This window comes from Epinephelus lanceolatus, chromosome 8 (genome assembly GCF_041903045.1).
Source record: "Epinephelus lanceolatus isolate andai-2023 chromosome 8, ASM4190304v1, whole genome shotgun sequence".
NCBI lineage: Eukaryota > Metazoa > Chordata > Actinopteri > Perciformes > Serranidae > Epinephelus > Epinephelus lanceolatus.
In genome coordinates, this window is record NC_135741.1 from 43683787 (window position 1) to 43755875 (window position 72089).

General features: G+C 41.9%; 1 protein-coding gene across 1 annotated transcript; it reads left to right on the forward strand.

The window, feature by feature from the left end:
* The first annotated feature begins 1365 nt into the window (after nucleotides 1–1365).
* On the forward strand, nucleotides 1366–57358 carry LOC144464179 (uncharacterized). Its single transcript, XM_078170343.1, has 8 exons — nucleotides 1366–1508; nucleotides 3777–4920; nucleotides 9021–9155; nucleotides 9940–10114; nucleotides 10576–10674; nucleotides 16714–16805; nucleotides 18065–18205; nucleotides 56901–57358. The coding sequence occupies exons 1-8, from the start codon at nucleotides 1366–1368 to the stop codon at nucleotides 57093–57095; spliced, it is 2124 nt and encodes a 707-aa protein (XP_078026469.1). The 3' UTR covers nucleotides 57096–57358.
* The last annotated feature ends 14731 nt before the right edge of the window (nucleotides 57359–72089 follow it).

A 72089-nucleotide genomic window follows, 5' to 3' on the forward strand; every position in this document is an offset into this window, starting at 1 on the left:
TACATGTTGGTAAAGGAGTAGAAATATTTGGTATACCTTTAGATCAGACCACTTTTTTTTTTTGTTCTGTCACTGTCCATGCAGTCCCACAGACACAGCTGACAGCATCAGCAGCGTTAATGTGTTGCCACTTTTTTTCGCTTTCTTTTATTAGTGATCCCGCTGCTGTGGCCACCAAATAAAATCTTTCTTCAGTCCTCCACCTCCCATTAAAGGGTCTCTAGCTCAGTCTCGGAGAAATTCCGTTTTTTGGTTCGTTTCTCACCCGTCGCCGTGACACAACGAGAGAACACTCGCATGCCGGCTTATTTATATGCAGATCGCATTCATGAGGTGATTTGCATGACCATTTATGGTTGAACTAGGGCGTGTAGAGGGCGGAATATGAGGCGGATCTGGGTGCGCACAACTCCAGGAGGTCTGTGATTTATAAAGAGAACATTGCGTGCAAGTGTGCGTGCGCACAGTTTTATAAATCAGATTATTTTTTGGCGCACGTCAACTTTTAGTATGAATCCTAAGCACTCTTTTATAAATGAGGCCCCAGATACGTAGTATCCACTGGGAGGAGCTTTAATAGGGCACTGCCAATCTGCTGTGTGGGAGATACATAAGTCCAGACGATGGACGCAGTTTAACTTAGCACCCAAATGTAAATTTGGACCATGACATAAACTGTTAAATACTGCTCATTTGGACAAATGCTATTAGAATTGTAAAAGTTATCGTTGAACTGTTACGATCTACCTGCGGTATAGTTGTCAAATGTAAACAATATTTATTTCTGATTTAACCCATATTAAAATTTTATTATAGCCTACCATAATCAATTTTATGTAGTCTATATAGGCTATTCACATTTTATATTAAAAGAAATAACTTTTTTCAGTATACGTCTAAAACACTATGTATTTTAATGTATTTTAAAGACGAATCAACACTCCTCTGATACAGTGTCAACAATTCACTAAGTCGTTAAATTGAATTAAACTGTACACAATAAGAATAGCTATATAAATGTCTGAAAAAATGTTGACAAAACGACCCCTGTGTTCAAAGATTAGATAAAGTTAGTTATCCATATGTTTTCGGGCAACAATTTGTCCGATTTCATAGCCCGTTTATAGCAATGCTGATCGATGCATACTGTCCCTTTAACCAAATAAATACATCATTTTAAGTTCGTATTATTAAAACATTTATTCTGAAAAATGTAACCGGAAGTTGAGAAGACACTGCTGCGAGCTTGTTACTTCTACTGACATCCAATAACAGGCCAGCTGTTCAGTGCGGTCCTCCCTCTGCAATGACAGTGTGCTGTGAGGCCACCGTTTGAGGTAGTAAACTAACTGCAGCACGAGTCTCATGTCATCACTGGACTTGATGAAAAAAGAGCGTTTCAAATCTGGGACACTGTCCTCCGCTTCCCTCAAAAGAAGGTTCATAAGAAAGAGGAGGGTCGCTCCGGGGGCGCAGCAGGATGCGGACAGCGACTGTCAGCTGTGCAGGTGAGACTCACAAAAACTCTCCCACAAAGTTGGCTGGAATAAACCCAATCTGTTTCAGCTGCTGGTTGAGCTTTAATTTGTCTAAATAATGATGGTGGTTCACATAGACACTCTGCTCATGTCAGAATCAGGTCCTTCTGTACACACTACTTGATGTCACATTCAAGGAGAGGCAAATGCCTTTTATAATTATATGTCTTTAAAAGAACAGTACAGGCTATGCATATATACAGTATGCTGCTATAATGTCATGTTTTTAAGATTAAACTGAAACTGTAAATGACAAAGTGTTTTTCTTCCAAATGTATCATTCGTGGCAGTAACTAATAGTTATTAGCAATTATTACATAGATATTTTTTTAAATAGTGAAGTCACATGTAAGTATGAAAGGTGTAGGAGAAGACAATCACAGGTTCCCAGAGTGGCAAATCAAGTTATATTTGAGAGGCTGAAACAAAACATTCATTTTGTGTCAAAGGGTTATGTAAGTATAACACCTATTTCACTTATGTAATTTTAAATTCTGATCCGTGCGAATTTATTGAAAAAATGATGTATTCTCATTTAAACACGTAATGATAAATAACTGCAATTCTTGTATCAGTTTCTCAAGTCGACACTTCTGACAACACGTAGGTATACATTTTCTGTACTATACTGCTAGCCTCAAAGGTCCATTATGTAGGATTTAGGGAGATATATTGACAGAAATGGAATATAATGTAATAAGTATGTTTTCTTTAGTGCATAATCACATGAAAATAAGGATAATTGGGTTCTCATTACTTTAGAATGAGTCATTTATATCTACATAGAGAGCATGTCCTCATCTATGGAGATCACAATGTTGCACCGCCATGCTTCTCCAAACACTCTAGATATGACCATTCATATTTTGCAGTGGCCACCATAGTTAGCAGCCCATCTATGACGAGAGGGCATGGTGGAAAAAACACATTGTGTTTTAATGTGAAACCAGGTCTATTTGTTTTGGAGAAGAGACCTCTGCGAATAATTCGGCTTCTGGTATAAACCCCCTGAACAATGACCACTGAAGGAATTTTAATTGGGAGAAGTTTTAACTGGTTGCAATCTGCAATCCTCACTGCAAGATGCCACTTAATCCCACTAAATCTTACAAACTGTTCCTTTAAAGTGTCAGTTTGCTTTGAACAAAGTACTCAGATGTTGGCATACGGGGAATAAATCATGTTTTTGTTTTTGTTTTTGTTTTTATTTTTTTGTAAAAACCAACAACAAAACAAATTTGCCCAACTCATTCAGCAGTTTGCTGTAGAGATATCTGCCTTCTCATCAGTACAATGTATGTTTTTAGCACTTTGAGCACCACAAGCTAAGTGCCATCTAGTTCCATTATACTGGAGAGAAGGCAGACATCTGTACAGCCCATATCTCCAACACTGCAACTCACACCAAACAATCTAGACTGTTAATTAACACTAGGCCTACAGGTAACACGTATTTTATAGTTCTGTGTTGAATCGATGCCGTAGCTACGGCGTAAGCTCCACATCGACGTAGAGCCACGCGACGTAGAGCCTATGTCATAATCAACGCTGTAGCCTATGCCGTAGCCTGACGTGCACCTCCCCAGAATTGTAACTACGCGTTGCGGTGACGCAAACCTCTAGTCTGTCGCTGTATACTGACACCATTTCCCTCAGGGGAAACGGAGCTTGTATTAACTTTTAGTTCACAGATAAGAAACAATAAATTGTGAAGACAGTAAAGCCTCCATTAAAATAGCATCACTTGTGTGTGATTTATCCTTCAGGGATTTATACTTAGGGATTCATCCTGGCTTCATTTGAGAAGAGGAAATCTCCGCTCATCGCTAGGCTAATCAATACAATGTAAAATGCCATAGGCTTGTGCTAATAACGTTAGCATGATGTATCTGTGGGGAAAATGTGTCCAGATTAACACAAGTGTTTGTCTGTGAATGCTGCGAGTTGTAGTGAAGCCGATTTGTGTACTTGTGTTTGAAATTATCTCTATTAAGCCATGTTTTGGGTGTGTTTTGAACCAATTAAACTTGTTTTGTGTTTTGGAGGTGTAACTGCAGAGTGACACAGACACACAAGTAAAAATGCTCACGGCATAAGCGGATGTGTAGGCTACATGCGTAGGGTCTACGCACAACCATAAATCCCCTTTAAGAGTGAAAATATGTGTTTTGATTTTGGGATGAACTGTCCCTTTAAGCCTCGTGTAGTGATTCACCAGTTGTATTCCTGTTTTTCCAGGTCTTCCATATTTTCCCTGTCTGGCAGTAGTCGGACTGTTCGTCGGATTCTGACAGCCTGTGTCCTTTCTTTCCTGGCCCTGCTGGGCTCTGTGTCCATTGACCTCAGCTCCAACTTTGACCTGCTGCACACTACAGAGGCCGCGTACGAGGAGCTTACTTCATGCAGGACAATAGCTATCCTACAACTCGTCAGTAAGCTTCAAAAGATGAGGCGTTTATTTACCAAAGACATGGGCAATGAGACATTGGAGGAAAGGTTTTCAGATGTCGTGTCTCCTGTGCTTGGTCATCTCTGTGGTGAAATGGCAGGTTACAACAACAGCCACGGGCTCACTTGTAGCGTTGGGTTGGCTGGATTTTGCCACGAGATAAGGTGGAGCATTCAAGGATATCTAAATGCTTCATTGGATACAAATGGCACAAGTGAACATGATACTTTTGCTTACTCCCTGGCCATTGGAAGACTTCTTGACATTTGGGGTACAGTAGAAGATACTTTAGACAAAGCCAAGCAGAATTCTAACTGGAGAGATGTACTGTCTGCAAGACTTCTGATAAAATTCATAGAGCTCAACCACCAGTTGATGGATTTACCCCACCTGGCAACTCGCACTGACTTCCAGTACAAGTGGACTTATGCACTAAACTACCTCGGCTTTGCGCGGGTTATGACAGAGCGATTGAATGACTGCTGGTTACAGAACATAGAGCTTAGGTTAAACTCAAGCCAGCATGTAAAACATTCCTCTATTTTTGACACACGTCTGTGGCAAACCTCTGGAGCAGGGACTGGGCATCTGTCTGGGTCTCACGCTGGAATTAGGGCTCTGACAAACACTCAGCAGTGCTTGTTTGATCGTGCGGTGCCAGCTCTCAGGTTGGCATCTCGATCCATGTCTTCCGGCCTCAGTATGAGGGTCTGCCTGCTGGCCATGGCGTGCCTCATCTACCCAGTGGTGATGTTCTCATTCAAGCAGATGACTGAGTGGATACAGAACTACGCCCAGAACTTGAAGGAGAAGACAGAGGACCTGAAGCGCCAGAGGCAGCTGGCAGAGGATCTGCTGCACCAAATGCTGCCCAAATCTGTCGCCAAGCAGCTCCGCCAGCATAAACACGTCGAGGCAGAGAGCTATGAAAAGGTTGGTACAATTGCAGAGTATATTAATTTCTGCATTCACTGGGGATATAAAATAATAGATGGTTGATAGTGCTCAAACCCTTTTTACACCTGAATGGACCAGTTAGCTACTTGCTAGCCTGTCATTGGTCTTTGCCTTGGCAAACAGGGCAGCTATTTTAAAAATGTTTAACTTTTCCTTAACTATTCACCAAAACTATTTTCAAAATAAATTTGAGATGACAAACTGTAAAGTTGAAAAATTATGTTTAATTGTACATCTTTAATTTCTAGTGTTAATAGCTGTTCAAAATGAAGCAAAACTAGTTCACTGATTTGTCAGCTTCCCACTGTCAGGCTCCATTGATCTTCTGGGACTGTTTTCCCATAGGGACAGCTAAGCTTGAGAGATGTAGTTTGGTAATTTCCACAGTAGTGTGAAAAAATAATGAGAGCTTGGGGCAGCAATGCTTGCTTAAGTTTGGGATGTATCAGCAAAAATAATGGTGCAGTGGTATGTCTGTGTCATCCTGCAGTTACACCTTAAAACACTGTTCGGCAGTGGTGTTTCTGTGAAGTGCTGTAAAGTTTACTTAATTCAAAACACACCCAAAACACACATTAAACATGGCTTAATACCAACAATTTCAAACACAAGTATGTAAATTGGCTTCATTTTAACTTGCAGGATTCACAGACAAAGCACTTGTCTTTATCTGGACACATTTTCCCTACAAATACAACATGCTAATGTTATTAGCACAAGCCTATGGCATTTTACATTGCATAAATTAGCCTAGCGACTAGCAGAGATTTCCCCTAATGATATGAAACCAGGGACAACAGCAACATTTAACAAAGCTAAGGTTACAGAATTCAGCTCCATTACAACTCACAAGGTTCACAGACAAAACAGCTGTCTTATACTAAACATGTTTTCCAAATAAATACAACATGCTAACATTATTAGTACGTGCCTATGACATTTGACACTGTATAAATTAGCATAGCGACTAGCGGAGATTTCCTCTACTCATATAAAGCCAGGATAAATCACACACAAGACTTAAAAAGCTTTTTTGTGTGGGCTTTATTTTCTTCACAGGTTATTGTTTATTTATTGACTATTACGTCTTGTACGGACTGAAGGCTTCAGGAAACTTTTGGGAAACTGTGTGACTTGACCACAGCTTTTTGACATTGCCTCCTGCTGCAGTAGCCTGATCTCATCCACTTTCCAGGCGAGGTGCAGTTCACCTCAAACAAGCCTACTAAGTTGCTCTGCTGATGTCGAACTATTTACAAAGATTGGAATAAAATGTATATTAAATATTTTTTTGTGTCTATTATTCTATATAAATATAATGTCCAGTAATTATCCAGATTAGCTATGTTTTCTTTTTGTGTGAAGGTAACAACCTGTTGTAAATTCCATCACAGAGGAGGGCAAAAAGTTAAAATATTTTAGCACTGGATGGTAATACCATCTGTCGTAATCACTGCTGGTATTCTCTGCTGGCCTCACGTTATTTTACCGTCCTGCTCTTGTCCACTAAAATGATATGTGGTGTGCTGTTTATCATCTGTCTGATTCCATGAGAATGAAACAAGACTTAGGACTAGTTGGTCTGGACTTGGGAAATGACTTGGGGACCTGACTTGGACCTGTTGCTCTTGATTTGAAAAATGTTAGCTTTGACTTGGTACTTGACTCAGGATTCCAGAACCAAGACTTGAAACTTACTTGTGACTTGGAAAACAACTTTTTCTCCCTGTTCCCTCTTTCTGCAATATTTTTTTCTATGAATAACAAAGAGATGGAAATCACAGGGCAAAAGCTGTTGATAATCTAAGTTTGTTTTAATTTTGATGTCCCTCACGGAAACTTATCTTTATCCCGCAAAAAGGCGCAATAAAATCAGGTAGAAACAGACAGCACTGTTGAAGACTCAAGGAAATAACCTTTCCCCTCCGTGTGCCTCCACATTCACTAGCATTTAACCGAATGAATTTAGAGCTCCTAATGTTGCAACTTGCAAGGATTGTGGGGCACTGCTGTGAGGAGGCTACCTCTGCAAGATCTGCAAACACGATGAATGAATGTGTGTTTGCGGCCTTTGTTGCTATTGTTGGCGTAATTACCTATAATTGCCCTGTTCCATATTCATCAGCAGATAAAACAAGTTATGCGGGTGAAATTGCATCTGGCTTATTGAAGAGGTTTGAAGCAGCTGCACCAAAAGCACTCTGCATGGGGTGTGAGGCAGGGTGGGGGGGGCTATTACTGAATAGGTCCATGGGCTCATTTTTAAACTGATTTGAGTATTGAGTATTCTGGAAAGAAAATGTAAGACCCACCAATTCCTCTTTTTGTAATTATCCTGAAAAGTAAAACATTACTTGCTGAGACCTGAAGGATGTGGTTGGGCAAAAACCTCCCTGATGCTGCTTGTCTGGTGTAGCAAATGTATGTATGACATGCAGCAAAGGGCCACAGGCTGGAGTTGAACCAGGGCCGCTGCGGCAACAGCCTTGTACATAGGGCGCCTGCTCTAGCCACTAAGCCATCAACGCCCTGATACTTGCATACTCTTACTTATGATTTAGAATGCAGGACTTGTACATATAATGAAGTATTTTTACATTGTTAAATTAGAACTTTTAGTGAAGTATCGTAAAGACAGACAGAAGAATAGAATAGAATAGAATAGAATAGAATAGAATAGAATAGAATAGAATAGAATAGAAACCTTCTCTGAAGGGAAATTCAGCTATCCAGGAGCTCATAAATGACAAAGAACAACAACCACACTTCCCCTCATCAACAGCAATACAGTGGTATTAAGATAGACATAAAATAAGATAAGTTAAGATAAGTACATAAATAGAAATTAAATTAGAATGAAACTGTCCATTCCACAGTCCAGCCAGTTGTGGATCTCCTGAAACGCTCTGTTCTGCAACGCAGTGAAATCAGCCGACTACTGCAGCTGCTCCTCCGTCACTCCAGGAGGCTGTGGAGAGGGTGTCTGCTATTGTCCATTATATACAGTTATATACAAAGGACATATGGAAGTCAATGTGTTTAATAATTGCTCTGTGTCTGTGTTAAATTAATGCAGTCAGGACTGGTTTCTCAAAATCCATTTTTAGACATCACTGGAACAGCTATGGAAATCTACACATTTTCAAAATATCAGGGAGCTTGTTCTGTATTGTTCCTTACTGTCCTTGAATGAAAAGACAGATGTGGACAGACAGTGCTTCTCTTGGGTACACTACAGTCACACGTGAAGCTCTGATTATTTGCAAAGTTGTATGTAGCTTTTCTGTGGTGGAGGTGCTGTATTTTCATATAAAAAAATAAATTAAAAAAATATAAATATTTCAAGCGCTTAAACACTTAAAATATCTCATAGCCCCAGGACATCAGAGATACAACTTTAGTTACATTGGTCATGGCACTCTCATTCTCAGTACTAGTATCAGATGCTCAAGCAGAACTCTTGGGGTTTGCTTACAGTACACTCAGTGTCCAGTTGATTAGGTCCACCTCACTAAAACTAATGCAATCTAATACAACAGTCCTTGAAAAAATCCTTCCTCTATGAAGGTAATAATGTTCAGTTTGTGTTGATGTCACGGTCTGGAAACCTGTTACTTGCCTGTTTCACACCTCTGTGTGATTTTTTTAATTTTATTTCTTGCTTGCCCTTTTGGATTTATTTGCCTGTTTGTACTGCCTTCCTGGGTTTGACCCCTGCCTGTGGCCAGGTGGACTGTAATAAACTGTATGTTTGCTCAGTACAACAATACTTTTGGTAAACAGACTTGCATTTATATAGTGCCTTCCTAGTTGTCCAACCACTCAAAGGGTTTTACATTATATGCCACATTCACCCATTCATACAGTGATGGCAGAGAGAGTAGCAATCTGCTCACCAGGATCTAATCTACTGATGGCACAGCTTTTAGGAACAATTAAGGGTTTAGTATCTTCAATACTAGGACACTTTAGTATGCAGACTGGAGGGTCTAGGGACAGTACTGTTGATTTACAGAATAGTGGATGAGTTATGGAGGCTTTTGCACATGGCATTACCTCTCTCCATTGTTTTTCAGGTGACCATTTTTTTCTCAGACATTGTGGGCTTCACGTCTATCTCTGCATCCTGTACTCCTCTGCAAGTGGTGGAGATGCTCAACAACCTCTACATGTGCTTTGACACACGCATTGATTCCTACGATGTCTACAAAGTAACAATGAAATGTCCACACACACACACACACACACACACACACTGCCTTTGACTCCAAAGTTTTACTTTAACAATCAACACTTCTTTTCTTTAACATTTTGGAAGATATCCTGTTTGAATTAAAACAGAAATAATTTAAACTTATTGTTGAGAAATGTGGTGACACAACACAAAGACAATAGTTTAAGTAACTAACAGCCACATGGGTTTATCATAGCAGCCACATTTTAATGCTGAAACTATCTTAAAATATTACATTTTCCACTGACTATAAAATGAATGTCTGCCTTTTTTTTTTTCACACAATAACAGGTGTTTTTAAAAAGTGAAACCCGATTTTCTAGGAGTACTTCCTCCAAAATAATGAACTTGGTGTTTTCCATATTACAGCATATGTACTGCCATATTACTTGTGATGCAATTTAATTCAACTCATTTTTTTGAATGGTAGTTGCTTTGATTGGCTGACTGCTGACTTCTTTTCCACAATCTAATATATCTTATTATATATCTATATATATATCTATCATTTTTGTATTTAATCTACTGAATGTTCATATAGAAGCTATAAAGTATGTCTCCTTTGCTGCTTTACTTACTTAAGAAGTACATGCCTGTGATGTGTTTGTTCTTTGCTTCATGACAGCTGACAGAAAAACATCATATTTGCCATTGGAGTCACCCCCTGATTGCTCCATGTATCTCCCCAGGATGATTTAATTGACAGTGGTTGGTTACAGTCTTAAATTTTGCTTGAGCAAAATTTTTAACTATCAAACTAGGTGGAGACAATTGGGGATGCATACATGGTGGTGAGCGGTCTGCCTGAGAGGAATGGAGATAGACATGCTGATGAGATCGCCAAGATGGCGCTGGATCTGGTAGCAGCTGTTAGACAGGTCTCCATTCCTCACATGCCCAGTCAGAGGCTGCAGCTTCGAGCCGGCATCCACACAGGTGAGAGAAGATGCAGCAGGTCAGGTCGGTACTGTGTAATGTCATGAGAGGTCATTAGGGCAGACTGGGGTGGGGCAGTGCAACACAACTGAAAAAACAGGCAAAAATAAAAGGTTCAAAGTAAGAGTCACTTTTAATTCAGCAGGTCATCAACAGTTAACTCAGGTAATGTCTTCACTCAAAAATTAAAACCCAAGAACAAACTTAATGGGCCCAGCTTCATTTCTTGGCTTCCAGCTCTTCAGTTTCTCCCGTTAATTTCAACATGTCCCCTTTCTTTATATCTTCCTCTTCTATTCTATTCTTCAACCATTTATCCAAATGTAGCCTTCTACTAGTAAGGCTTTCAAAGTAACAACAGTTAATGTGCAGTTCCTTTTCTCCAACCCTGTACCATTGTGGGATGGTTGGAGCTTCTTGCAGCAGAGAAAAGCCCAGCTCTTTTTCTCCTTGTTTTACAGGTCCATGTGTGGCGGGAATAGTGGGCTACAAGATGCCAAGATACTGTCTGTTTGGAGACACTGTCAACACCGCGTCTAGAATGGAGTCGACCAGCCTGCGTATGTGTACCTCGACACACAATACACAAACACACTCATCTGTGTGCATGTATTGCCTCACACTTCACACAAACACTATTACAGCAGAAACTATACTGCTCAAAAAATTAAGGGAACACTTAAATCCCATATCAGATCTTGAACGAATTATTCAAGTTGAAAATCTTAACTGATGTAAATCGTACAATTCGTTGAGAATAAAATGATGGAAACCAAAATCATCAACCCACTGAGGTCTGGATTCAAAATTACACTGCAAATCAAAGTAAAAAATTGAGGCTGATCTAACTTGTTTGAATTTTATCACAGCAACCCATAATGTGACTCAGTAGTGGGTTTGCCCCCCACATGCCTGTTTGTACTCCTGATAACATTTGGGCATGCTACTGATGAGTCGGCAGATGGTGTTCTGGGGCATCTCCTCCTAGACCTGGATCAGGGTATCAGTGAGCTCCTGGATGGTCTGTGGTTGTACTTAGTGGCGTTGGATGCACCGATACATAACGTCTGATAGGTTCTCAATTGGATTTAGGTCAGGGGAACGAGAGGGCATTGTCCTGCACCAGGAAGAACCCAGGGCCCATTGCACCAGCGTAAGGTCTGAAAATCACTCTAAGGATTTCATCACAGAACCTAGCAGCAGTCAGAGTACTGTTGGGTATCGCATGGAGGTCTGTGCGACCCTCCAACGATATGCCTCCCTAGACCATCACTGACCCACCGCCAAACCGGTCATGCTGGATGATGTTACAGACAGCATGACGTTTACCACAGTGTCGTCAGACTCTTTCACGCCTGTCACATGCTCAGTGTGAACCTGCTCTCATCTGTGAAGAGAATGGGATGCTAATGGTGGACCTGCCAGTTCCGGTGTTCTCTGGAGAATGTCAGTCGAGCTGCACAGTGCTGGGCTGTGAGCACAGGTCCCACTAGAGGACCTCAGGCCCTCATGCCACCCTCATGGAGTCTGTTTCTGATAATTTGGTCAGAAACATGCACACCAGTAGCCTGCTGGAGGCCATTTTGTAGGGCTCTGGCAGTGCTCCTTCTGTTCCTCCTCGCACAAAGGAGCAGATACCAGTCCTGCTGCTGGGTTGATGCCCTTCTACAGCACTGTCCAGCTCTCCTCATGTAATGGCCAGTTTCCTGGTATCTCCTCCATGCTCTTGAGACTGGGAAGGTTAAGGAGAGAGCAACTGTCTGTGGCCATCATATGCAAAACCATTCCCTTTTGGTTTCATTTGCATCAACGCGGGTGAAATTGATTTACAATTACTTGTGCTTTCTAAATTGACAGATTGAAGTTTAACTGACTTGGTGTTATAGTGTGACCATTAAAGGGATAGTGCACCCAAAAATTAAAATTCAGCCATTATCTACTCACCCATACGCCGAAGGAGGCTCAGGTGAAGTTTTAGAGTCCTCACATCCCTTGCAGAGATTTAAGGGGAGAGTGGGTAGCAGCACAAGTCCACCTAATGCAGGCTGGGCGCCCCAGATTAAAACGTCCAAAAAACACATAATTGAAACCACAAAATATCTCCATACTGCATAAGTCCATAAGTGTCCTGAAGTCCCGATATAAAAAGTTGTTTGGAATTGGCATATGGGTGAGTAGATAATAGCTGAATTTTCGTTTTTGGGTGCACCATCCCTTTAAGAGTTCCCTTCAGTTTTTTTGTGCAGTGTAGACATTTAAGCTTGTATTTGTAGGGCTTTAAACTAGGGTGACCATATTTTGATTTCCAAAAAAGAGGACACTTGGCCGGCCACGACATAGCCTACTTAAATGATACTCGCAGTTTACTCAAAGATGCTTTATAATTTTAATATATTTAAAATTTATATGTATGGATAGAAAATTCAGTTATATTACAAAATAATATCTCTCAAAGACAGAAATTTAGATAGGCCCCTATAGGGGACACATAGGCTACACACACTAGAGTGTGGCGATCTGAGCCCGACGGGTTGGCCGGGGTTGGTCAAAAATGTAGCTATAAATTGTATTCGGGCTCGGGTCGGATTTGGTCAGCTTTCAGTGAAAATGTAGTGTAAAAATAAATAAAATCCTATTGTCTGTCCTGTTTATTGCTTGGACGCTGTTATTTACGTGACAACACCTGAACATAACACACACAGACACACATTGGCTGTTTGTTTCTGTCTCTCCCCTCCCTGGAAGTCTCGGACCTCCAGCCGCCCGCCTCCGCCTTGATTAAACGCTGAAAATAAAATAAAAGAGGGAGACAGGTTTTTCGTATTTTATCTTATTTCTCCCTCTCCTCTCGCTAGAAGCATCGGACCTCCCGCCTCCCGCTCCCATCTCAAACACGGAGGTCTCCCTCTCCGCAGCTGAGCACCCACGGTGCACGCCTGGCCTGTTAAATAGCCTGTAACCACTGTGTGACACAAACTCAGTGCTTTGGTCATTAAATAATGTCAGGCTCGGTTCGGTTCGGACAGAAATGTAATGCCTGTGCCGCACTCTAACACACATACACACAAACACACGGAAAACATTATCATCAGTTTATAAAAGACCCCCAGACGCCCCGGACGCCCCGGACGCCCCGGGCGGGACGTGAAAAGTGGACATGTCCGGGCAAAAGAGGACATTTGGTCAGCCTACTTTAAACTCTCAGACTGTGGTATTGACCTTGACAAAGGCCGAGAGGTGGGACCAGGTTATTGTTTTGCAAATCACAAATATGTCTGAAGTCTTTGTCTCAAGACCTGAGACGTCTCAAGACGTATCACCACATTGTTTTTATACATGTATAAAATTATCTTTGGTATAATTGTTTTCTAATTGCCGCTTAATAATGTACCATTAGTTCTTCATGGTTCTTTCCTACAACTTGAATGGATGCTGCAGTGGTTCAAATTAAGTGGATTTGGGGAATGTAGTGTCAATTTGCTAGGTATGAGTTAAAGGGACATTGTGTAACATTTTCAGTTGTTAGTTAGCAAAAATTGATGTCTGCATTCATAAATATGTCATTATTGGTTTATTATTACCTCCACCAATAATCTGACTTATTCTCGTAAAAGGAGAATTTCGGATTTGTTTGTTCATTGTGCGGGTAAGTCGTCTGGGGGGTTCCATAACGTTTCGTCATCTTGAGAATACATCCGCCAGCAAGGGACATACAGCCCCAACAAAAACGCTGCGTGACTGAAAAGCCGAAGGAGAGGAGCAAGAGGCGCTTCGCTACTACCCCGGCAAATTTGAAAGCCTGCATTACTGCAGCACAACAAAGTCCCACTCTTTGAGCATAATATGCAGGATCATGTATATGCAGCATCACGGGAGATGGAATCCTTTTGCCAAGAAAGCGCAAAAGGGAATCAAAAAGGCAACGTGACCAGCAAATTAAAAAAAAGTGGGGTCAACATCGGGGTAGCCTCTCCCCGGGAAGAAAAAGCTGCTGAAGGAGAAAGGTAATGCAATCACAGGCCAGCCCCGCTGTTAGCCGCAGTGATGCGAGGAGAGGGATGAAATGTGTGAGGTTGAGCCATTTGTCACTGTTGCTAGCGGCCAGCGCGGCTAACAGTGCTCACACCAAAAGCTTCATGAGCGCCAGCGGTCGATCAGGTCGCTGGCATTGCGCTGCCTGGCAGCTCTGGCAGGGCTTGCAGAAGGCTGCCAAGGGGCGGGGCTTTCAAGCTGCGCTGCAGAAGATCTCTTTCTTTCACTGTCCTGCCTTGAGAATATTCACGGTCTGCAATTGGTTGCTGCTCGCTGCTGCTTCGGCGGCCGCGCTGCTTATATGCATAAAGTTGAGTTTCTCTCTTAACAGTGACGCTCCCCCCCCACACACACACACACAATCCTACGTTGTAAACACAGCCAGGAGGGGGTTTGTGAACTCGCATCACGTGTGTCTGTGTAGGAGTCTGAATGAATACTCCATTAAGTATCGGAGATGACATGGTTTCATCAATGTTATCATAGCTTTTTGGTACACAGCGGCTACCATTGTTGCAATACGTGTTTGAAACAGTGCAGCGCTAGAGTGCGCTATCTGTTTAAATGCAATATATGATTTCAACGTTAGATGGGAGAAATTCCTACACACTGTGGCATACTTTTTAATCTTTGGGCCTGGGGGGAAGGTCTCAAGTACTTTCAAGTCCAAGTGAAGTCACCAGTCACTGGTGTTAGAGTGCTTTCACAACTAACCTCTGGTTCGGTTAAAACTAATTCAAGTCAGTTATGGTTCATCTGGGCTGGTGTGAAAGCTGTCAGTCAAACTCTGGTGTTGACCAAACATCCAAACTAACACTGCTTAAAAAGGTGGGTCTTGGTCCACTTCCAGACAGACTCTGGTGCGGTTCATTTGTGGTGTGAAAGAAAATGAACCAACCACAGGATTTTATGATAGCAGATATGTGATTTTAGCAGAATTTCAACAGCTAATCCAATAATAAATCTCTGATCGTGAAATCTGTCCGTGATGTCATAATTGATCCTGATGAAGGCCACGTAACCTATTTATGCTAATAGAGTGCCGAAGTCACACCCCTTCCGGTAGTGAATGTGGAGAGCAATATTATCTTTTGTTCCCGCTTGAGTTGCGACATGAAATCTAAATATGTTGTTAATGAATTTAAAACAAAATTTTAAGGTCAAGAAAGTCATACTTTGTGGTAAAACTGGATATGCCATCCAGAGAAACCATATCATCAGATAAAGAGTCTCTGTCTGAATTTAACATCAGGAAATTGGTGCCCATCCAGGTTTTTATGTCTTTAAGACATTTTTTAAGTTTAGTTAATTGATCAGTTTCTTCTGGCTTTATTGATAAATACAACTGTGTATCATCCGCATAACAATGGAAATTTACAGAGTGATTTCTAATGATGTTACCTAAGGGAAGCATATATAGAGTGAATCGGATTGGTCCGAGCACAGAACCTCGTGGAACTCCAAAACAAACTTTAGTATGTAGAGATGATTCATCATTAACATGAACGAACTGAAAACTATCAGATAAATAAGATTTAAACCAGCTTATTGCAGAACCTTTTTAGGCCAATTAAATGTTCCAGTCTCTGTAGCAGAATTTGATGGTCAATAGTGTCAAATGCCACACTAAGATCTAATAAAACAAGTACAGAGACGAGTCCTTTGTCTGAAGCAAGCAGAAGATAATTTGTAATTGTAAATGATCAAATGCAACAATGTATCATTTTTCCCCTCTGGTGTGACCAAATGAACCAAACCACAGGTGTGATCGCACCCAGTCCAAGTCGGGTTGCAAGCCTTTTTTGATTTTGTCAAGTTGAGTCTAAAGTCAATGAATTTGTGACTTGAGTCCAAGTCATGTGACTGAAGTCCACAATTTTGCAAAGGCCACATGCCTAAACATGTTGGTTTGTCTAACAATAAAGTTGTTTGGTACACTATAAGTCTTGCGGGCATCTCCTAGTGGTAATATCCAAAAAAGATCCTGTGGCAGACAGCAGTGCATTTATTATGCATTTATACACATATGTGCTTTAACTTGAAATGCAACACATTCTCACTCCAACCTCGTCACATAAAAACATTTGGTCATGGACTTTCCATGTCGACATACGAGGTGCAAGGTACCCTTGGTGCATTGGTTGTTGGCTTCTGGGATGCCGTGTCAACTTCAGCCTGTTACATGCATTATCTGTTAAAATAAAATACACTTCCATTTTCACAGGAAATCTACTCTTTCAAAATAAACACACTATGTTGGTACAACACTGTGGAAAATACTTTTTTTTCCTTCAACAACAAACGCACATGGTTACGTTTAGCCAACAAAAGTAATGGTTGGGTTTAGGGAAAAAGAGGAGGGTTTGGCTTTACAATCTTACGGGAAATTTTATGGCCTCCTGGGTGAAAGTCGGTGGTTGTGTGACCCATCCACCCCCCGCCACTTGAAAAAATGAATCCATGAAGATTTTAAATTGAAATGGTGATACTGCTAAGATACATGCTCTGCTTGACTTGTGCTCAACCTCAGTTGTGTTTTACAGTATGTATTATCATCTTTGTTTCAGCTCAGAAAATCCACACCAGCTCAGAAACCTACTTGGCTCTGATTAAAGACAATGCCTACGAGCTGCAGCTCAGAGGAGAGATTGAGGTTAAGGTAAGGGATCGCAGCCATGCCATGAAATTCATTTTCTGTGTAATACTGAGGCAGTTAAACCTTAAGTTTGTTATTACATTGAGGAGGCCAGTTATGTTTCTAATGTAATTGTCAAGATTTATATAAACCACGCTCATCAGTTGGATAAAAATAGGATAAGCTTTTCAATAAAAGACTTAAACCTCACCTCATACTTGACTGTAAAATTTCAAAGTTATGTTAAACCATGGTTTTACATGTTGTTTCATATCCAAGGACATGTTGATCCGAGCTCGTAACAAACGTGCATTAAGAAAGAACTCCGTGATTGGCCTCATCCTTGCATTCTCCAGATCATCACAGAAACACCTACTCTCACAGTATCTGGTCGGCGAGCGTGCGCTGTGCCACCTGCACGTTGGCCTGCGGAGGGATGTAAACACCGACCAGAATGAATGAAGCAAACTAACGGGGGGAATAAAAAGGTTTGCAGTTGATGAAAAAAGATTCCAGATCAGGAGAGCAGTGCTGCTGGATCACTGTCACGTCATTACACCGCCACTGTTAGTGTAAAAACAAATACCTCCACCTTTAGTTTTGCTGGAAAGTTCTGTGTCACAATCAGCTCTTAAGAGTTGGAAGCCTGCCAGCTGCAGCTCAGAGTCCGGTATCAATCCACACAGCCACATCTTCGTGAAGCACAAAACTGCAGATGCAGAGAAGTCTCTGTTTTTCACCATCAGTAGCTGAAGTTCATCCAGTTTGTTGGCCAGCGAACACACCTTGGAGAGAAATATACCTGGCAGCGGTGTGTCCGCATTGGCGGAGACGCACGAGCACACCGGCATGTTTCCCCTTCCTCCAGCGTTTCACTGCACAAGCAAAAGTGAGGGCACCTTTGGCCAAAAAGCCCAGTAAATCCACTGAAGGCTCAAGAAAAGTGGGAAAAAAATCCACTGGAGTTGTTCCCCTGATGTTCATAAGCTCTTCTCTGGTGAAAGAGATTCAGGAACTGGCGCAAAAAACATGGTTTATAAACAAAACAAGGCAAAACAATGCGCACCAAAACACCGAAGCAGCCTTCCGTGGCAGCCATCTTGATGTCATCATAACCTTGCCATACAAAACCAAACCTATCTGGATAGCTTACCCATAGTGGTCCAGGTAGCTTTTGTAATTTGGGTGAAGAGACCTTTTAAGTTGGATTTTTCCTGACAGGTTCTTTCTGATGGGTTGGTAGTCACATTCAAGTGTCACTGTGTCTTTCCTTTTCCTGTCAGGGTAAGGGCAAAATGAACACATACTGGTTGATTGGCCATAAGAACTACAGCGTGCAGAATGACAGTCTGGTTTGCCACTGGAATCCCAACAAAGCCAGAAAGAAGAAGACAGTGGCCGGCAGTGTCGAATCTGTGGGCAATGTGAGTTGAACTGGTTCCGTGTATTCAGCATTAAGGGTGCCATATTGCCCATCACAATGTTTGTCCCCGTCCTGCAGCTGTTTCCTTTCATATTGTTAGTTTCCTTTGTTTGCTTTTTGTGCTTCAAATCAGCCACTGTTTGCCTGTTGGGATTATTCCCTACATGTACAAAAACTTTTTTTTTTTTCATTTGGTTTCTTTTGTTCTTCTTCAGGGGGGAGCGGGGTGAGTTGAGCCAGTTTTTACAAGAGGCGGACTTTTAAGTGAGGGCATGATAGTAATGACTCCAACTAAGGTATGCACATATATTTCAGGATGTTGTGCATACCTGGAAATAAGTACTTTGGATCTAAACTAAACCATTTTCAATATATGACTTCCCAAAAAAAGCCGTCTTTTGGCGCAACTCTCTTACGATGAGGGGTGAGTTGAGCCACATGGGTGTATATTGCTCCACTGATAGACTGAAGTAAAATTAAACATTTTCACCCCATACAATGCAAAACAAGACAAAACCAATACCAAATACCTTCTTAAAGTTTTTATTTTAAGATTAAGGGGCTGTCCACACCAATGCAGGTATTTATAAAACCATGATTCTTTGCTCATGGTTTGGCCTTCATCCACACGTAACCGCAGGTTTGGGCCCCTGTAACCGGAGTTATTTGTAACCGGAGTCCAGGGTGAACTTTTTGGAAAAGTCTGGTGTCAGCAGTCGTGTGGACAGGATAACCGCAGTTATTTTGTCTCGTCTCCATTGTATGACGTCACAGTGTGCAATGTAAACAGAAAACAGCTGTGTTATTACCTGATCCAGTGTGTGCGAGAGACGATTTGAGGATGGACCTAAACAAAATACTGCTGCTATTTAGCAGCATATCAGCACTTTGTGGCTGTATCATACAACTAACGCTACTCAACCACATCCAGCAACAGAGGCGCAAGAGTGTGCTATTATGGAGATTTCTCCTGCTGCATAATAGTACCCCAACACACCAACACCACTTGTTGTTTTTCCGGTAATGACGTTTTACTGCCTTCTGATTGGCTACAATGGCCTTACAGTTAGGAGTTATATCGTCACCTACTACTTTGGCATGTGTATTACATTGCTTGATAGTGGAATTTGCGGTGTCATGTGGATGGAGGTATTTTTATTACACTGCTCGTATGGACGCAGATTTTTTAAAAACTGGAGGCCAAAAAAGTTCGGTTTTAAAAATACCCGTGCTCGTGTGGACTAGGCCTAAGACCAGGGGTGACTGGTGTGGGCCATCATGTACCACACCAATCATACCCGGTCGTCTTTCACCACGTGTGTGATGTCATCGGGTTATTCTTGTCCTATTTTTTATTACTTTTACTGTTATTTTATTCACTGTGTCTGTTCATGTGCCAGCTGAAATGTTGCCGTAATAACAATAAAAAAAAAAATAGCGCCTGCAGATGGCAGGAGCTACATTTGAAGTACCGTAGCAAACATGCAAGTCACTGAATCCTCCACAAGTTCCTGCAAATGTTTCACAATAAAAGCCTTTTTAGGAAATTAAGGGATTCTCACAACCAAAAATATATGGGCTTTTAATTTGAAACAGATACAGGAAGTGTTTCGTTTGAAATGACAGCACAATGCATTAACTTTATCAAGGCAAACGGGAGCAGATAAAAAGTAAAAGTATAAAAATACAGAGGGAATGATAAATAACGGCCCATCTATAATGTAGTCTGTTTAAAATGAAGCTGGTACCCTCTGCAGTTGTGGTGAGTAAAAGCCCCGCCACTATATATTTATATATATTTTCTCACTTTATGTTTGTCTCCATTATGAAGAAGTAACATTGTTTGCTAGCTTGATGCTAAAGGCAGTATCACAGAGTTGATAAAGTATCTCTGCTGTTTCATTTTCCCCTTTTTACTCTGTGTTTTAACGTGTCTACAGAAAATATCATAGGGTGGGGTGCTGTTGACATTAGTCTCGCCACCAGACAATAAGAGATCTCCACCTTCTGATAGTCTGGGGACACTCCTTTCTAAAGTGTGTTTAACACACCGGAGAAAATGGCCGACAACAAAGCAACGCCTCTTGCATTTTTTAAAAGGACACGCCCTCCCGGAAATGTGCGCTCCCCCTTTTCTCGTCCACAAGGAAACAAACACACAGAGAGCTTGAAAATGGATGCCGAAAGATTTAACTCCGTTCTGTCAAACATGTGCTCAGTCCACAAGATTGTGGAAATGAAGGACTTACAGCGACTTTGTTTAAAACTTTTAACGCAGTTGGACTATGTTTACGAGCACAAGAGTTCAGCGAGCCACCGAAGGACCGCCCTGCGGATTTACTATTGGTTCTGCAACGCAGGGAGTTTTTTTTTTAACTCTAAAATTGTATCCACCCATCTAAACACAAAATCAGGGAGAAAGACATCAATCTTTAGTTAAGCAAAGCGTCCAAAGACTGACTTGAGAGTCTATGTTGACATAGTTTTTCTTTAGTTATATTGTCTCCCTTGGATGACATACACTTTAAATATTGAGTGGATCTTCAAACATTTTAAAATAGTTATTGATTTCAACTGGATTGTGTGAACTGTGAACATTCTACTCCTCACTTAGACATAAAGCCCTGTGGGCTACAGCAACACTAAACCCCTGTGCTTGCCTGAGAAGGACTAAATGCACAAACCTGCTATTTTTTGTATCCCATCGAGAGAGAGTCTAAATCCAGCCTGCGACTTCCAGTTATGGCGGATGAGGAGTGACGCGTCCCTCCCGTGCTCCCACCACTTTTTAAATTATCTATCTAGCTCGATAATCTTCCAGGAATATCCTTGTGGTGTCATTAGGTGAAGACTTTGGATGCGGCGCGGTGTAAGCGGAATGGCAAGTAAGCAAACCAAACAGAACAAAAAGGACCTGACACCGGCTGACAACCCCACTACTATGGGTGTCACCATGGCCGCCATAACTGAGCTGCTTAAAAAGTACAAGTCGGACCTTGTTACAGAGTTTAAGGCTACCTTCTCATCCCTCGAAGTTAAAATGGATCAAGTGCAAGCCACAGTGAGCGACCACGGCAAAAGGATTTCATCCTTGGAATCCCATGTGGACTCTACGTGCGAATCCGTGCTTAGCCTCGAAGCTACATGTGCAAAGCTAACTACTAGCATCGAAAAGCTAAAGGCTAAAACTGCGGACCTAGAAGCTCGAAGCCGCCGCAATAACTTACGCATTGTGGGGCTCCCGGAGTCTACAGAAGGTCCACGTCCAACCAACTTCTTCACCACCTTGCTGACTCAACTCCTGGGTGAACAAATCTTGCCGTCACCTCCTGAACTAGAGCGGGCCCACCGATCTTTGGCCCCCAAACCCCAACCTGGCGAGAGGCCCAGGCCGGTCATCATCCGGTTCCACAACTACCAGACCAAGGAAAAAGTTCTCTGTGAAGCTTGCAAAAAGAGGTCTGAGCTACGATACGAGGGCAAGCTGGTGGCCATCCTTGAGGACTTCACCCCGGAGGTTGCAGAACAACGAGCGGCCTACAGGGAAGTCATGTCACTGCTTTACAAGCGCGGGCTGAGGCCCACTCTTCGCTACCCATCGAGACTGTACATCACGACGGATGGCGGTGTTAAAGTGCCGCTACCATCGGTCGAGGAGGCTAAAAGGTACTTAGCTGCTAACAAGACCTAACATGGACATACAGGCCCACGACAACGTCAACTAGCCCTTGCAACAGACTATTTACCACGCTGCTGTTTTTTTATTGGCGACACTGTTGATTTACAAGACACTGCAGTAAGACACTGACTGTTAATTTAGCTGTGTGAGCGACTTGTGAAGGCTAAGTGCTGAGGCCTGCTAGCAGCGATGCTAACGACGGACCAACGGGACCCGCACAGCGGCTAACATCATACCAACCACTCAGCCCAGTGTTTATGCTGCAAGGTTAGCGTCTTGCTAATTGCTCCTAAATAGGAGATGTTTCAAGTTACGAACTTTTGCAATATGTTCATTTTATGTCACGTTTTCTTCTTGATGGGTCATGAAAGTTTGTTTATTTTTCATCATTTTCGATGCTTACACTATGTTAATGAGTGCCTTTTAAATATACTGTAAATGGGATATGACCCCAGCTGCTGCAATTCACTGTCTGATATTTGTCTAACCTCAGTTTTACCTATTTCTCCTGCCTGTTACAAAGATTGTTAAAACTCCTTTAAGTCTTCAGAGGTACGATAATATTAGTAACAACTCTTTTTTTTTATGTTTACACCATGGCCAGGTAAACCAATGCCTCAACACACCAACAAGGTGTTTCTTACTTTATTTGACTGTTACACTAATTGCGTCTAATGGAAGATGGGATATTTTCTTTACATTGTGAACATGGGAACATGGATGTGATTGGATTAGGATAATTGATTTGTATCTAGAATGTTACAGAAGTTTGTTGTTCCTACGTGGATTGATGTTAATGGTCTGTTCTGTAGTCTCCACTGTAATCTCAGATCCTAACGGACGATATGTTATTGCAATTGGCAATCTACAAAACACTCCTGTGGTCCTGGCCTCAGTGTATTCCCCGAATTGGGATGATGACAAATTTTTTTCTAAATTCTTTTCAGAAATTCCCAACCTCACCAACTACCTCACAACCTAGTCCAAGATTTAACCCTTGATCGATCATCTACTAAACAACTAACCTTATTTAAGTCGTCCACAGCTCTAAAATTTCACACAGAGGCGCTTGGTTTATCAGACCCTTGGAGGACCAAATTTTCCGCTAACAAAGCGTTCTCATTCTTTTCTCACGTGCACCACACCTACACACGAATTGATTTCTTCCTAATTGATAACAGACTAATACATAACACACGTTCATGTGAATATCATAGCATCGTAATCTCTGACTATGCACCTACTTCCTTAAACATAAATTTCCCCCATGGAACGCCACCCTCAAAATGCTGGAGATTTAATTCACACCTGCTATCAGAACCAAAATTTAAAGACTCTTTTTCTATGCAAATCCAGCTCTTCTTCGAAATTAACAATACGCCTGACATTCACAGTGAGATCCTCTGGGAAGCATTTAAAGCTTACCTACATGGCCAAATTATCTCCTTTGTCTCTAACTGCAAGAAGACAGAACGTCTTGAATTAAAATCATTAGCAGATGAGATCTTAGAACTGGACACTCAGTATTCCCTCAGTCCTTCCGCTGGGTTATATAAAAAAATATTACAGCTTAAGTCGCAATACAACTTACTACTAACAGGCAAAATTGAGAAACAACTACTACATACTAAACAAACATTCTTTGAACAGGGAGACAAGGTGGGTAAACTGCTTGCTTACCAAGCACGGGCAGCCGCAGCTTCTAGGCTCATACCTAAAATCACAAAGCCCTCCGGTAGCATCACGACTGACCCCACCGAAATTAATAATTGTTTCCTTAATTACTACTCTAACCTATACAAATCTGAGACCGACTCACTCGCCTGGGAAGGCCCTAACCTCCTTGACTTGCTAACATACCCACAGGTTGATGGAACACTCTCCCCCGGCTTAGGCGCGCCAATAACACCTAGCCAAGTCCAAGAAGCGATAAAATCGCTACAGAACAACAAATCACCAGGGCCTGATGGCTATACTGTAGAATTTTATAAAGCATACTTGACTAATCTTGCCCCAATCCTCACAAGGGTATTCAACGATGCCTATACCAAAGGTCACCTTCCACCTACTCTCTCGGAAGCCTCAATCACCTTGCTACTTAAAAAAGATAAAAATCCGCTCTTGTGTGATAACTATAGACCATTTTCCCTTTTGAATGTTGATTTCAAGGTCCTCGCTAAAATCCTGGCTAATCGCTTGCAGAAAGACATGCCAAAGCTGATCAATCCTGATCAGACTGGCTTTATGTCAGGCAGGAACTCTTTCTCAAACACCAGAAGGCTTTTTAATATCCTCTTCTCACCCCCCTCCGACTGCCCTGAAATGGTACTGTCCCTAGATGCGCAAAAAGCATTTGACTGTGTCGAATGGAGATACTTGTTCTTTGCGCTTAGTAAATTTGGATTTAGCTCTAGTTTTATAGATTGGATTAAGCTCCTGTATAAGTGCCCCACAGCTTCTATCAATACCAATGGCCTGAAATCTGACCTATTTCCTCTCCATAGAGGCACCCGGCAGGGCTGCCCCCTATCACCCCTACTATTTGCACTGGCCACTGAGCCCCTGGCCATATGGCTCCGTAGTGAAGACAGATTTGAAGGTATAACATGTTACGGCACAACACATAAAACCTCCTTTTATGCTGATGATCTGCTGCTATACGTCTCCAACCCAGTTCACAGCGTGCCAGTGATCCTTAACATACTAGAGGAATTTGGAAAATACTCTGGCTATAAAATCAATTATAACAAGAGTAATTATATTCTCATAAACTCCACCACTGATACGCTCTCTCAGGGTTCCTTTCCTTTCAGAGAAGCTGCGGATGGCCTCAGTTACCTTGGCATACGAGTGACAAATTCATTTTCTGAATTGTTTTCAAAAATTTCAGTCCATTGCATGAACAGTGCAAATCTGATCTCGCCAGATGGTCCACCCTTCCTCTCTCCCTAATGGGGCGCACAAACCTGATAAAAATGACAGTACTGACCCAATTCTGATACGCAGATCTTTCTTCTCTAAGCTTGACCAATTAGTTAGCTCCTTCCTGTGGGGAAACAAAAGGGCGCGAATCAGTCGATCAACACTTTGCCTTCCAAAATCTAAGGGCGGGGTGGGGCTTCCTAATTTTCAATACTACTACTGGGCTAGCAACATCAGTAAGCTCCACTACTGGTCCCCCTCCAGCACACAAGATGAATACCTGCAGTGGGCCTGGCTTGAGACTTCCTTCTCACGCTCCTCGCTCTGGTCAGTAGTCTGCTCTCAATTGCCCACCACCGCTAGGCGAATTAGCTCTAACCCTGTTGTTACAAACACATTGATGATTTGGACCCAATTCAGGAAGACCTTTGGCCTACACTCTCCCTCTATTCTCTCCCCAATCTACCACAATCACTTATTCTCTCCTTCCTACTCTGATACGGCCTTTAGGTCTTGGTCTGGAAAAGGCCTCCGTTTTATCAAGGACCTCTTTATTGAAGATATTTTTCCCTCCTTTGCTGACCTATCAGCCAAGTTCGACCTTCTGAAAGCACATTTGTTTCGCTTCTTTCAAATTAGACACTTTGTGAAATCCCTCTACCCTCACTTTCCAAATCGCCCCCCAGAAACAATGATGGACCAACTCCTATCTCTCAACACCAAACGAAAAGGCCTCATAACAAGTGTCTATAACCGCGTTCATACTCTGTCACAGAACCGACTGACCTCCTTAAGGGCTGCCTGGGACCGGGACCTCGGGACCTCACTATCTGATGAATTTTGGGAACGAATATTAAACCGCGTACACACTTCCTCCATATGTGCAAGACATGGTCTGCTGCAATGCAAAATTTTGCACAGAGTCCATCTCACTAACGCTAGACTGGCCAAAATCTACCCCGACAGAACAGATGAGTGTAATAGGTGCAAAGGCTCCCCTGCTGACTATGTTCATATGTTTCTGACCTGTCCAAGACTATTGGAATACTGGTCTGCAATATTCAAAACAATTAGCGAAGTTATAGGCTGAACCATAAATCCAGAGCCCCTTGTGGTCCTCTTCGGCATCTCCCCCACACATGGCCTATCTAAATCCTCACAGCACATTATTGCATTTTCCTCCTTACTCGCTCGAAGGCTCATCCTCCTTACGTGGACTCATACTGTTAACTTGGAATTCTCTTCTATTATGTTATTTACGGTTCTCATCCTTGCGCCACTCTAAAGGAAAAGTGGTTCTTCTCCATGTGGGCACGACGCATGCGCTGTGGGAGGGAGTGAATGTATGTAAACTGGGAGGTTGTACGGATATTGGTGGCTATGACCACATGGTGATTCAATAAAAGTGACTAAAGGAAATAAACGTCGTGTTTATTCAAGTATTAGTTAACATTGGTAGCAGAGGATGGTTAGAAGATGGCTGCAAACTACAAAGTACCGCCGAAGTTTGACGAGACCAGGCCGTACGAGTGTTGGAAAAATGAAGTCAACATATGGAAGCGGGTCACTGAACTCGACAAGAAGAAGCAGACACTGGCGGTTGCGTGGACTGGAAGGACAAGCCAGAGAAACCGCCATGGAGATACCTGCGGAACAATTGGACAGTGATGGCGGTATGGCGACATTATTAGCGAAACTGGACGGTGTATTTCTGAAAGAAGAAAAGGATAGAGCATACGAAGCGTATTCTCATTTTGATGGCATAACGAAAGACAGTTCAGTTTTAATGGCCGACTACATTATCGACTTTGAACAGCGATACAACCGGATGAAAAAGTATAACATGACGCTCCCAGATGCTGTGTTAGCCTTTAAACTGTTGGACACAGCCTGTCTCAACGAGAAAAACAGACAACTTGCACTGACAGTGTGTACGGAGCTGACGTTCTCATCAATGAAGTCGGCACTCAAGCGGATTTTTGGAAGGAACACGGCAGTCTCATCACAAGGAATACAACTAAACCGAGAGGCAGCTTTCTTCACAGAACAACGACAAGGAAAAGTCAAACAGTACATGACATTTCAAAGTGGACAACAAAAGCAACCGCTGCCAGGTACCAACCCACTGGATAAGTTCGGTAAGCGGTCAAGATGTGCGGTGTGTCAAAGCCCTTTTCACTGGGCTAAGGACTGCCCCCACAAGAAGAGTGAACAAGTAAGATTAACTGAAGATGAAAATGTAGAGGAAGTTAACATCACGTTGTCAACTAAATCCCCCATGTCTGACTCTGAGATTTTTCTGACTGAATCCTTAGGATCAGCTATTATAGACACTGCTTGCACTCGTACAGTATGTGGGGAGAAATGGCTTGACAGTTATGTTAATGATCTCACTGAGGAACAAGTGCACAAGATTATGGAAACAGAAAGTCCCAGTTGTAGACCATTTCGGTTTGGAGATGGGAATTTAGTGTATTCCACCAGAAAAGTGAAGCTACCTGCTAAATGACAGAGCAGTGATGTTTAAGCAACCTGTACCACTGGAATTCACTAGTTCAAGACACTACTGTGTGGACATAAGAGACAAAAGTAGCATAAGGAGTCAAATCAAAGATGTGATACTAGCAGCTACAGATGGAGAGAGTCAAACTGAAGATGAGGCTCTGACAGTGACAGAGAACATGTCCCCAGAAGAGAAACGCAAAGTCCTCATCAAGCTTCACAAACAGTTTGGCCATGCCTCAACAGACAGGCTGCAGAGACTTATTCAAAGTTCAGGGAATAAAGACAAAGAATGCCCCACTATTTTGCAACAAATAGTACATGAATGTGACATATGCCTGAGGTACAGCAAGACCAAGCCAAAGCCGGCTGTGGGTCTACCTCTAGCTACTGAGTATAATGAAACGGTGGCAGTGGACCTGCACGAGTTAGAACCTGGTCTATGGTATCTACATATTATCGACCATTTCACTCGTTTTAGCGCAGGAAATATTGTGAAGACAAAGAAATCCTCTGAAATTGTCAACTCCTTCATTCACACATGGATAAGCGTCCATGGTCCCCCACGGAGATTATACAGTGATAATGGCGGAGAATTCAACAATGAGGAGTTCAGAGACATGGCCGAGAACTTCAACATTGAGACGAGAACAACAGCAGGATACAGTCCATGGAGCAACGGCCTACTGGAAAGGCACAATCAGACTCTCACAGACATCATTCACAAGGTTAAACGAGAAAATGGATGTGACTGGCACATAGCCCTAGACTGGGCCCTCATGGCTAAGAACTGTATGCATAATGTTCATGGTTATAGTCCACATCAACTTGTTTTTGGTCAGAACCCTAACCTCCCCTCTGTATTAGTTGATAAGCCACCTGCACTAGAAGGCACTACAGTGAGTGTGAGTGTAGGAGAACACATATCAGCTTTGCACACTCCTAGGAAAGCCTTCACTGAAACTGAATGTTCAGAGAGGATTAGAAGAGCACTGCGCAAGCAGCTTAGACCCACTGATGAAAAATATGAGACAGGAGACAAAGTCTATTACAAACGAGCTGACATTGCAGAATGGAAGGGACCAGGGGTAGTTATTGGTCAGGATGGAGCTGTTGTATTTGTTAGGCATGGTGGAACCCTTGTTAGAGTGCATCACTCAAGGCTTAATAAGGTACACACACAAGAACAGGAAAAGCAAACTGGTGATGCTAGCAGTGAAACGAAAGGTGAGAAAGGCATCGAAAACAGAGTAGTAAATAATGAACAGGACACAAACAGTGACAATGAACAGGACAGTGACAGAGAGGTAACTACTGAAGGAGCAGTACACCCACTAGTGAGCCAAACCACTGTGACGCAAACAGCAATGGAGCAAAATGTCAGTGGTAACCCTGCTTCTTCTACAGGTATGAAGTTGAAAACAGGACAGACTGTAACCTTTATGAAAAGTGATGAATATGTTCCATACAGAGCCATAGTTTTAGGCAGAGCAGGCAAAGCCACAGGACAGCACAAAGATTGGTATAACCTACAATATATTGAACCTGATGGCAGTTATGGACAAAAGGAAGCAGTTGACATGTCACGTGTCGATGAACTCAACATTGAACCAGAAGTCAGGGATGCTGATGTTCTTATAACAAAAGACATCTCATTTGACACAGCCAAACAGGACGAAATAAAGAACTGGCACAATAATGATGTTTTTGAGGAAGTGGAGGATGCAGGTCAGAAGTGTGTTTCCACCAGATGGGTCTGTAGTCTCAAAGAAACTGACAAAGGTGTTGTGCCTAAAGCCAGACTGATAGCCAGGGGTTTTGAAGAATTTAATATCCAAGAGCTACAGAAAGATTCTCCAACCTGTGCCTCAGAATCTCTAAGGTTACTGTTAACAGTAATTTGTCAAAATAAGTGGCAAGTCCATTCCATGGACATCAAATCTGCATTTTTGCAGGGCATGAAACTGTCTAGGGATATTTATGTCCGTCCTCCACCAGAGGCAGGCAGTGTAGGAGTGTTATGGAAACTTAAAAAATGTGTATATGGTCTTGCTGATGCATCATTGTATTGGTATAACAAAGTGAAGGAGATCATGCTGAGCACAAGTGGTAAAGTGTCACAGGTGGATCCTGCAGTCTTTTATTGGTTAGACGAGCAGTGTAGGGTGACAGCAGTACTTGCATGCCATGTAGATGATTTTCTTTGGGCAGGCTCACAAAACTTTTCCACTGATGTGATTCCTCAGCTAAAGTCAGCGTTCCATGTGGGACGCGAGGAACATGACAATTTCTCCTATGTAGGGATGGATTTTGTTACCGTTAATGGTGTAATACAGGTGCACCAGCACAGCTACATTGAAAACCTGCAACCTATTCACATGCAACCAGCACGTGCTGTACAAAAGGATGCTCCCCTTGCTGAAACAGAAAAAGAGCAGCTTAGGTCAAAAATAGGACAGATCCTATGGGTTGCAAAGCAGACCAGACCTGATATTATGTTTGATTCTTGTGGTTTAGCATCCAATCTAAAAAATGCTACAGTGCAATCTATTCATGATGCAAATAAGGTGATTCGTAAACTCAAAACTGGAAAGGTGACACTCAAATTTCAATATTTGGGAAATAACAATGCTTTGAACTTGACTGTTTTCAGTGATGCCTCTCTGGGAAACCTCCCAGATGGAGGCTCACAAGGGGGGCCCTGATCACCCTCACAGGAGAAGGAGGGAAGTTCTCTCCTCTCTGTTGGCAGTCAAAGAGGATTAGACGTGTGGTGCGAAGCACCCTTGCTGGAGAGACTCTTGCTATGTCAGATGGAATAGACAATGCAATTTTCCTGGCCACTCTCTTTTCTGAGCTCACTACCGGGACTGCTGGACTGAATACTCCCCCGTTGGTCTGTGTGACTGACAATCACTCCCTGTTCGATGCCCTTAAGTCAACAAAACAGGTCACAGAGAAGAGGCTTCGGTTGGACATAAGTGGCATCAAAGAGCTTATACAAAGACAAAAAATCAAGAAGGTACTCTGGTCAGTCACAAAAACTCAACTCGCTGACTGTCTGACAAAAAAGGGAGCATCAGCTCTGGTGCTTTTGAAAGCACTCAGTGAAGGACTGTGGGATCTAAACTAAAAGTTTTTTTTAAAAAAAAAAAAGGATGGAAATGTTTAATGATTGTTTACAATGATGACCTACTGTTTAGGCTGTCTGTTAAGAGGTTTATTTGTTTACAATGATGACCTACTGTTTAGGCTGCCTGTTAAGAGGTTTATTTTGTGAAAATAATTTTGAGCACCCACTACAGGCACTTTTCTGTTTTCTTAAAAAAATGATAGGGAGATTGTTAACTTGGAATTCTCTTCTATTATGTTATTTACGGTTCTCATCCCTGCGCCACTCTAGAGGAAAAGTGGTTCTCCTCCATGTGGGCACGACACATGCGCTGTGGGAGGGAGTGAATGTATGTAAACTGGGAGGTTGTACGGATATTGGTGGCTATGACCACACCATGAAATGCTGCAATGTATCACCTTGGAGAAGATAAGGTTTTCCCTCAAGGGTTCCTTATGTACATTCTATGAGACGTGGCAACCTTTTCTAAGCCACATAGACTCCCTAACTATTGACGTTGAAAATGACTAACTGAGCACTGCACCCCCCCACCCCCCCACCCCCCCTTTTTTTTCTTTTTCTCTCTTTTACTTAATTTTACTTACGTTATTTTATTCGATTTATTTCTTCTTCTTCTTCTTCTTTTTCTTCTTCTTCATTTATTTTTTACTTGTTTTCTTATTATTTTGTATTTATTTATTTAGTCTTCTCCCCTCCTCCTTTTGAGTACTGTTTACCTTACTTAAGTTGTTAACCTGCTTATTTACTCTGTGTTTGTTGTCATTGTTTGCATGTCCTCTGTGTGCATGGGTGTGAGTGTGTGTCCTCTTAAGGGTTTTTCTGTTCTGGGTGGGTGAATTTAGGGTGTTCTGGTGGGTGGAAATTAAGCTGGAACCTTTCTTCAGTACTTTGTTACTGCTGATGTACCTCATCTATGCATCTGAATGTATTACGGGACCACTCCAGTGTTAAAATCAATAAAGAAATTTTTGGAGTAAATCCAGCCTGCTCTGTTATGCTCTGAAATTATCAGCGTGCTACCCTGTTGTGTGGACGATAAATGAGGTGCAGACTTTCCTCTGTGTCACTAATGAAGAGGAAATCCAGCGAATGCTGGACGGAGCAGTGAGTGACAACAACCCCGCCCACATTTAAGAGTACTGTTTAGCCCCATTTCCACCAAACATTTTTGGTATGGTACCTCTGGAGCCAAAAGTACCCTTCAGACCCTTCAGGTACCTAGACCCTAGCGTTTCCATTGCAAACCGTACCCTTAAATGTGGGCGTGGTTATTGTCACTCATCACTGCTCCATAAGATAAGATAAGATAAGATACACCTTTATTGATCCCATAATTGAGAAATTCCAGTGTTACAGCAGTCAAGGAAAAAGAGTCAGATTAAAGATTTCAAAATTAGACTTAAAAAACTTAAATAACTAGGCATGCAAATAAGTACAAAAATCCAAGAGTCGGTGATAAATAACAATAACAATAATAATAATAATGAAAATAATAGGAAGTGGATAATAATGAGCAGCAGTGAATGAAAATGAGCAGTGGATAAAGGGAGCACATCTAGTGCAAGTGATTGTATGTGCAAAAAGCAGACAGCACTCACTGTATTTCCTCATTATTGGTGACAGAGGAAAGTCTGCACCTCATTTATCATCCACAGAAAGAGACTGCACACCAACATTTTCAGAACAAAATAGATCAAAACAAAACAGGCTGCAGTGAGAGTCTCTCTCTCCGTGGGATATTTAAAAATAGCGGGTTTGTGCATTTAGTCCTTCTCAGGCAAGCTTTAGTGTTGCATTGGCCAAACGCTACGCAACCCTTTTCTTTTCTCTGATTGAGGATTAGAATATATGCAGTTCACATAACCCAGCCGAAATTAATCCATATAAACGCTTGAAGATCCACTCATTACTAAAAATGTATGTCACATAAAATATAAAGTAATGGTCAAAGTTGTAATATAGAATATTTAAGGTGTGTTGATTGAGTCACGTCATCACCATTTGCACTGAGTAACATTATGGGCCCTATTTAGATGGTCTAAAACGCAAAGCGCCAGGCGTGCAGCGCATGGGCGTGTCCCAGTCACTTGCTAGTTAATCTCTCAAGACAGATTCTGCAATCTACATTGTAGAATCTGTCGGCAGCCCTGTGTGAAAGACGACAAGAGAGGGGGGGAGGGCGGGGCTTTGAGTCTGAACGATGCTGCGCTTTAGCCAATCACAATGGAGGGGGCGCGGCCGAGACGTGCAGGTGTCCCCAGGAAATGTGTACCTACAGAAACAGCAAGCTCCATTCCAGTACTGCCGTCTCGTCAACGTGAAAAAAAATATTTTTTCCAGCGGATGTCTGAGTTACAACATGATTGAGCTAACTGGAGTAGTTTCATGTCGTATCCGGCAACAGGAGGCTTTTAACAGATGACGTCCTGATGTTAGCTTTGCTAACTGTCCCTGTCAGCTGCAGCCACTGCTGCTTTCTAGACATCATGATTTCCCATAACTGAATAAATACCACACATAGCAACACAAAACTGCTTTGCTAGCTCAATCATGTTGTAACTAAGATATTCGCTGGAAAAAATATTTTATTCACGGACTGTTTATTAAGTTATTACCTTATTTTTATACAGTCTATGGTTATAGACAACGCTAACGGCTAACGTTAACAGCTAACGGTTAGCCCAGCTAATCTATGATAACCATATTAATTACATGCACACAGAAATAGTAACGTTTGTTCAGTCATTGTGTTTATAGACTTAACAAACATCAGATTAGTCTACACGGTGATATAGTGACGTGAAAAATGTGATATATAGCTAAACTCTGCTGGTTTTCTACCCGAAGTATTTGTAAACAACACAGCGATTCCCTGGGGGCACTGCCGGAAGTGAAGGGCGTGAGGCCCCTTCACTTCTGGTTAGTCGAAAAACTCTGGGCTGTGCCTCCGATGGATTTCCAGATTGCTTGCTAGTTAGACAGCGCGTTTTCAGACTGTGCACCATGACGGAGAGTCTAAAAGGGTTGGACTTACTCTGTGAATTAGTCATGGGTGTGTTTTGGGTGTATCATTCAATAACCCAATCAGAGTGTCACCTCTCATTCCCTTTAAAAGAGGCACGATTGGAGCGCATGGCGGAGAGCTAGTTAGATGGTGGACCTACCAACTGGAAAGAGTAAGCGTTTACAGCTGAGGAGACGATAAATGTGTCTCTTTATCGACTGTCCCGTCACATCTGATGTCAGATCAAAGGGGATTGGCACCGTTTGGCACGCGTAATAATATTAATAATAATACATTTTATTTATACAGCGCTTTTACAGCTCTCAAAGACGCTTTACATTTAAAACCAGAGAAAAGAAGTACATACATGTATGTGCAAAGACATAAACAGAAGACAAGGACAATATAAAACAACAAGGTACAAAAGCATAGTGCAAAACAAAGAAAAGGAGGGCACATGATTAACCGAGAACAAAAAGCTAATGTTAAAGGTCAAAGGCGGATTTGAAAAGGTGGGTTTTGAGGAGTGATTTGAAGGTGGATGGATTTGGACAGTCACGGATGTGTATAGGGAGGGTGTTCCAGAGGGAGGGGGCGGCTATGGAGAAGGCTCTGTCACCCCAGGTTCTGTGCTTGGTCCTGTGTGGGGGTGAGAGGAGGTTTTTGTCGGATGATCGAAGGTTGCAGGAGGGAGTGTGGTGGTGGAGCATGTCCGTGAGGTAGGAGGGTGCCTGGCTGTGGAGGGCTTTGTGGGTGAGGAGGAGGATCTTGAAATTGATTCTGTACGGGACAGGGAGCCAGTGAAGGTTTTGCAGGACAGGGGTTATATGTTCACGGGAGCTGGTGTGGGTGAGGAGGCGGGCGGCAGAGTTTTGGATGTACTGAAGTTTGTTGAGGACTTTGGATGATGAGCCGTAGAGGATGCTGTTGCAGTAGTCCAGTCTTGAGGTGATGAAAGCATGGATGAGAGTTTCAGCGGCAGAGAAGGAGAGCAATGGGCGGAGACCGGCAATGTTTCTAAGGTGAAAGAAGGCAGTTTGGGCAAGGCGGCTAATGTGATGTTCAAATGAGAGGTTATTGTCGAAAATGATACCAAGGTTGCGGATGAATGGGGAGGGAGAGAGGGTGGTGTTGTCAGTGCAGGGTGAAGTTTTGTGTTGCTGTAGAGAAGGATTTTGGGCCGATGAGTATTATTTCAGATTTGTCACAGTTGAGTTTGAGGAAGTTGGCTTGCAGCCATGATTGGAGTTCAGTCAGACAGTTGGTGAGGGTAGAGCGGGTGGCCGGGGTGATGGATTTTGTGGAGATGTAGACGACATGTCAGCGTAGCAGTGGTAATGGAGACCATGACGACGGATGATGGAACCAAGGGGGGAGTAGGTAGATGATGAAGAGGAGAGGACCAAGCACCGAGCCCTGAGGGACACCTTAAAGCAGGGGGACGGTGGAGGAGGTGCAGTTGTTGACGTGGATGAACTGATGTCTGTCGGTGAGGTATGATTTGAGCCAGGAGAGAGCAGAGCCAGTGATGTTGAGGGAAGTTTGTAGGCGGGACAGCAGAGTGGTGTGGTTGATGGTGTCAAAGGCAGCAGTGAGGTGCTGAGTTGAGTGTTGATGGTTTCGATCTTTGATTGAAAAAATGCCAGGAAGGAGTTGGATTTGTCAGTTGTGATGGAGGAGAGGGTGTAAGGAGTTTATTGACGGTGGAAAACAGAGTCTTGGGGTTATTGGAGCCAGAGTGAATGAGTTGTGAGTAGTAGTTGGACCGGGCAGCAGTGAGGGCGTCTTTGTAGTTTGAAAGGTGGTCTGTATAGGCATGGAGATGGACTGTGAGACTGGTTTTCTTGTAAAGTCTTTCAAGCTGGCGCTTACGGGTTTTCATGTGACGGAGTTCAGGAGTGTACCAGGGAGATGAGTGAGTAAATGAGACAGTTTTGGTTTTTAAGGGAGCCAGTTTGTCGAGGCAGAGGGACAGTGTGTTGTTGTAGAGGGTGACCAGGTCAGAGGGGTTTGGGGTCAGCGGGGTGATGAATGTGGACAGAGGAAGTCCAGTTTATTGTCAGTGATGAATTCATGTAGGATGGCACTTTTGTTGGTCAGTGAGCGGGTGTTAAGTAGAGCCAGTTTCAGGTGTTGTAGGGTTTGAGTAGTACAGGGGGTAGCAGGAGTGCAGAAGATGGGGGATAGGTTTTTGTAATTCACAGTCTTAGTGAAGTAAGGGCGGGGTGGTCTGTGCTTTATGATGGACTGTATGGGGAATGTCTCAGGTGGGAGGGTTAATGTTTGATATGGTCGGACGGGGCTGTGCTCTGAGCTGCAGTTGGAACGGCGTGAGGAAGTGTGTCGGTGGAGGGGGCGTGTGATGTAAATAGTAATGTAAACCCAACCTGATTTGATTAACACAGTTGCAAACTAATAAATTCACATCCCTCTCAGCCAACCACAAACAGCCACAGCATCAGATAGGGAGTATATATTCAGCATCTGTCATCTTAGAAAAGCATCCTGAACCCCCCGCCTGAAGGTGCAGGAAGGGCTGGTCTCGTGGCTGCACCCGGGCTGTCTGGTCTGGCTGCGCGCGGCCGCTGTGCATCCTCCTCCTCCTCCTCCTCCTCCTGACAAGATGATTTTCAGTTTTACATTCTAAAAGCTTGTTTTTTTTTTTTAAATATACATTTGTACTTGTAGGGCTATAAGTTGACGTTTTTAGTTCACAGAAGCTGGTTATTGTGTTTATGTCAAAATAAAGTTTATCAAACGTTTTCACATCTTTGATTTTGTGATTTACATGCCAAAATGATCACAACTCATTTGGGAAAGACAAGTTAATTTTACAGGCTATGCATCATCAGCCCGTGGAGGTCTGCTCGCAGTTCCGTATATTCGGACACTGCGAGCTTGGACCTCACGGATTATGATGATCATTATTACTGCGATTAGATCGTTCTGATTAATGACTGACCATTAAGATGTGTTTCTGATAAATATTATAATGTGCACAATAATAACCTTTCACATTGTAAACATATTTTTATTTGTTATCTTTTGCATATGTGTGGCTGCTCCGTGTGTGTCTGAGCAGAGTGCACGTGCGTTGTGCACCCGCCTAGAGACGCATCTTACTAACTTGTTTAACAGCGAAATACTGCGCCGTTGACTTTAGACCAGGTTTTTGTTGGTCACTGGCGCATTTGCTTTTTACGTCATCTAACTAGCAACGCGCCATGACTGCGCCTGACCACTCCTCATTTTTAGACCAACACACCCAGAGGAGCGCAAGTTCATTTGCTAGTTAGATGACGGGGACGCAAGGCGTGAAAATGACAACTGCGCCTGCATCTAAATAGCAATGACACTTGTGACATGGATTATGCGCCCTCCGCCGTCCGCTTTAGACCATCTAAATAGGGCCCTATGAGTTTGAATGGCTTCTTCAGCGATCGGGCAACAGCTGACATATCAAAACACCTCCCCTTCATCTACAGCCTCAGCAGCAGCTTTTCATTTGCACAAGCACTCGAGTCCCAGGTGTCCTCAGAGGAACAGAAGCAGAAATGGGAGCAGGGGCAGCCAGACTACATGGGAATGGACTCACTTGACAATATCAAGAGAAAGCTTGATACTTTTCTCAGATAAAGAAGCAGTGAAGCAGGATATCAAAAGAGCACCTGAGTTTAACAAACCGTCACCACAGGTCTTTCATGAAAATACTGTAAAACAGCTTGCATTTGTCCCTTCCTAGCTGGTTCTCAACTTCAAATAAGTTGCTCCCTCCACCAGCACTACCCTCTCCATACTCCAAAGACTGTGCCATTAAAATGGGAAATGAAAAGTTCAATATTCTGAGTGGTGTTAATTGTCTATGCAAGACTGTCATTATTCAGTTTACCCTGTCTGATCTGCTACACTGTGAAGAGAATCAATCAGGAAAAATTTATGATGAAATGAATTCACTCTGAAGAGTATTTGGAATTGAAAAAAAAAAAAAAATACAAGTTAATGTTCCACCTTAAAAATCCTGGCAGTCAGCCCAGTGAATGACACTAATTTTTCTCCGACTCCAGCCGCTGCAAGAGGCAGCAAAACATCCTTTCATTGCATATTTACAGTTTACTAATTAAACTCTCCACGATATGAACATTGGCTTCTGCCTCATACCCAGCCACAGCTCAGCCCTGAGCATGGTGACTGTCCGCTACTGGCCAGTTGCAGTGGAAATGGAAAAAAAGGTGTACCGAACTGAACCGTACCGTACTGAAATGCTCGGTGGAAAGGGGGCTTTTGTGGTAGAAACGCTAAACAGACCGAGGGTCTAGGTACCATGTCTGAAGGGTTACTTTTCGCTCCAAAGGTACTATACTGAAAGTGTTTGTTGGAAACGGGGCTTACAAGCCTTCTCCAGCTCCAGTTTTTCCGCAACTGAAGCTGAAGCCCTGCCTATCTTCTGTTTATAAGCACATGGGAATGATGATTTCAGGTCTAAAATTAACATGATTTAAAATGACTTTATTTCAGTATTAAGAATGCAATATAGAATTGGAGTAAAATAATACTTTGATAATAACCACAAGTGGTTGAGCCACTGGCTCAACTCACCCCGCCTCTCTCCTTCACATGGTGAGTACAGTAGCCGATTCTGCTAAAATGTAACCATTTGTTTCTACGATTGCCCAGAAACAAGGAGTGGCTCAACTCTCCAACTGAATCAAATCACCCCACTTTCCCCTATATTGCATATTTAACTTTTCTACTACATGTTATTGATTTTCTGTGAATACTTTCCCTTCTCTGTTTTATTTAAGATATCCATATAATTATGTTAATTTACATTTCCATGTCATTCTGTTAATTCTTAATTTTTGTAAAATTCATCTATATTTCTTGTGTTTCTGACATGTGTGGTATGTTTAATGTAATATGGGTGTTACTGTAATGACCAGTTTCTGACTTGTAAACAGTGTGCACATCAAGTTGTAAGGATCACTGGAAAACTTTTTTCTCAAAGCTCTGATCCGTTTTTAAAAAGTGCCTGAAGCAAACTAAGCCACCTTACATCAGCCTAAAAGTCATTCAAGGTGGTTAAATCCAAGTTCCATTGATACCGTGAGTGCTATAACATTAAGGCACAGTATCTTTAAACCTCACAATACCGACTGTGCAATCATACAGCTGTTTCATTGTCCAGTGACATGAACGTTTGCATGTTGTCAACATAGGAGCCTTTCTGTGGTTATGATCCATCCCATAAGATGTGAACATGGCATAAATATTTCTCTGTTCTTTGTTGTGTCATGCAGTATAACTTTGTGAAATTAACACGTGCTGCATCAATGCCACAGGACGGTTCTGTCACTGAAAAGTAAACTTAAACATTGTTACGACCAAAGTTTCTATCCCAGCACAGCTCACAAATATGAAGCACAGTTTTGTGTAAAAACTGAAGTGTTTGAAGTGTTGAAAATTGGCAACCGAGCATCTTCAAGTCAGCAAACCATTACCCTTCATTCACCCTCGATTCATTTATTTCTGCTGTTTACCTTCAGCCTTTGGTCCATAGGTTAGCCATGATCCTGATCCTTGATTGCCATCTCCTGAAACCTGAACATTTTAGCTTCTGAGCAAAAGAATTTCAGAAAACTCACCAGATGATAGGAAGTCTTCTTATTGATTTCGAATATAGGCTAACAAATATGTCAGGCAGGTGCAAAGTAGGGATGCATTAATCCAACTGTTTGTCTCTTAAGTCCGATACCTTGAGTCAGAGTATCGACTGATAGCAGTGGCTTACTCCCACACTTAAAATCAGTACACATAAATCATTGTGAGTAACTCTTCGAGACCATTTTATGCGAGATAACTTAAGGAGAGAGGCCCCAGGATGGCCCAGCCTAGAGAAGCCAGTGAGGGCACTGAACAGCACTCAAGTTACTTGATATCAGACAGAATTGTCAACATGTTACTTTCTGTTTCCATCTTCAGTCTAACATTATGGCCAGTCTAAAGGTACTGACACACCAAACCTACATCAAAGAACTAGCAGCGACGAAAGCAAACTGTTGCTCGTCTACGTCACCTCACGTCGCCTCATGTCGCCCTGTGTCAGTTGCATTTGAACACACTACAAAGACTACATCCGACAGCCAAGTAGCACGTACGTTCTGCGCCTGCGTGAGAGGAAATAACGCAAAAAGGAAAAGTCAGAGGAATGCATGAGATAAACAAAGTAGCGGAGTGAGAGAGTAGAACATCCTGTCAGCCGAGGGGTTTCCTATCTGTGCAGCCGAGCACCGCAGCACCTCCACGGACTATTACATCCAGACGGTCCCAGTGTTTCCTCTGCAGGCTCCACTTCACTCAGCTGCCTGACAAATCTGCTGCTTCTTCCCACTTTAACCTGAATAACAAACCGGGGCTCGGTGCTCCAGTTGGATCCAAACGGAGAGCCAGGGCTGGCTAGCTGGGAGGCTAGCAGAGGCTAACTGGCTGTGCTTCCCTCCGGCCATGCTGTGGCTATTCAGGTTAAAGTGGGAAGAAGCAGAGGGTCTGTCGGGCAGCTGAGTGAAGTGGAGCCTGAGGAGGAAGCACCAGTTAGCCCCGGTTTCACTACAGGCAGATTCACTTGCTACAGGGGTGAGGAAATAAAACCTGAACAGCCAATCAGAGTGATCTCTCTCACCGACAAGCTCCGCCACCGATTCAACATGCTCAATCGGCCGAAAAGCTGCCGGCGGGACACACCACAAAAACTAGGGTGAGAGATGCTCACCGACGGCCCGACTTTGACCGACGGCCAACCGTCGGCTTGGTGTGTCAGGGCCTTAACAGATTTCAGTCGGGGAGGGGGATTTGATTTTCCCTCACCAACGTATCCAGAGCCATGGGAACTATTTTAAGGGAGGGATTGCTGAAAATATGAGGGTGTGGAGCATGCACGCACGCACGCACCACAAACACTCCTCTGCTGTTGATGATCGAACGCGTCACGTTTATCAGCAAGGACCTAGGCTACAATGCAAAAGGTCGCTAGTCATTCACCACAGAAAATGATCAGGTCAGCAATGTATGCTTGCGCATAGTGCACAACAATTCCATAGCATGCATCAATACAAGTTACGCAACACAACTAAACACAAACCCGAGCAACCAGGCTCAAAGATTGCAAACAATACACAACTCCGCTGACTGATTATGAGCAAGGGCTTTGTTGCATTCACCACAGAAAACAAGAAACAATCAAGTCAGTATGCTATTGCAAACGATATTTGGCTACACACAAACATACATCAGCGGCTGGGTACTGGCTCACAGGAAAGCCAGATTGACACAAGAAACACTGATGAAAACAATGACCATCGACACTTGACTTATTAGGCATAACGTTATAAGTAGTTAATAATAGGTTAATATGCATTTAGGCCTACTTTACCATAGTAGTGCATGAAAATGTGTCTTACCTTATGATAGTACTCCAAATGTGTTTTTACGCTCTGGGGTCACGCTGATGAAACTTCTCATCATGTCACGTATATCCAATTGTTCAACGAGGTCCGCATGCACATGCATGAGTGTGAGGTGTGTAGGTCTCTTCTGTGACATAGAGAAACTCCTCTCAGACTAAGCGACAGATATAGGGAGGCACATGCAAAGTTTAATTAGTTTTAATTAGTTTCTCTGTTTCTCCAAAAAGAGCTCTGGTTTGCACGTAAAGTTTTGAGCAACCTGCGGCGACTTCCTGTACTGTGTTGCAAGGAGCAGTCTCTTTAAAGATGTCTCCCAGCATCTGGAGCTGAAGTTGCAGTTGGCCGAGGTCAAACTCTGTGGGGAGACTGAGAGACTGTGTGTCGAGTACTGCTGATGGCTTTCCATTTGCCGTGTTGATGATCGTCTACTCCCTGGATGCCGCGACTGTCATCCCATCCTGATCAAATCGTCTGCTGAGTTCAGACTGAATCAAGTCCACAGCTTTGTAAAACTCTGACCTCCATCTGACCTTGTATGGAGCCTGTGATAGTTCTTCTGTGCTTGTGGTCTGTCGATACCGGGCAGGTGTTTTGTTTTGCCTGGGCATGGCCATGGATTCAGCATCACTGGGCATTTTTAGACCACTCGTTTTTACTTCATTAATCACCTCTGTCACCTTGCTATCATCTTGCAGTGCCCTTACTCGATCCTTCAGAAGGTTCACACACTCAATGGCACCCAGAGCACTTGCCTTTTTGCTCTGCAGTGTTTTCGCCACTGCCTCACAAGGGCCAAATACCGCATCGCAGCAACAAAGGCTGAAAAGAGTTTTGCCTTTCAGTGCCTGTTTATGAGGTCCGGCTACTTTGGCCCTGGTTTCCCCTCTCAGACTTTTGTCCCCCTTCAAGCTTTCCAGTGTGGCCAGTAAGACAGGGTAGGATGAGCAGCAGCACTGAATCGCTTTAGTTTTCACACACCATCGCGTTGGACACAAGCCCAAAATATTGACGATGATGTCATCACAGTTGAATAGTGACTGAAACTGACTCCTTGCGTTTAGCTGACTCTTTGATGAGCACAGAAACACCCTGCACAAAGTTCAGTCCTTCTGCTACTAGGCTCACCTTGCGTGTCAATTCCTGAAGTACAAGATCCAGGCAATGATTACAGCAGTGCACATATAATGAATGAGGACTTACTTCTTTCAGTCGGGCCTGGACCCCGGACACACGGCCTGACATGTTAGAGGCACCGTCAAAGCAATATCCATGGAGATTAGTAAGAGGGATGTTCAGCCTCAATAGAATGTCTTTGATGCATAAATATAGTGTCTCTGCAGTAGTGTCAGGGCAGTTGTAAAATCCCAAAAAAGTCACTGTGATCGTTGTCAACATACTGAAGAGAGCAGGAAAACTGCTCTGCAGTGCTGATATCGGTTGTGCCATCAGCTGTCAGCCCTTAAAAAACACTGCCTGATGCACGAGATACCACTCCCCTTTGCACAGAATGCGCAAACTGCGCGATGATCTCATTTTGGATTGTGTTGCTATTCCAGTTGTCTTGCTTCATGATCCATTCTCTTTCTTTGGGTAAGTTATAGGTCCGCTCCAACATCAACTCGTACAGGACATCATCCTGTGTTGTGTCTCCTCTAAAAGGCAGTCCTTTCCTTCCTAGAAAAGAAATGGAATGGAACAAAATCTCCAGGACATTCCTTACTGTCTGCTGTTCTTTTGCTGCTGCATCAGAAAGTAGGGCAGTTATTGGCGTTTGCTTTAACCCAGCCAGTGTTCAGATAGCATCTCTGTGTATTGGCGATTTCTTGTGCAAACTGAATTTTGCTGTGGCCTTACGCCAGTTGGAAAAGCCTCTGTCTGCAAACTGCCGCCCATCCCAATCTTCATCTACATCTGCTTTTTCTGCACAGCCTGGAGGCATGTAAAACAAAAAACACTATCGGTCTCTGCAGAGTAGTGTAGCCATCCCCACTTATCAAACCACCGAGGTTGAAAAGAACGGGAAAAGCCTTCCTCTCCAAAACGCCTACCAGGAAAAGAATGGTTACGAGGCTGGCAGGGATGTGTTAACGGTGGTTGTTGTCCTCCTGTAACATTAGCTGCTCTTGGTTTTGGGTGGGTGCTGCTAGTGCTAGCTTCCTCCACTTGGGTGCAGGTGCTGTTGGCGCCCGTTTCCTTCTCTCCCCAGGCTCTCCTCGTTGCACTGAGCTGCTGTTGCTGCTGTTAGCTTTGACCTCCTCTTCGGCGTCCTCTTGTCGCACAGTGCTAGCCTCCTCCTCTCCACTAGCTTGACTTGCACTTGTAGTATCGTGTGTGCTGCTGCTGTCAGTTGTTGATTCTGAGCCGCTAGGTTTATCTTTTTTTGATGGACCAGGATTCATAAAGAAATCCGAAATCTGCTTTTGTTGTCTCATGATTGCCATGTTGAGCTTCTTGCTGTTGCACCTTGCGCGCCTCATCACCTACTACGTCAAGTTGCGTGAGACAAGTCAAAATCAACTTTATTGTTATGAGTTAAAGACAAGTCAAAATCAACTTTATTATAACATAGTTTCAAATATAACATTTTGTAATGTAACAGGTTATCCACTTTTGAAAAAAAATAAAAGTTTCAAAAGTTTTATTTTATTTTATTTTTTATTTTATTTTTATTTTTTCCCCTTCCGCCAGGGGGGTGCTGCAGCAACCTGCACACCCCTACTTCCCACGGCCTTCAACGTATCTGCATGAATCTGATGTGATCTGATCAATGAATCCTCATAGAACAGTTTGTATGATATCCCATGATTTAGCGCCCCACAAATGTTGTTGCATACTTAATGTAAAGTTATGTAATTAACTTAAAGTTACGTCCATCCATCCATTTTCTAACCGCTTCATCCTCTTGAGGGTCGTGGGGGGGCTGGAGCCTATCCCAGCTGACATTGGGCGAGAGGCAGGGTACACCCTGGACAGGTCGCCAGACTATCGCAGGGCTGGCACATAGAGACAGACAACCATTCACTCACACCTACAGAAAATTTAGAGTTATCAATTAACCTAATCCCCAATCTGCATGTCTTTGGACTGTGGGAGGAAGCCGGAGTGCCCGGAGAGAACCCACACTGACACGGGGAGAACATGCAAACTCCACACAGAAGGGCTCCCACAACCAGGGTTTGAACCGGGAACCCTCTTGCTGTGAGGCGACAGTGCTAACCACCATACCACCATGCCACCCTTTAAAGTTACGTAATTAATGTAAAGTTACTGTGGTTAGGTTTAGGAAAAGAAACAAGATGAAGACGTACCTTAAGTTCATGCAGTTCCAAAAACCTGTCTCTAAGGGAAAGTCCCGGGGCAAAGTCCTGTGTTTTGTGACTCATCCACCACCCCAACCTCCTTACAGACTGCTCAGGGCCGCTTTCTTGTCTACTGTTGTCAGCGCATTGGGCACATGATCTCAGCCTTCCAAAATACATGGGTTATGCACAAATTACTGGTTTGTGATTACATGGGATATGTATGAATTTGGGTGCATTATACTTTTCATATGAAAACATCAATAGTTTATGAGAGCAGGATGACACTGATGCCTAGCCATCCCAACTAAACATGCCTGGTTTTAGGAGTAGAGCAGAGCAAAGTAAAAAACTACGATGTCTGGCAAAATTAAGAGAACATGTTTCGATTAGGGGTGGGTGGATTGATCCTAAAATATCAGTACTCTTAATACTATGTTTTCATTTTGAAGATCGACCCTAATGTTAGTAGGATCGATGCCAAAAGAGTTTCTCTCTTCTAAATCTTATGTATTTGTATTTCAAGAGTAATGTCTGTGCAAACAAGGTTCTGTTGTCATTAACGCACCTAGTGCGTGTACTTTTTGCCTCCTCACTGCTTTTGTGTCATCTGCACTTCAACAACTTACTTGAGATCCAGTGGTATCTATTTAGTTTCATTTTCATCCAATGTCATCAGTAGGAGGACAGTACTCACCTCCCAGCCCTCCTGTTTACTGCTGACGTAGACTCAATAGAAATTTGTGCGACCGTAGCTGTCCATGGACATTCAATGGGGAAATTATGTCTGAGCCTGACTAGTTTAATCAGACACATAATAGCAGTGGTTAGGGATGCACAATAATATAGGCATCATCAGTATCAGCCAATAATGGCTTTAAAATGAGAGAAAATCAGAATTGGCCAACATGCTTTTTCTTATTTTGCACAATGAATTAACATTACATACACTGAAAAGCATTCCGTTTCATGTCTGCATCTGCTGGTGGGTCATCAAGATAAGTTTATGCATGCATAATATGATGTTAATGCCACCATAGAAGAGACTTGATGATTACTAAAATTAGGTGGGGGAAAAAATAGAGACATCGATATTTGTATCTTTTATCAGCCAAATGAGGTGTTATATCGGCAAAAAATCCAATACAAAAAAAAACAAAAAAAAAAAACGTTGAGTTGAGCACTAGCTGTTTATTTAGAATCAGAATCAGAATCAGAATCAGCTTTATTCGCCAAGTATGTGTGTACATACAAGGAATTTGACTCTGGTAGACTTGCTCTCAATGTACCAGAAATGACATAAGTACTCAAATTTAGTCAAGAGGTGGAATATACAGAAATAAAATACAATATACAAAAAATATACAAATATACATCAAATATAAAAATATATAATATCCAAGGATGCAAGTGTTGTTTACCCTGCCACTCTGTGACTGTTAGGAGTTCATCAGAGCAACAGCCTGGGGGAAGAAATTGTCGTTTTGGCGAACAGTGCTCTGTAGCGCCTATCGGAGGGGAGGAGTTTAAACAGTTTGTGTCCGGGGTGTGAGGGGTCTATAGAGATGTTTCCTGCCCATTTCCTGACCCTTGACGCTGGATGGAGGGAAGATTGTCTGTTTCAGTCTGTTCCTGTCCAGTTTGGTGGCAGCTCCAAACCAGAGAGTGATGGATGTGCAGAGAACAGAGTGGATTATGGCTGTGTAGAACATTGTCAGCAGTTCCTGAGGCAGGTTGAGCTTTCTGTGCTGTTGCAAGAAGTACAGCCTCTGTTGGGCCTTTTTACAGACAGTGTCTGTGTGAGAGGTCCACTTCTGATCCCGAGAGATTGTGGTACCCAGAAACCTGAAGGTGTCCACATTTGACACTGTGCTGTTGAGGATGGTGAAGCGGGGCAGTGTCGAGGGGCTTCTCCTGAAGTCCACTGTCATCTCTGTAGTCTTGAGTGGGTTCAGCTCCAGGTGGTTCTGACCATACCAGAGGACCAGCTGCTCCACCTCCTGTCTGTATGCAGACTCATCACAGTCCTGGATTAGATCGATGACCGTGGTGTCGTCCGCAAACTTTCACAGAAGGGTCCCCTGAGGTGCAGTCATTGGTGTACAGGGAGAAGAGCAGTGGGGTGAGGACACACCCCTGGGGGGCACCAATGCTGATGGACCGGGAGCTGGATGTGATTCTGGATTCTCCCCAGCCTCACACACTGATGGTAATCAGTCAAGATGGTAATCCGCTGACAGGTGGGGGCAGGCACCGTGAGCTAGATGAGCTTCTGGTGGAGAATTTTTGGGATGATGGTGTTGAACGCTGAGCTGAAGTCCACAAACAGGATCCTTGTGCAAGTCCCTAGGGAGTCGAGGTGGTGCAGGATGTAGTGCAGTCCCATGTTGACTGCATCATCCACTGACCTGTTTGCCTGGTAGGCAAACTGCAGGGGGTCCAGCAGCGGGGCTGTGATGTCCTTCAGGTGCCGCAACAACAGTCTTTCAAAGGATTTCATGACCACAGATGTCAGGGCGATGGGCCTGTAGTCATTTAATCCTGTGATGGAGGGCTTCTTGGGGACCGGGATGCTGGTGGAGCGTTTGAAGCGGGAGGGTAGTTCACACAGCTCCAGCGATTGGTTGAAAATCTGAGTGAAGACAGGGGCCAGCTGGTCAGAGCAGACTCTCAGGAAGACAGGAGGGGGAAGACATCGTCAGGTCCCAGTGCCTTCCTGGTCTTCTGTCTCTGGAAGAGCAGACACACATCCTCTTCACAGACCTTTAGTGCAGGTGGGGGGGTCAGAGTAGAAGCTGTTCAGGTTGTCTGCTCGTCTGAGGTTTTCCACAGGGTGGGGGGATGGTCTCCTGTAGTTGGTAATGTCCTGTAGGCCTCTCCAAACTGATGCAGGGTCATTGGCTGAAAAGTCTGTTTTTTAGCTTCTCACTGTAGCCCCTCTTAGCTACCCTGATCTCTTTTGTCAGCTTGTTTCTGGCCTGCTTGTACAGGGCCCGATCCTTGCTCCTATAGGTCTCCTCCTTGGCCTGGCGCAGCCACCTGAGTTTGGGTGTGAACCAGGGTTTATTGTTGGCATATGTGCAGAAGGTCTTGGTCTGCACACACATGTCCCCACAAAAACTGATGACACTCCAAGCAGGCATGTAGCTCCAGCTTTGACTCCTCAGTCCACTTCCTTTCAGTCCTTACTACTGACTTAGAAGTTTTTAATTTCTGCCTGTAGGTCGGGATAAGATGGAGTAGACAGTGATCAGAGAGCTCCAAAGCTGCACGGGAGACAGAGCGATAAGCGTCATTTAAAACTGTTTAGCAGTGGTCCAGTGTGTTAAAGTCCCTGGCGGGGCATTTTATATGCTGTTTGTATCTGGGAAGGTCTCCACGTCTGTCACCTGGTCAGCCAGGTGTTGTAACACCTCTATTACACATGCCTGAGGTGGAATGTAAACACCGACCAGAACAAACGAGGAAAACTCCTGCGGTGAATAAAACGGTTTGCAGTTAATGATGAGGGTCGCTAAGTGAGGGCTACACGACTTCTTCAACACTGTGACATCTGTATGTACACCAGCCTTCATTTATGTAGAAGCACTTTCCACCTCCCTTTGTTTTCCCCAAGAGCTCAGTGATGCAGTCTGCTTGGAAAAGTTGGAATCTCGGTAGTCATAATGCGCTGTCCGGGATGTGTTCACTGAGCCAGGTTTCAGTGAAACACAGGGCGGCAGATCTGCTTAAGTCCGAGTTTTTATGAGTTAGGAGCAGCAACTCGCCCAGAGAGCGGGCTTAAGAGAAGAGGCAGCAAAGTGCTCCAGAATAACCGACCTGTTTGGTCGCGGTATTGGTCGACGGGCTGAGGCTGCTGGTGTTGCTAATGACGGAGATGGAGCTGGAGCCGACAGTGCCATTATAGCAGGTGCATTAACGTTAGCTAACGTTCATGAGTGAGTAATGTGCAAGGTTGGCTTTGGCAAATTGCGTATTTCTTCTTGGTGTCTGGTTCAAGAGGCTGACTAGCCTACTAGGTATTGCATTAAGTCATTATAATTTAAACCTGTACTAAAAGAAAATATGTGCTTGCTTTTTTCCTGTGGATGCATCATGCAATTAACGTTAGGTGGTGCTCCCAGTCCCAAGGACAATGAAGCTGAGGGACAGACTAACCCCAGTCGTGATGAGGAGGAGGATGAGACCAGAAATATGACAGGTGCAATGTGAAGGCATAGCCTACTATTCATTACATTGTAATCAGAGGAAAACCTTTTTAGTAGTATTAAGTGGGATTTATTTGTTGTAGTAATAAGTTGACTAAAAGTTGACTATAGGGCCTATTGCCCAATTTATACCTCCTTAGTTCATGGCTGTGAGCCATGGAGATATAAATTGGGCTGGGCAGGGCAGACAGTTATATTGTGCATAAAATTAGATGCATTAGGATAGAGTCATATGCTCTTATTTTAAGTTAAATAATAAGCACATAGCCATTTGTGGCCAATTCATTATTGCATTTATTTTATAGTCTGGAATTAAACAATAACTGCTGATTTTCTTATGCAGTTTATTCTGAGGACAGCGTTTGTGTACTGTGTACAAGCATACAGAAGATTATAGGTAGAAACGTGTGGGCCAGTGTGTGGGTCGGTGTGTGGGCTGGTGCGTCTGAATGTCCTGGGCTGAATTTGTGTCCCAGTCCACCCCTGCTGGCAGGGTCTGTTCAGAGAGGCTCAGACAAGGAATATCCAGGGAACAGTAGCCTTGTGAAATTAATACATTAGTCAAAATAGATATTCAGTATTGGTTAATGTTACATTTTCAGACTGTATGATTGGTCATCATTAACTGTTACTTAAGTAGACTGATAATACACTTTATAAATCATGGCACACTGTTTTCCCCTACATAAAAAAATGGTCACTTTTAATAATAAAAAATATTGTATTAGTATCGACATCGGCGATTCTGGCCCTGTATTTACTTGGTGTCAGATCAAAACCAAATTTTGTTGTATCGCCCACCCCGAGCCTCAATAGCAGCGTCTATCTTGTCTTTAGTGCTCACTGTTGTCATTATTACTCCTCATTGGTTACGTTACGCGTCCTGACAGCACTTGACAACAGCTTGACAACTGGGTTAGTCCTGCCTCTGTGCCGCTGATTGCCTGTACACAAGTCCCTCCGCATTGGTCACATTTTATTTCAGCGGAGAAACCACTGTTTCATGTCACGATGCCAGACGAATCAGTCAACCCAGTGGAGGGGGTGGATTCAAAGATCTGGACACAGGAAGGCACTCAGTACATTCTGTACCATTATTGATTTCACATGGTTTTACTGACTTTAATGGACCTTTTTTGCACTTGGAGTAAATCAGTTTTTGTTTTTACATTGCATCTCGTCACATATGTTTTTTCCACACCTTATAAATTGATACTGTCTGGTGTGTTCATATTCTCAACAGGTCTTCCCTTAAAGGATAACTCCGGCATTTATCAACCTGGACCCTATTTTCCCATGTAAACTGGTCAAAGAGGCTGATGTGAGCAACAATTTTTGAAATTGGTCCAGTTTTGAGAGAGTGGGCAGCAGTCGGAAGCTGCAGGATGGGCTGCAATAGAAAAACACAAGGCAATTAAACATTGTCACCGTATGTCTATCAAAAGTGGTTATTTTTGCACAGAGCAGCTCAGATTGTTATTGTAAGTGTCTGAATTGTCTCTTTGACCTTTCACCTGATCCGATGTGTTTGTTATTGCCTCGTTAAGCAGAAGGCTCTTTCTGAATTATCATGAGATATTAGAGATGTCACTTGTTGCAGGAAAACAACAGTGGAAACGTGTGTGAGTTCTGGAGACAGTATAATAACCAGAGTAGTTTACAGTAAACATAGTTTAGCAATGTAAAGATAATCTGTGTCCTGGATGATTATAACCTGATTTCAATCATGAGGCCTTTGAATTTGACCACAGTCCATCTTTATGTGAGCAGGAGTATACGGATAAAGAGAGAGAGGAGAGAGAGAGGAAAAAAGACAGCAGGGGATGAGCCAGCAGCAAGGCCATGAAGCTGGGAGACTGGTGGTGTTCCTGTGAGTGCTGTGAGTGGTTTGTGTTTTTCCAAACTGTCCAAAATGAGGAACTACACTTTGAGCAGCTGTTATACACTATCTTTGTGAGTTATGGACACGCTGCAGTTTTGGCTATTTATGTTAGGCTACTCATAGATCCTAACTCTTCTGTCCATACACTGTGCACACAGACCTGCAGGTCTGCAGTGACCACAGGGATAACTAGTACCTGTCAAAGAGGAGAAGAAATCCGGTGCTAATTTTCCTAAAGAAAACTGCTGTTCCAAGAGTGCGTTTACCTGCTGCAGACGAGTGGAGGGAGGCTAATGCTGTTTGCTAAAGTTATTATATTGACATTGCATAACTTTACATATGAAAGCACAGCAGGATAAAGGCAAAAACAATCAATCAATAAAGGTATATCATCTGATTCAGCACTGATTATAAAAAAAAATCTATATAGACTGATTACCCATTTTCATTAGCTGACATTCATAATAATAGGCAAGGCAAGGCAAGGCAATTTTATTTATATAGCACCATTCATACACAAGGCAATTCAATGTGCTTTACAAGGGAAATACGTTAAGATAAAACATTAAAGGAACAATAGATCATTAAAAACAAAAGCTAAAAGCAAGAAAAACAGTGCAGAAAATGCATTTAAAAAGCAAACATAAAGCAAAAGCAATAGTAGACAAATATAAAAACAATAGCTACAGATTATCCTAACAATAAGTTACATATCTAGTTCACTGGTAAGCTGCAGTAAATAGTAATGTTTTAAGCCCTGATTTAAATGAGCTGACAGTTTCAGCCGACCTCAGATATTCTGGAAGTTTGTTCCACAGGCGGGGAGCATAGAAACTAAAGGCTGCTTCACCTTGTTTGGTTTTGATCCTGGGAACACTGAGTAAACCTGTTCCAGATGATCTGAGGGGTCTGGATGCTTCATAACATACAAGTATATCAGAGATGTATTTAGACCCGAGACCATTTAGTGCTTTATAGACAAGTAACAAGATTTTAAAGTCTATCCTTTGACACACAGGAAGCCAGTGCAGTGATTTAAGCATTGGTGTAATGTGCTCCACTCGCTTGGTGTTGGTGAGGACTCTGGCAGCAGCGTTCTGGACGAGCTGCAGTTGTCTGATTGATTTTTTACTCAGACCTGTGAAGACACCGTTACAATAGTCCAGCCTGCTGAAAATGAAAGCATGAACAAGTTTTTTCTGTATCTGGTTTAGACAGAAATTCTTTTATTCTTGCTATGTTTTTAAGGTGGTAGTAGGCTGATTTAGTAATTGTCTTAATGTGACTATTGAAATTTAGGTCTGAGTCCAGAACTACACCAAGATTTCTGGCTTGATTTGTAGGTTTTATTGTCATGGCGTCAAGGTGAGCACTGACTATTGATCTTTGTTCTTTGGGGCCAAAAACAACTGTCTCAGTTTTTTCTGTGTTTAGTTGTAGAAAATTCTGGCACATCCACGTATTGATTTCGTCATTGCACTTATTTAGTAGATGTAGGGGACCGTAGTCATCTGGTGACACTGTTATGTAAAGTTGTGTGTCATCTGCATAAGTATGGTAGGAGATGTTATGATATTCCATAATCTGAGCAAGAGGGAGCATATAGATGTTGAACAGAAGAGGCCCAAGAATGGACCTTTGAGGAACTCCACATGTAATCTTTGTTCGCACAGATTCATAATTGCCAAGTGACACAAAGAAATCCCTGTCTTGTAAATAAGATTTAAACCAATTTAGCACAGTGCCAGAAAGTCCCACAAACTTTTCTAGTCTGTTGAGCAGTATCTTATGGTCAACTGTGTCGAATGCAGCACTGAGGTCCAGTAATACCAGAACCGAAATCTTTGATGCATCACTGCTCAGATGAATGTCATTTAAAACTTTTACAAGTGCAGTCTCAGTGCTGTGATGTGCTCGAAATCCAGACTGAAAGATATTGTTTTGCTCCAAGAAGGTGTTAAGTTGCTGAAAAACAACCTTTTCAATGATCTTTCCTAAAAATGGTAGGTTTGATATGGGCCTGTAGTTATTTATTACTGAGGCATCCAGATTAGGCTTTTTTAAGAGAGGTTTAATGACTGCAGTCTTCAGGGCCGTTGGAAAAAGGCCTGACTGAAGAGAACAGTTGACTATCTGTAGTATATCTGATGCTATGCAGTTAAAAACATCTTTAAAAAAGCTTGTAGGCAGAGTGTCAAGGCAGCAGGTAGTGGACCTAAGGTTTCTAACTATGTCTGTCAAAGTAGCATAATTTAATGGGTGAAAAAGTGCCAAATTAACTGGAGTAGTCCTATGAGGCACAGGTGAAATAACCACTGTGTTGGAGTTACAGACTGTCTGTCTTATCTTTAAAATCTTGTCTGTGAAAAAAGAAGCAAAGTCATTGCATGCCTTGGTGGATAGCAGTTCAGGAGGGACTGACGCTGATGGGTTTGTCAGTCTGTCAACAACAGTAAATAAAGTCCGTGCATTGTTGTTATTTTTGTTGATAATCTCAGAGAAAAAGGACTGCCGCACCCTTTTTAGCTCCAAGTTATAGATGTGTAGACTTTTCTTATAGATGTCATAATGAACCTGGAGTTTGGTTTTTCGCCACCTGCGTTCTGCTTTTCTACATTCTCTTTTTTGAGCTTTTACCTGTGTGGTGTTCCTCCATGGTGGTTTTTTCTTACCAGAGACAACTTTGACCTTCATGGGGGCAATATTGTCCATAATATTCATAGCTTTAGAGCTGAAACTATGAACCAGATCATTGACAGAGACTGAGGGCAGAGCTGGTGTGGGTATAAAATCCTGGGTGAATAGTGTACAGGTGTTTTCATTGATATAGCGTTTTCTGATTACCCCTGTTGTACTTTTACTGGTGTCAGCGGAGATGGCCATTTTAAAGAAAACACAGTAATGATCAGAAAAGGCAACATCAGTCACCACAACCTCAGAAATGTTGAGCCCTTTGGAGATAATTAGATCTAAAATATGTCCCTTATTGTGTGTTGGCTCTGTTACATGCTGGGAAAGTTCAAAGTTGTCCAGGATGTAGAAAAGTTCTTTCGCACTGCCATCTTTGGGATTATCAATATGAATTAATTAAAATCACCCACTATAACAACACAGTCAAAATCAATACAGACAACAGACAATAGTTTAGAAAAGTCATGAACAAAGTGTGCACTATATTTTGGAGGCCTGTAAATGGTTACTAATACTGCTTGACAGGAGGATCTCAACTGCAGTGCAACATATTCAAAAGACTCAGACTTCCCATATGACAACTGTTTGCACTGGTAAACATCCTTAAATAAAGTGGCTGCTCCACCTCCTTTCCTGAGTTGTATAACTGAGCTGATAAAATGGAAGTTTGGGGGGGCTGATTCAATAAGTACTGCTGCATTGTTGTTTTCATTTAACCAAGTTTCAGTTAAAAACATAAAATCAAGGTTTCTCTTGATAATAAAATCATTAATTAATAGTGACTTGCCAGCCAGAGATCTGATATTTAATAAAGCTAAGTTTAGTGTACTAACATTGTCTGACACAGTCTGTGGCTGACGCATAACTGGAGTAAGATTAGATAGAGTAGCTGTGCGCTTCGAGTACACATTGTTTTTCCTGATGCTAGTCAAAACAGGAATGACAGACCTTGGAGATGACTCTGGCTGATGCTTTTCAATTTCAAGATGTGTTTGACCATGCCACCGGCTATTTAAGATTGCCGGTATGTTTAAGGAAGCGGCATGGGGTCTGACTCATCTCTGACAGGCACCTGAGTGATGACGTCTAGGTCTACTATTTAAGAGTTCATCAATTTGACTGAGCTTTAGTGTGGCAGCTTTAACTAACTCCTTGATTGGTGAGCGTGGTGGAGGGGGGGGGGTTGACACTGGCTCCGTGGTGATTGTGGTGGTGGTGGGGAGGGTCGACGTTGGCTCCTTAGTGTTTGCGCCGGTGCTGGGGGCCTTCCAAGAGCATGACGTAGGTTGGCCCCGAGTAGTCTGCATCCAGTGATGTTCGGATGAATCCCATCACGCTGAAAACAATCCTTACAGTTCCAAAAGACGTTAAAATTGTCAATGAACTTTATCCCATGAGTGAAGCATGCCGATGTCAGCCATGTATTCAGGGCAAGGAGTCTGGTAAAAGACTTGATTCCTTTCCCCAGGGTTGGAATGGGGCCAGAAATGAACACATTTTGTGACTGACAGTCACTCAGTTTCTCCAGGAGCAGGGAAAAGTCTTTTTTCAGGATCTCAGAGCCAGTTTTTCCTCGTAGAATGTCAAAAGACCCAGCATGGATGATGATCCTCATGTTACTGGGGTGTGTAGAGAGGATCACTGGCAACAGCTCAGTTAGCTCCCTGACAGACGTGTCAGACACTGTTAGATTTTCAGTCTTTGCCATTCTTACATGCTTGGTTATTGAGTCTCCGATCAGGATGGTATCTGGCTGATCAGGTGTGGTGTTAGCAATACATCTCCTGGCCCTTGGCTTCTCAGGTGTGGAGTTAGCATAGTTTTTTCTGGCCCTGGGTCTAGCAGTGGTTTTGGGGCTATTGCTTGCATTTTGGATAGCCTTGGCCTGCCTGGGTTCAGTGTAGTTGGTATTGTCACATATTTCATTTGGAGCCAGTGCATCGTACCTGTTGTGTAGAGAGAGTTCAAATGGAGGGGTGAGCGTTGGGGCTCTCTTGACTGATTTCCTGCTGGATTTGCCTTTGCGTCTAGTGACATCAGACCAAGTCCTGGCTGGAGTTGATGCTTTTGGTCGAGCACCAGTCCTGTGCCAGTAGGAAGGGTCGTTAGGAAAGGCCAGTTTGGGAGCCTCTGCAGCTGATCCAGTGGTGTTAGGACATATCCATGGGATTGTGTCAGCCAAGTCAGCAATGGTATGCTCCACATTTGTTGTATTTCCATATACACCAGTCTGTCCATCAGCCCCTTGTATGTTAGCTGCCACAGAGTCAATAAATTGTTCACTCTCACGAATTTGCTGTAGCGTTTCATTCTTCATTTGAAGCTGCCTTATCGTCTCAGTTAGTCACTCACACTCTGTGCAGCTCACAGATTTTGCCATTTTGTCCTTGTCCTAATCACAGGTTTCCAGTCACAGACACAGCAAAAGGCTTGCACTGTGCCTCAGCCCTGCTCACACAGTACTAAAGTGGTGAAAAAGTGGTGAAAATATGGCAGTAGTCCTCTGTATCTTTCACAAATTAAAGTCCCAATGCTTTGTAAGTATCCAGGATCTACTTTCTGTAGCTTTTAGCAGAAAAAAACAAGTATATCCACAAAAGAATGTAAGCAAAGCGGAGCGCAAGCAGCAGAGCGTCTGCACTGTAAGAAAGCCGGAAGTAGAATAACTGATATCAGCAAGCTGACACTATCTCTGCCATAGTGCGTGTGCATGGTAGAAAAATATATTTATGCTTTGGTATTATACAACTAATAATATATTACGATGATGTGTCTTGGTTGTGTTCCTGCCGTGGTCCTGCCTGATGCCTCCTACTACTGTTGTTATTATTAGTCATATTTCTACTGTTATTATACACATATGAGTATTGTCACGTACATATACCACTAATATTTACTTACAATGTATGCTACCACAGTTACTGTTATTATGATTATAATATTATTACTTAAATTTATGTTATTGTAGCCAATGTCATTACTGTCTGTCCTGCATTTCTCTCTGTTTCTCTGTCTCTGTCTCTCTTTATGTGTCATTTTGTCACATGGATTACTGTAAATTTATTATGTTGATCTGTTCTGTATGGGTATTTTTTGGGGAGTTTTTCCTTATCTGCTGTGAGGGTCCAAAGGACAGAGGGATGTCGTCTGCTGTAAAGCCCTCTGAAGCAAATTGTGATTTGTGATATTGGGCTTTATAAATAAAATTGAATTAAATTGAATTGAGACTTCTGACCAGATCAAGTGAAAGGTAAAGAGACACTTCAGACACTTAGAATAACAGTCTGAGCCACCCTATGGTGAACATAACCCCTTTTAATGGACATACAGTGATGGTGGTCAGTTGCCCTATGTGCCTCTATTGCAGTTCATCCTGCGAATGCTAGCTGCTGCCAGCTCCCTCAATACTGGACCAAGTTTTCACATCTGTCTCTTTGACCAATTTACACAAAGAAATAGGGTCCAGGTTGAAAAAAGCCTAAGTTATCATTTAACAGATTTAAAAGATTATTCGGAGATTGCAATGTCCACATTTCAGGAGATGGAAATGACTAGCTAAAGCTTAGCTATCAAGCTAAACTGTTTAGCTAGCCTACAACTGTTAAGATGCTGAATGCCATTTTCATAGATAAAAACATTTGTCATTGACCAGAGACTCCACTTTGCCATTCAGTTTAGCCTCTAAGCTGACTTGTATTCTGAATCCACTGTGGTTAGATGTTCTTGGGTGGCTCCACCCAGTGACAGTTAGGGTTTTGCCTCCAAATATGTTTGCCACCAGCAAAATGTAGTGTGTGCCTTTATTCTTTGTGTTTTTGATAGACTTATTTTATTAAATTGTAGAAAAAATGATTCAGTGTTATCTATACCTATGTATATGTCATGATTTTACCTTACATACATACCTCTGTGCCAGTCATCAGTGACAGTGCAGAGCCTGAGTGAGAACGCCATCTCCCCAGTCTCCCTACCCTCCTCAGTGTTGAACCAAACCCTACCCCAGCCTCGGACAGATAAGCCTGGTCTGAGTGTGGCAGCTCAGATGGAGCCTTGCAGTGGCAGCCATGGTACCCTGGGCATCCGCCAGCCAACCAACCTGGGAGAACGATAGAAATCAGTTTATAATTGATAGTGTAATAACTGCTAAATTATATCATTATATGTCACCTTTAAGGAATAGTCCAATTTTTATGCTTATTTGCTTTCTGCATTGTGAAACATTTGAGTTGGAAAAACTCTTACAATAGTTTGTTTGCAAAATGACTATGAGTCACCTGATCTTTAGCTGATCTAATTGTTCAACTTTCTTTGGAGTAGTGTTGTTGTTTTTTCTGTGTTATGTATATATATTTTTGTTTGTATATTTATATGTATGGTATGTCTGTTTGTATGCTGTTTCCTTTTTGTCACTATGAAGCACTTTCTTAAATGTGAAGTATAAATAAAGTTTACTTTCTTCCTTCCCCTTGTTACTTATTTTATTTATACTTATTTATCTGACTTTTGTAGGATGTTGGAACTATTTATTTATTTATTCAATATATATGATTAGTGTTTTTTAAAAGCAAATAAACAAAGCCAACAGGCATAGCACATCAAATCTAACAGTGGCCACAGTCAGAGCGAATAATACAATGTGTTGTTAAAGAGGTTATAAAAAATGTATGTATACAAAAATAGAGGAATATACACAGCAAGGTGCTTCATCTAAAAATATGATTACATTAGTCTTTGCCATGAAAGAATTTCAGTGCAGGATCCCAAATCTTATCAAACACAACCCGTTTATCCTCATTACAGAATCACAGTCTCTCCAGATGTAGTCCATCTCCTTTGCTATCACCATTCCAATGAAACAGACATTTTCTTTTATTAAAAAAAACCTTTGTTTTTAGGTTTACATCCTCAGTTTTGGGTAACAAAAGTACATGGTTAGGTGGAGGAAAAAACATTATGGTTTGGATTGAAATAAGTACACTTATTACCAATGTAATATAACATTATGTCATTAGTTTAGTATGCTAAACATACTAGCACACCGTTGTCGTTATCAGAACAGCTCGATTGGCTTTTGGTTTCACACGATAAAAGGACCACTCAAAGCACTTTTACACTACGAGTCACATTCACCAATTCACACACTGGTGGCCGAGGCTACCATACATGGTGCTACCTGCTACTCGGCTTTATGACACTCACACACCGATGGAACAGGCATCAGGAGCAATTTGTGGCTCAGTGTCTTGCCCAAAGATACTTCAACATGTGGACTGGAGGAGCCAGGGATTGAACTAACAATCTTCCAATCAGTGGGCCACCCATTCTACCTCCTGAGCCACAGCCGCCCCGAAATCGGAATTTGACCCAACCCCCTCCCCTCTCACCCACCCGTCACTCCTTATACTAAGGTAGTTGCCCAGAGCATCAACAAATGCCATTGCGTGAGTTGTCTCATGGCACTACTAAAGGGTGCCTCTCCGATGGGCCACTCATGAAGCGTCAGTCTTTGACGAGTTGGGAGAGAGATGGGGATAGTGTGATACTGCTAAGATGATGATATATCAGTGTTTTGTTCTCTATTTGTTTCCGCTTCCCCCATGTGGCCAAAAACATCAGTTATTGCAGGTAAAAATATACACCTATATCACACACATACACACACAATAAGCCCAGATTACAAATAATAAAGTTTATAAAGGGGGCTGCAGTGATAAAGTTGCAGTATCAGTTGCATGTGGACAAGAGTGAAATGTGGAAGTCTGATTTTACAGTAATAAATGTCTAGTGCTAACTGTACAAATGTCTTCACAGAGCATATATGTTTAAACTGCAGTCATTCATCATTTTTTCATTAATGTGGAAATGTGGAAAATCATTGAGAGAAAAAATCACTTTGCTGGTAGAAAGTGAATAGCAAAATCTATCTTTAATACATCCATTAACATACACATTAATGCCGCAAAAAATAACTAACAAGGCCTCTGATAACTGCACACTAGTTACACCAACATACCTGCTTTCGGAAAATTTAATCATTACAAAAGCAAAAGGTAAAACTGACAGACTGAAGTGAAATAGGATAAAAATAATAGTAATGAATAATAATAAATAAAAAATAAAATCATGTAAAAGGCTATGTACAGGATATACTCCTTTTGTGTAAAAAAGGTGTGTAACATTGAAATTTAAAACATACAGATATGATGGCACAGCAGAACAATGCAATAATCTGAAACGTTTGGTCCTGGTATTCAAGTGGACGACACTTGACATGCTCCATCCGCCCAAACACAGTTGCATACCAAGTACCCACCTTCATGGCTTTGGCACTCCCTATGCCAATGGCCCCCAGCAGAACAACACATCATATCACACTGCAGAAATTGCTCAGGAATGGGCCAAGGAACACGACAAAGAGTTCAAGGTGCTGAACTGCACACATATATACATCCACATACATGCTTTCCCTTTTATGTGTGCATTTACTGAGTCATAACAAAATGGAAAAACTCATGAAATGGCAACTATTTAGTTGTTTTTGTTTTTTTTTTAATAATTATTGTTTTTCACTGTGACTGTGTCCAGCAGAGAGCAGCATAGACCTGCCAATACTAAATACAAATGTCCATCATTAGAAGACTTCATTTTTTTCTCTTGTAGAAATGAATGTATTTGAAATATTGTGAATACTAGCCTCAGTTTTTAAACTGCCTTTGTTGCCCTTTTGTACTTAAAGTCTATAGGCTACATTGTGTAATATGGGACTGATTTGTAAGAAATGTCCCTAGAGGCCCTGTTGTGTGATGTGAATGGATTTTCTAGAATAGTGGCAGATTTTTCACATATGTTTTCAACTGTAAGAACTCAGTACCACTTTGTTTTTGTCTTTAAGGAGCTTATTGACCTTCATTTCTATGCATACCATGAGGTGTTGCTGGTGTCATCTAAAAGCCTGTAGCTCTTATAGGTATAGTGTTTGCATGGTGCTATTTCTCTGTAAGAATTTTGAATAAATGTCTGTGGATTGAAATGTCATGTTAATGAAGTGATTTTAAGTGATGGACAATGTGATTCTTGATTTGAAAAATGAATCAATGAAATTCTATCAAATTCATCAACTCCACGTGCTGTACATTAAAGTGCAAGAACAAACAACACCAACAACCAGCCACCCTCCAAAAGACCACACAGGACACGCGCGCACACACACACACAATAACTAATCATGACCTGAGAAGTGAGGAGGGTTTTTAGTTTACTTTGAATGTGGACACAGTTGTGACAGATCTTAGGTCAGCAGGCAGTTTGTTCCAGAGAACACAACCAAAGAAGCTAAAAGCAGCTTTACCAGATCTCATTCTCATTCTAGGTCTGGTTAGAAAGCAGTCCCCTCATACTTCAAATGCTTGACAACAGGGGCGATTCTAGGATCAGAGGTTTAGGGGTGCTGAGCACCCAGAGAGCTGCTCGGCCAGGCAAGATAAATTTTACTGTTTTGTACATTTTAACTCAATTTCATTCCCACATTTGTGAAAGAAAAACACTTTTTGGGAAAGTCTGTGACTAAACCATCAAATCTGATAAAGGTTATTTAAATGCTGAGCCACAGCAAAAGAGGAATGGATTGGAATCATAAAAGAAACATATTGTAACCCTTATTTCTGGGGGAGGATAACTCATTTTGATACAGCAGCTCCTCAGCATACACATAAACAGTATGTATGTTTCTGGAGTAAACCAGCCCCCTACAGTGAGTACCAAAAATAGCAAAAATGGACCTTGGACTTATTTTTTGGACTTTTATTTGAAATGCAATGCACAACATGTAACATTAACACATTAACAGTAATTGACTGTTTCAATGTTTGTCTCTGCCTTTTTCCTCCTTGTCTGTATTATATAATACAAATACATAAATAAAAATACACTTTAAAAAAAAGTGCTTGAAATCTACAAAATAATAATAATAAATACACACAATAGGAGTTATAATGTTAATGGGCATCCAATCAGTTAGCTAGTCAGTAGCACCTTGGCTTTAATATTAACACATGCAGATGACACAACAGCTAGTTTCTCTCATTCCAATTCAAACAGAGGACAGTGGTACTGACCACCTGTAACGTTTCCTAGCTAGAAAAAACGTCAGCTAACTCCTACCTAACAACATAAACAGTGACCTACGATTAAATGCAGCAAAAATGAGGACTGGTAATGACAATAATGTGTTGGTATTGAGTGGTAGAAGTTAAGAAATGTGCCACATATCCTGGTTTAAGCCAGGTACTTACACCACTACTGCATATCACCCACTCTAGAAGGCAGCGCATTGCTCTGTGCAGATAGAGCCCTCAGAGCCCGAGTTGGGGAAAGGTGGGAGGGATGAGGTGGATCAAACCATTTTTGAGGCAAGGGGGGGGTGGGGGTGCTGCTTTATTTTTGTTGTTAAAATATTACGTTGCAACCAAGTACTGTATGGTTTTGATACATTTCTAGCTTGTTAAAAAGGGACATACAGTAAAAAAAAAAAAAAATCTCTCACATTTTAGGGGTGCTGGGATTCAATTTAGGGGTGCTTCAGCACCCCCAAAAATGGGCTAGAAACACCTATGCTTGACAACCATCCTGGTGCTTGAAACTCCATCACAGGTCTCATGAGTGCACGCCTGTTTGTCTGACAAGTAAACCCTGTATCATGCGTACATATACATGATTTAGGATTAATCAGTTTATCCATGGTAGAGGTTTATCTAAGGTAAAGAAATTAATCTTTAACTGAAATTAGATGAAAATAGATGTCTGTCTACAAGATTTAAATTCATCCATTTCTTACTTCATTATCCTAACATTTTCACGATTCCCTCAGATTACATTTTAGTCACCCTTTAGTTTGGGTCAGATTATTATGGTCAGTAATAGCAAAGCATTTGGGATATTACCCTCTGTGGCTTGTGTGATCGGCAGGTCAGATGATGTATACTTTTGGTTAACATATTAGCTGCATTTTGCCAGAATGAAATGCCACTTAGATTAATCTGCACTATCATGTGTGGAGCTGTATGGCACATTTGGGGCATTATTATAGCAGCAAACCACGTTTTACTATGTAAAGAGTGAGTACCCCAGTACTGAGTACTGGTGTCCTGAGCAGAGAATGAAGTCACACTTCCACACTTGAATTTTGTAATGAAAGCTTCTCTGTTTTTGCTGAGGAAGACAGTCCAGCTGCGCACACGTTAGCATGTGGGAGCCCAGGCGCTACCCACAGCGTTGGGAGGGCGCTGTCACAAGCCCTTTTTAGATATGAATTGTGCAAATTTGCAGGAAAGCCCAATCAGTCTTCTTTCAGCGTTGGCAGTATAAAAACAAAATCGGGGAGGGCGGAAAATTGTTGCCTACCTACTTGTGTTTATAGAATGCACCTTGTTCAGGGCAATGGGGGGCGTGAGCAAGTAATAAAACGTGTAGCTCAGTGTGTGACGTAAACAGTGACGTGGAGGGAAGCCACGGCTAGTCAGGCGGCGATTCTCTCGTAAATCGGCCCGTTCTTCACCGTCCCCGTCATCTGACGGTTAATGGCCTCGCCCAGCTAACACATAACATTCCGGTAACATTCCCAGAATGTTCCCTACAAGTTTTCTACTGAATGTTCCCTAAAGAACATTTTAAGAACGTTGTATAAATGTTTGTGTTTAATGTAACATTCCTAAAATGTTCTAATAACCAGATGCCTGTAATGTTTTTTTGGAGTAATTTTTGGAATGTTCCCCTAAGGTTCCTGTTTGGTTGCATTTTGGGTAACCTTCCCACAACGTTCTAAGAAAGTTCTACATATATTTGGTTTTTAATGTAACATTCTTAAAACGTTCTACTAACCAGATGCTTGTAACGTTTTTTTGGAGTAATTTTTAGAATGTTCCCCTAAGGTTCTCGTTTGGTTGCATTTTGGGTAACCTTCCCACAATGTTCTAAGAAAGTTCTACAAATATTTGGTTTTTGATGTAACATTCGTAGAACGTTCTACTAACCAGATGCTTGTAATGTTTTTTTGGAGTAATTTTTAGAATGTTCCCCTAAGGTTCTCGTTTGGTTGCATTTTGGGTAACCTTCCCACAATGTTCTAATAAAGTTCTACATATAATGTAACATTCCTATAACGTTCTAATAACCAGATGCCTGTAACGTTTTTTGGAGTAATTTTTAGAATGTTCCCCTAAGGTTCCCGTTTGGTTGCATTTTGGGTAACCTTCCCACAACGTTCTAAGAAAGTTCTACAAATATTTGGTTTTTAATGTAACATTCTTAAAACGTTCTACTAACCAGATGCTTGTAACGTTTTTTTGGAGTAATTTTTAGAATGTTCCCCTAAGGTTCTCGTTTGGTTGCATTTTGGGTAACCTTCCCACAATGTTCTAAGAAAGTTATACATATAATGTAACGTTCCTATAACGTTCTAATAACCAGATGCCTGTAACGTTTTTTGGAGTAATTTTTAGAATGTTCCCCTAAGGTTCCCGTTTGGTTGCATTTTGGGTAACCTTCCCACAACGTTCTAAGAAAGTTCTACAAATATTTGGTTTTTAATGTAACATTCTTAAAACGTTCTACTAACCAGATGCTTGTAACGTTTTTTTGGAGTAATTTTTAGAATGTTCCCCTAAGGTTCTCGTTTGGTTGCATTTTGGGTAACCTTCCCACAACGTTCTAAGAAAGTTCTACATATAATGTAACATTCTTATAACGTTCTAATAACCAGATGCCTGTAACGTTTTTTGGAGTAATTTTTAGAATGTTCCCCTAAGGTTCCCGTTTGGTTGCATTTTGGGTAACCTTCCCACAACGTTCTAAGAAAGTTCTACACATATTTGGTTTTTGATGTAACATTCATAGAACGTTCTAATAACCAGATGCTCGTAAAGTTTTTTTGGAGTAATTTTTTTAATGTTCCCCTAAGGTTCCAGTTTGGTTGCATTTTGCGTTACCTTCCCACAACATTCTAAGAAAGTTCTACAAATATTTGGTTTTTAATGTAACATTCATAGAACGTTATAATAACAAGATGCTTGTAATGTTTTTTTGGAGTAATTTTTAGAATGTTCCCCTAAGGTTCCCGTTTGGTTGCATTTTGGGTAACCTTCCCACAACGTTCTAAGAAAGTTCTACATATAATGTAACATTCCTAAAACGTTATAATAACAAGATGCTTGTAATGTTTTTTTGGAGTAATTTGTAGAATGTTCCCCTAAGGTTCCTGTTTGGTTGCATTTTGGGTAACCTTCCCACAACGTTCTAAGAAAGTTCTACAAATAATGTAACATTCCTATAACGTTCTAATAATCAGATGCTTGTAACGTTTTTTTGGAGTAATTTATAGAATGTTCCCCTGAGGTTCCCGTTTGGTTGCATTTTGGGTAACCTTCCCACAACGTTCTAAGAAAGTTCTACAAATATTTGGTTTTTAATGTAACATTCTTAAAATGTTCTACTAACCAGATGCTTGTAACGTTTTTTTTAAGTAATTTATAGAATGTTCCCCTAAGGTTCCCATTTGGTTGCATTTTGGGTAACCTTCCCACAGCGTTCTAAGAAAGTTCTACAAATATTTGGTTTTTAATGTAACATTCTTAAAACATTGTACTAACCAGATGCTTGTAATGTTTTTTTGGAGTAATTTTTAGAATGTTCCCCTAAGGTTCTTGTTTGGTTGCATTTTGGGTAACCTTCCCACAATGTTCTAGGAAAGTTCTACACATATTTGGTTTTTGATGTAACATTCATAAAACATTCTAATAACCAGATGCTTGTAACGTTTTTTGAGAGTAATTTTATAATGTTCCCCTGAGGTTCCCATTTAGTTGAATTCTGGATAGTTCTAAAAACGTTGCACAAATGATTTGTGTGTGTGAATTTTATAATGTTCTCCTGAGATCCCCATTGATTGATTGATTGATTTGTATTTATTGACTCTGTCAGGAGAAATTCATCATGGGCATCCAAGAGAGGTCAGGCATACACAGAATAACTCCAAATGACATAAACTGCAGGGTCACCCAAAAACAAATCATATTTACAATTGCCTCCAACTGAACACCACAAAGATAAAGGAAATTATAGTGGATTTCCAAAAGTCCATGCTCCTGGACCAGCCAGTGAACATCCGTGGGGTGGACATTGAGGTAATGCTAACCTACAAACATCTGGGAGTTCACCTGGACAACAAGTTGTACTTGTCCCCTAACATAGATACACTCTACAGAAAGGGACAGAGCAGCTCTTATGGAGGCTCAGATCCAGACATCTGCAAAAATATGCTGCAGATGTTTTTACCAATCTGTAGTGGCAAGTGTACTGTTCTATACTGCCGTCTGCTAGGAAGGCAACATAAAACAGAAAAATGAACGATAGCTTGACAGACCGGTGAAAAGAGCTGGCTTTGTGATAGGAATCAGATTAGACTCACTGGAGGCTGTGGTGAAGCAATGCACACACAATGGAAGTTAGAAACCATCTTCATAGCGCCGGTGGAATGGAAGGGATGAGGCAGAGATCGACTGTTCCAGCTACGTTGCAGAACTGAGATTCTTGAAATGTTTCATATAAACTGCCATCAGAATACATAGTTTGTTGTGTTGAGCTACAAAGCAATTTAATCTCCCTTCGAGGATCAATAAATTCTATTCTATTCTATTAATTCCTCTGCCCCTCCACCTCACACACACATCATCATTGCTGGCTATGTAGCAGTTTGATTGAAAAAGGAATAAAAGAGAATTGTTACCTATTCAGTATACAGTTACAGGCAACATGTAACTTCTACTCAATGCATCAGCTGTAATGAACGAGGGAGGATGGGGGCAGCATGACAATATTTTTGCCAGCCCTCTGGTCATGTTTTGTGTTTTAGCTTCAATGGACAGGTTGCCATGTAATGGATAATGCACAGCGAGGTGGTCATTCTTGAGGATAAAAATCCTGACAGGATGATCAGTATCCTGATACAAATCCCCCTTGAAGAGGTTTTCTGCAATAATAATCAACTCACTGTATTATCCTGCTTATTACATTTTTCATATGATTTTATTGAGTTAAAAATAAGTTTATTACTGCTCTGAATGAAAATAATTGCATTTGTTCGTATGGACACAGAACTGTTTGCAATGATCTGTTACATGGCAACAGTCTGCTATCAAGACTTTTTAAAAATTATTTTCTTTATCATAACATTCCCAAAATGTTGACATAATGATTATTGGGGGTCATGTGGACAATACCAACTGCTTGTTCGCCACTGAATTCCTTTCGCTAGCCTACTGGACTGCTTCAATATCACACAGCATGTTAAAGGGTGCACCCACACCAAAGGCCTCACACCGGACCTTGTGAACTCCATTGGCACAATCCCATCCCATCTTCAGTGCTTGGACCTTGCTCTGTCTGACCACCATGCAATCCTCTTCACTGTTCTTGTCTCCCTGCCCTGGCAGCTCACAAAATGGACCATCACATACAGGAACATCAAGACAGTGAGTACACCAGCCCTAACCAATTTCATAACAACCCACCTGGCCTCTGCTCATTCCAACACCCTTTTTGATGGGCTGGCTGCTCACTGCCACTCCGCCTTATCCTGCTGGCTTGACTCTCTAGCCAACCTCAAAATCAGGACTGTCTTCTATACCCATCTTGCCCCCTGGTTCACCACTGAACTCCACCCCTTGAAGACCACTGGCGCTAACTGGAGAGGTTCTTTAAAAAATCTGGCCTCACTGTCAACCTTGAGGCCTATGGATGTGAGGTCCTATAAAGAAGCTCTCTCCCAGGCCAAAACACACCACAACTCCACTCTCATTTGCAACCAGCAAAACCAACCCAGAATACTGTTTTCCACTATCAACCGGCTACTTCGCCCCGTTATAATAATAATTGTTGTTGTTATTATTATATTATTAATTTCTATACTGTTCCCCTTGATGTTCAATTCAAGTTATAATAATAATAATAATAATTGTTGTAGTTATTAATATATTATTAATTTCTATACTGTTCCCCTTGATGTTCCTGTTTGGTTGAAATTTGGGTAACTAGTATTGTTCATTTGTAAGCTAGCTAAGCTGTGTAAGCTAGCCTAAGCCACGGGGAATTACTTCACTGTCTCCTTGTGTCAGCTTCTGTCAGGACATGTGAAGCTAAAGCTAGTGTAACAGACTGTTTTGTATTTGCGATTTATGTTTGAGAATGAGGAGCGGTGTCCAGGGGCGGACTGGCCACCGGGAGTACCGGGAGTTTTCCTGGTGGGCCGGTGGGTCAGCGGGCTGGCCTGGTACGGCGTGGTTACATTCACATTTTTCTACCATCTATGAGCGAGAGGAGTGACTAATTAATGCAAGTGACAAGCATTAATTCTCGGTCCGAACCTGGCCAAAATACAAACACAAATACACAGGACTTTAACTGGTCCCTACTAATGATTCCTACAGGAGTCTAATGGTTCCTACAGGTGTTTTTATACCAGTCTAATGGTCACTATACAGTGGTCACTACAGGGTGTAGTGGTCTCTAATGGTTCCTAATGTGATGGAGGAACACAGATGTTATAGCCTTCTTTGGCAATCACATCTGTGTGATTTCTAGTGGGTCCTTGTGTAGGATATATAGTATGTTTGTAGATTGCAGTGTTCAGTGATTTCATTAAATACATCCCAGCCAACACGTCCAAGTGGGGCCCACATGGGATTTACTTGGGTTACATGGGCTTTAACTGGGCATGGGCTCAGAGTGGGCTTTTAAGTGGGTTGGTGTTGGGCCCCATGTGGGCATCCCAGAAGCATATACATGGGCGAGAGATGGGCATCCCAGTTGGCCAGCACATATGGGAACTAGAAGGGTCCCAACTGGGCCATAGCCTATTGTGAAATGACATGTAAATTTAATTGTTTTAGGTAAAATAATATTGTTATATACTGCTGTATTATTGACACTTAAGGTGTCACCAAAATGTTTTGGTATTTAAGCCACTATAATGTGAGGTAAAAAAAAATAAAAAATAAAAACCTGAATAAACTCAACCACAGCTGTAGATAGCCTATCTGCTCTTTAAAATAGCCAGTGCATTTTTTTTCTAAACAGTGTGTGCGCATGTGTGTGGCGGGGGTTGTCATGGAAATGAGAGAAAGTAATCTCTCACGTAACTAATTCATTCTGGGGTTGCCGCTCAGGATCAGCGCCTAAAATATTTCAACCGTTGAAGAGGAGTTTTGAGTTGGGCCAAACAGTGTTGAAGGTAAGTCCTGACTAACAAACAACACTATAGAACTGAAAAAAGCACTGTGTAAACCTAAAAGTTTGTTCAACTACTTTTTTCCCTTTAGCGACGTCCTTGGCTAGGTGGCTAAACGTCCGTTAGCTAGCATGCTATGACTCAAATGAGTTTAACATGTAATGTCCTAACTTGCCAATGTAGACTCACTAATTATGTTAGAACAACTGTCAGACGATCGACGCTCGTATCTAGAGGGTTTTTTTTTCAAATATAGGTTTGACAAACTGTTGTTTACCCGCGAACGGTGTTTCCGTTTCCGCTAGGAGGCTCGCATGTTGGCTAACGTCATGACGATTCATAATGCATTTTATGGCACAGTGAGTATGATTTCTTATGCTATATGTACACAGACATAGAACAACACATACTATAACACAGTGCCACGCATGCATTAGCAATGTAGAGATGCCGTCATAACGCCGAACGTTAACTTCGTGACAGTTAGTGAGCAACTCTGAATGTTTAATCCGTGTATGGTTCGATCTTTCATTATTCCATTTCAAAACAAAATCAGAAAAATAAGCAAATGGGTCCGTTTTTCTGTCTTGAAACCAAAACGGAAAACCGAAAATGAAAAAACAGCGTTTTTCTGTAGGAGAACAGAGTGGAGACTAGCAGACTCACAAGCAGCTGCAATTTTCACAGTGGGACTGTTGAGTCACATTATTAAGATTTAACATTTTTTCAGGCGAGAAAGCAACCATGTAGATTCCCCATATGCGGTTAGCTTATCCAAATAACGCCTGTTTGTAAATTTGCTGCGACGTTTTCGAACATGTGAAAAGCCGTGACCGGCCGGTGTTTCGGGTTAACAGGTGACTGGTTCATGGATGCGCGTTGTCATGGCAACGGCAGAAACAACTGTGCTGGCTGTCCAACATGGCGGAGTCTGAAGCGTAAATAACATCATAAACTTACCCATCTCCAAATAAACATTCCATAAACATCATCATTTCATTTCCTATATTGTTTCCCCCGTCTTCTGTCTATATCTAAAAATCCAAGTTAATAACAAACTGACACCATTGTGGCTTAGATCATTTAATTAATTACTGAGAAGTGAATATGTGCACGGAACATTTCTAATGCTATTCATTTATTCTCAACACAACATCAGTGTTGTTTTGAGCACATTGTTCATTGATCATCAGTGTCATAAAGCAACTGCATTGGGAACACTTAACACTCGCTCCTAAATATAATCTTGTGCCGCTTTGACTTTTAATGATAAAATAGCAAAGACCGCTTTGAGTAGCTTGATCTTCATTTCTGATCCATCACCTGATAAGTTCACCTTGACAAAGTGCCTCGAATTAGACAATAACGAGCCTCATTCTTATGCTCTTTCTGGATGTCACTTACAGAGAGTTTGAAAAAAAAATTACCTCACCAAAGACATAACAAGGAAAGATGGGGAAAAAGCAGTGCCAAAATGGCTGATTGGATGTGAATTTTGGCATCAAAACAAATACGGCACTTAAAGGTTTAAAAATATAAAAATTAAGGAATATTTTTATTTATAGTTAGGAATCATGTTTGCTATAAGAATGATCACCCAGTGTTTCCCACAGGATTTTTGGAGACTATGGCGGGGGGTCCGAACCTTCTAGGGGTGTCCGGGGGCGTGCTTTGTTTTTGTATTTTGTATTTGATTTAAAGGCATCAATCTGGTGAATTCTGAGAGCCAAGTTATGATGGCAGAATATGCCAATCGTATTTACAAAGTTTGAATGAACGAGACGGACGAATCCCGGCTCTGTTGTCCACATGTCAGTGTCCTTGAGCATGACACTTAACCCCAATGTTACTCCTATGGGCCAAATAGTAAATGGACTGCACTTACATAGTGCTTTTTCCACCAGCTGAGGCATTCAAGCACTTTACAATGGCCTCTCATTCACCAATTCACACACACACACTCACACACCAATGGCTGGAGCTGCCATGCAAGGTGGTAACCTGCGTTACCATCTGGGCCACAGTCACCCCAAACTGATGTGTTGTGGGCTGCAGTGCACACTAGCTACCTTTGCTTTGGTTCGTAATGAGATGACCATTGCAAAGTGCTTAAGGTGTCTTGAAAAAGAGAGCCTACCTTTTTCAAGGGTATCAGTTGTCAGATAATTCAATATGATTGTTGCAAAGAGAGGCTCATTCCTTAAAGGGGAAGTATGGTTTTTAGCACCCTGGACCCTATTTTCCCATCTACTTTTATCTAAATGAGTGGTGGGATTTTCAATATTTGCAATTGCTCCAGGACAAAGCGAGGGACTGCAGGTCCAAATCTTGTTTCAATGTATTCCAGTGGGGCAATTGAAAATGTCGATATGTTACATTTTCAATACAGTACACGGACTTTAACACTGTAAAACTCATTGTTACATGAAGTAATAATACAGGAGTGGTCTCCCCTGTGTCTTCTCTAATCCTGTACCTCCACATTCTGGCAACAATTAAATCGTAGGCAACTGGACTTTGATTTTGTCTAGAAGACGTTTCGCCTCTTATCCAAGCGGCTTCATCAGTTCTCAACGCATCAGTCTGACTAGTCCTCACTAGTCTGACTAGTCTGACGATTTAATTGTTGCCAGAATGGAATTGACCTGGATAAATGAGAATATCCACAGACTGTACCTTCACAGTTTCATGTTTTACCGTCTCTGTCTGTAGCTGTCCTTCACTTTCACTGTCTGTTGCTGTCTGCCAGCACAACCAGTGACGTTATAGACTGTCGACCGACAAGATGGCCACACCCTAGCTAAAAAACTAATGAAAAATGTGAAACTAGACTTCAATTTTCTCCTTAATGTTTACGTTTAATGTGTTAGTTTAACTGGCTGTTGCGTGTCCTCTTTAATAAAATGTAGTGTCTGTATTCAAAGATCTGTAAGTCCTTTTATATTTAATATTTAATATTTAATATTATCTTTCTCAATATTTGCTATTTAATCATGCTCATTATGTGTCAGTGATTTAAAAAACAAACAAAAAGAATATGACATGAGTTTTTTCTTTCTTTCAGTTGCTTTCAGGCTATTGGAGAGTTGGAGAGAAAGGTCACTGTGGTGAGTATATTTTCTATTTCGACAGAAAAAAGTGTCACTCAATACTCTCTTTTCATGGCACACCCCTGCAGAATTTTCTAATGTTGCAGACACCATCCTATTTGCGGACACCATCCTATTGACTTCTTAGGGCTCTACAGTGCAAGTATTTTATGTGTATTTGCGCCCAAAAGTAGATATGTTTTTAATTGCTGGCTGTCCCCCTCGCTGACCGATGTGTCAGACTGATGAAAAAATATGATTCTGAAATATTGCAGTAACAAAAGCAATAAAATAGCAGTGATGTTGATTGGGTCCCTGGGAAATTCAATGGGTCCCCAATTAAAAAATGTATTTTTTTCTATTTCTTATATTCTTCTATTTCTTAAATTGTAGTGTTAAACTCCTTTGATGGTGGTATGGTATGATATGATTATAATTAATGGATATATTCATGTATGTTCAAAATGTAGCCTATCTGAAATTAAACAAATAAAATTCCAAATCTGAAAAGGTTATTGCAAAACAACTGTCACAGTGGCATGACATACAAAATTCAAATAAAATAGTATTTTTGTAGCAATATAAATAGCACCAAAATAAATTACTAAAATTCAAATGAAAACAAAATGGTGTCTGTAGTACCAAAATAAATTATAGCTGCTGCGCAGCAATGTCGGGGCCGGGCAATTTTAGGCAAAATTAGGCAATTTGAAAGTGAAAGTTCCAAAGCTGTGACACA

Excerpts from the sequence above, each read along its gene's own strand:
- LOC144464179 (XM_078170343.1), top strand. The coding sequence starts at position 1,366 with ATGTCATCACTGGACTTGATGAAAAAAGAGCGTTTCAAATCTGGGACA. Across the intron at positions 1,509-3,776 it reads AGCGACTGTCAGCTGTGCAG|GTCTTCCATATTTTCCCTGT; the intron begins GTGAGACTCACA and ends CTGTTTTTCCAG. Across the intron at positions 10,115-10,575 it reads TCGAGCCGGCATCCACACAG|GTCCATGTGTGGCGGGAATA; the intron begins GTGAGAGAAGAT and ends CTTGTTTTACAG.